The 70418-nt window shown below is 34.0% G+C and overlaps 7 protein-coding genes across 9 annotated transcripts; 3 read left to right on the forward strand and 4 right to left on the reverse strand.

Moving 5' to 3' along the window:
• Positions 1-241: 241 nt before the first annotated feature.
• On the reverse strand, positions 242-3778 carry LOC112751402 (triose phosphate/phosphate translocator, non-green plastid, chloroplastic). Of its 2 annotated transcripts, none has more exons than XM_025800532.3 (9): positions 3264-3778; positions 2851-2973; positions 2405-2557; positions 1779-1864; positions 1610-1694; positions 1400-1519; positions 1201-1278; positions 596-725; positions 242-483 (listed from the first exon to the last, which is right to left on the reverse strand). In XM_025800532.3, the coding sequence occupies exons 1-9, from the start codon at positions 3648-3650 to the stop codon at positions 401-403; spliced, it is 1245 nt and encodes a 414-aa protein (XP_025656317.1). In that variant the 5' UTR covers positions 3651-3778; the 3' UTR covers positions 242-400. The 2 variants fall into 2 exon arrangements, with proteins under 2 accessions (XP_025656317.1, XP_025656318.1); XM_025800533.3 differs by having other exon boundaries at positions 2851-2948; positions 3264-3751.
• Positions 3779-7111: 3333 nt separating this feature from the next.
• On the reverse strand, positions 7112-12136 carry LOC112751403 (isocitrate dehydrogenase [NADP]). The gene is made up of 15 exons (XM_025800534.3): positions 11602-12136; positions 11343-11386; positions 11106-11215; positions 10163-10200; positions 9919-9996; positions 9783-9836; positions 9601-9702; positions 9424-9512; positions 9201-9304; positions 9024-9092; positions 8827-8942; positions 8440-8474; positions 8194-8336; positions 7874-7996; positions 7112-7657 (listed from the first exon to the last, which is right to left on the reverse strand). Exons 1-15 carry the CDS (start codon positions 11861-11863, stop codon positions 7564-7566), a joined length of 1461 nt encoding a protein of 486 aa, XP_025656319.1. The 5' UTR covers positions 11864-12136; the 3' UTR covers positions 7112-7563.
• Positions 12137-13631: 1495 nt separating this feature from the next.
• LOC112751404 (polyribonucleotide nucleotidyltransferase 2, mitochondrial) lies at positions 13632-21666 on the forward strand. Its single transcript, XM_025800536.3, has 16 exons — positions 13632-14070; positions 14647-14802; positions 14882-15052; positions 15682-15807; positions 15908-16069; positions 16185-16304; positions 16982-17119; positions 17220-17382; positions 17875-18000; positions 18087-18217; positions 18749-18968; positions 19089-19172; positions 19336-19415; positions 19684-19827; positions 19955-20629; positions 20992-21666. The coding sequence occupies exons 1-16, from the start codon at positions 13747-13749 to the stop codon at positions 21097-21099; spliced, it is 2928 nt and encodes a 975-aa protein (XP_025656321.1). The 5' UTR covers positions 13632-13746; the 3' UTR covers positions 21100-21666.
• A 248-nt stretch (positions 21667-21914) lies between these two features.
• On the reverse strand, positions 21915-25138 carry LOC112751405 (uncharacterized). Its single transcript, XM_025800537.2, has 6 exons — positions 24869-25138; positions 24604-24765; positions 23570-23644; positions 23206-23438; positions 22931-22978; positions 21915-22349 (listed from the first exon to the last, which is right to left on the reverse strand). Exons 1-6 carry the CDS (start codon positions 24957-24959, stop codon positions 22122-22124), a joined length of 837 nt encoding a protein of 278 aa, XP_025656322.1. The 5' UTR covers positions 24960-25138; the 3' UTR covers positions 21915-22121.
• A 1545-nt stretch (positions 25139-26683) lies between these two features.
• On the reverse strand, positions 26684-29535 carry LOC112751407 (sirohydrochlorin ferrochelatase, chloroplastic). The gene is made up of 6 exons (XM_025800541.3): positions 29402-29535; positions 29086-29264; positions 28916-28977; positions 28434-28544; positions 28028-28120; positions 26684-27216 (listed from the first exon to the last, which is right to left on the reverse strand). Exons 1-6 carry the CDS (start codon positions 29437-29439, stop codon positions 27109-27111), a joined length of 591 nt encoding a protein of 196 aa, XP_025656326.1. The 5' UTR covers positions 29440-29535; the 3' UTR covers positions 26684-27108.
• A 2251-nt stretch (positions 29536-31786) lies between these two features.
• LOC112751406 (glycosyltransferase BC10) lies at positions 31787-37169 on the forward strand. 2 transcript variants are annotated; one of them, XR_003813941.2, is made up of 12 exons: positions 31787-32603; positions 33905-34018; positions 34366-34466; positions 34648-34719; positions 34889-34970; positions 35054-35134; positions 35404-35442; positions 35586-35651; positions 35803-35952; positions 36379-36441; positions 36511-36639; positions 36798-36869. XR_003813941.2 is itself a non-coding variant. In XM_025800538.3 (11 exons), the coding sequence occupies exons 1-11, from the start codon at positions 32346-32348 to the stop codon at positions 36819-36821; spliced, it is 1116 nt and encodes a 371-aa protein (XP_025656323.1). In that variant the 5' UTR covers positions 31787-32345; the 3' UTR covers positions 36822-37169. The 2 variants fall into 2 exon arrangements, 1 of the variants encoding a protein (XP_025656323.1); XM_025800538.3 differs by lacking the exon at positions 36379-36441 and having other exon boundaries at positions 36798-37169.
• Positions 37170-63563: 26394 nt separating this feature from the next.
• Positions 63564-69048, forward strand: LOC112751408 (probable galactinol--sucrose galactosyltransferase 5). The gene is made up of 5 exons (XM_025800542.3): positions 63564-64684; positions 65357-65850; positions 66644-66821; positions 67217-67584; positions 68244-69048. The coding sequence occupies exons 1-5, from the start codon at positions 63940-63942 to the stop codon at positions 68817-68819; spliced, it is 2361 nt and encodes a 786-aa protein (XP_025656327.1). The 5' UTR covers positions 63564-63939; the 3' UTR covers positions 68820-69048.
• The last annotated feature ends 1370 nt before the right edge of the window (positions 69049-70418 follow it).

Here is a 70418-nt window from a genome sequence, read left to right on the forward strand (position 1 = left end):
GAAATCTCACACCAATCTCACACCATTAAAACCATCATTGATGGCTATTTGATGGCTACAAATCACAAAAGTTGCTGGCCTCTAGCATTCCTCATAATAAAAAGCCTAATATTTCTTGCATGTCATATTATCATTGCTTGTCATAATATTTCTTCCAAAAACAATTTTACTCCACACTTCATCATAGTATTCACCTTAAACATAAGTTTTTCTCTATTTTTAGTTATAGAACTATCCCTTATTGGTGTGTTAATTTTATATATATAACAAATTAAGCACATATGAAAATATTAATGTAGAATCAAATTATATTTTCTATGCAAAGAAAAACTAACTGTAAAAAAAAATGTAAAATGTTGATTGGTTATATTTGCTTTGAGTAACATTAAGATTGTTCATTTTATGCAGCCTTAGTTTGTGGCTTTGGCTTTATCTGCTTCACCCTTGAATACAAGAAAACTCCAAGAAGTGCAACACCAGTTCCTGCACCATTAACACCATTACAAAAATATCTTACAGATACTTCAAGTTTTGAATGTATTAAAATTTCAAAGCGACAGATATTTTAAAACGGAGAAGTTCACTGGCGACTGACCGAGCGTGTTGAGTGGCGAGAGAGGAATTTGGAAGAAGATAACCGAGGAGGCGATGACAACGACGCGCTTCACACAGTTCCCTACTGAGTGGCTCACAGGTGACACCATTTGTAATATTCCATAAGATACCTGCATGCATATAATTGTTGAGAAGATCAGTTCCAACTAACATTCATGAAGTAAATTGTTACAAATTTGGACATTTTCTGAGTGTTAATCTTCAAAATCAAGTAGGTTGTTAATCTTCATCTCATCATATTAGTGTCTCAAGAATCAATTATTATTATTAGAGTGATAGAGTATGGAGAAGTTTTAATTAATGTTTACTTTTATGTATTCCTAGCTTCTGCATTTTGTAAAAACACTTGCATACTAATTTAATTTATTAACTAGTTTTATACAAAAAACTAGTTAATAAATATGACATCATTCATAGAAAATATATACATACATTTTCTATAGAATTGCATATACAAGGGGAAGTTTGTTTATGAAATCTAAGACAAGAAAAAGGGAAAGGAAAAAGAACTTGTATGAAACATATCATGAAATATGATGCTATGAGCAAAGTCTTCTAAACAAAGCAAAATTTGAAAGGCCTCACCTGCTGGTATGCATGGAAGCAGAACGCCGCCAAAACCGATCTCACACATAGCTCTCTAACATTCAATCCTTGGCATGCCTACATTCAAAAGAAAAGCATACCATTCAAAGGAAAATGCTCTCTTTAAACAAGGAAAAGTAGTGATACAAAAACATATAGTGGAAGAAGCATGCATGTTAAAAGAAGCTCATCTACATACAGCAGATTGCAGGTACGACGGAGTAAACTTGACACCCTCCAAGAATATAGTAAATGGAACCAAAAGGATAAAGGAAATGATGGTTATCAAAGAGTAGAGGTTGATATTGTCCAAAGTTTCCTGTTAACAACAATCATCAATTTATTAGCAGTAGTACTCAAGATTTGAAAGTGACACATTTGCCATTTCTTCGAAAAATACTTCATTTACCTCTTCATTGACCATGAGTTTTTTGCTCAAAACGTTCCGCGACTGGTTAGTAAGGTTAGATGCCATAGCAGTAGCAAAGCCAATCCTGTTTGGTAAGGTAGCAGAATTAGTTATTCGGTATTGTCTGCGAAGAAACTCTGCATTCAATAGCACTAGTTTGTTCAATTACCAATTGAAGGATACTTCAGTCATTGATGCCAGTGCTACTCCTCCTACTATCGGTACAAGAGAAGAAACTACCGCAAAAGTCGGCGTCTGTTCATTTAAGGATCAAACTGGAGATCAGCTAAATGCAACTATTACATTGTATTGCTGCCGATAAAATATAAGACTTTACATCCATGAAAAACCAAATCCTATGGGGATGACAAATATCAAACTAAGCAATTGAAATTAAGTATGTCCATTAGAAAGGAGTGTTTCGTCAGAGAGACATGAATTTGTATCCTAATATAACTACTCAAATTTCATTCTCATGCTATTCAAGTAGATTTCAAGCTTCCTCCTATCTTGACAGTCTTTTAAAAAACTCTTCTTGACAAAATTCGGTTCGTGATATTACACACAGCACCCCTTTATTTGTCAAGCCGTAAAACATGACTGGTGTCACATTTACTACAAAATCGTACCGAGTGACATATACCTTAAATTTCAAGATATGTTAATGTCTGCTTTTTACAAGGAAATGAGTGTAATGTGTAATATCGCCTAATCTCAAGCCAAAAATATAACCAATTGAGTCTTACATGATCAAGTAAGAAAGTGCATGAAAAATTGAAAGTGCTTGAACATTACCTCACCAAGGAAGAGGGAGGAAAGAACAACAGTGAAAAATGGCTCCATAGCTTTAATTGTGTGTGTGAAAGATACAGCAACCTTTCCAAGACTAATGTTGGTTAGAAGATTCCCCATGGTGTGAGCCACAACCAGTGGAAGAATTGCTACAAGCTAAGATTGAATACAAACAAAACCAACCAATAAGCAATTTTGAAATCAAAGTGGTACCACACTATATGGATTAAGAGAAATACTTGCATGTTTCGGAAATTCTGGAACACATTTAATGTGTGTTTCAAGAGCATTCATATCCACTCATTTTCTATTTTACTTTTTATATAACTTCTAAGTATTATAAATGAAAATGAGTGATTGTAAATGTTTCTCGAACACGAACCAGACTTGCTCCAAGAACATGCATGTATTTCTCTATGAGCCAATAATCTAGTTTGATCCAAAATTACCTGTGAACGAGTTATGTTTGGTCTGGGATGAAGATTAAGACTCCAGATTAAGTTAATCATCAATGAAGCAAAGCCAAATTGAAATGCTGTAACTGTTGCTGGAAATGGATAGACTTTTAGAACCTAATAATCAACCAGTGTATTGCAATTGAGAACAGAACACATAAAAAAATGAATTAAAAATAAGAAATAAAAACATAATAAACAAAAAAAAAAAAAAAAAAAACCTAAACCCCAGAATTCTTTTCATGAAACAATCTATGTTTGACTTTAAAGATTCAAAATTTAACATAAAAATGTCCCTTTCACTTTCACTACTACTACCACTACTACACAATTTCACTAGTATTATACATTGGCAATAACTAACTAAAAGGCAAAATCTTTTTTGAGTGAGAAAATGAAGAATGAACCTGTTTGTTGTAGATGTTGAAGTAAATGTTCAAGAGGTACCAAGTTCCGAACATGGCTCCAAGCTGAAGGATTTGAATTAAACCAGCTGGTTTGATAGGTTCATCACTCTTAGCTTCAGGAACAGAAGCAGCAGCAAGGACCTTGAAAGATTGAATTTTTGGAGCTGAAATGGGGAAAGGAGGTAACTTTTGTGATGGGTATGATAAGAAGGGTCCTCCTCCTCCTCCACCATTAATGGTGAAACTGAGACGGAGTGGTAAAGAGGAAGAAGAAAATGGGTGAGGAAACTTGGATATGGCTATGGAGTGTGAAATCATGGGAATGGTATGCATTGTTGTGAGGTTTGCAGAGATCAAGTGAGAGAGAGAAGAACAACAAGGAGACATAGCCCTTCTTTGTAGTTTGTTGCATGAATGAATGAAATTACAAGAGATTCAATTTTCTTAGAAATAATATTATTTAAAAGTTAACTGCCAATTTGGTACTCGAACATTCAAATGCTGATAAAAAAAAAGGTTTTTAGAAAATGTTATCAATAAAATAACAAATTAAACAATTTAAAATTGTGATAAAAATAATTAATAAATATTATATTTTTCATAAGAAATAAAAAAATTGTATTTAAAAAATAATTTATTTATTTAATTCAAATTTTTATAACAACATTTAAATAAATATTTAGAAAATATAAAAAAAAATTAGAATAAAATTTGATCTCTAAATTTTTTTTTCAAAAAAAATTAATCATTCACGGTAAAAAAAAATTAAAATTATCATAAAAAATTATATCAAAATATGATCTCTAAAATTTTTTTTTTAAAATATATATATTTTTGTTATTTTCTGACATGCACAATTTGAAATTGAAACCTCCACCTTTTATTTAAAGGAACAAACTAACTACTTGTTCATCTATTATTATTATTATGCAAGTCAAATATTATCCAAAATACTATATTGAAACTGTAGCGACTCAGAGAACATAATGAAAGAAGAGAAATTGAGAATAGCAAAACATACGTGCTACAATTAGTAAGAAATCTAACTAGGGATGTCAACAGCGCGGGGGCGGGGGCGAGGGCGGGGGCGGGGTGTCTCCCTACTCTCCATCCCTACTCTCAGATTTGCTCCTCATTTCTGTTCCAATTTTTTGCTGTGGGGGAATATTATTCCCCATCCCCATTTTTCATGGGACTCCATTTCTCACGGGAATCCCATTCTCCATCTACATAACTAATTATTAATTTCCAAATGAATAGAGCTGCAAATATCTATCTTATACAAAAACTGTAAGATTTTATACAAAAAGTCTAAATGATACGATGGTGACTTCTTTCGAAATGACGCAATAGGGGGACGCAACAACGAGCCAAAGGACAAAGCAGTGGATGAGGTAGGAGACGCGGCAACAGAGAGGAGAATGGACACGAAGGCAGAGTTACGAAAAAGAACCCCGCAAATAGAAATTATGATGCGGTAAGGGTGATGGCACGGTGAGGCGTGACAATGCGATGAGAAGGGTGGACGGGTGGCTGCAGAGAGGTTGGATGGAATATGGACAGCGTTAGGAATCTCTGAATTGAAGAAGGGTTATGCAAATAAAGATTAGGAGTTTTGGGTTTCTATATATATGTGTGTGAGAAATGACTAAAAAACATATATAAGAAATAAAATATTAAGAATAATACAGGAAATTCATAAATTTCGGGAAATAACGGGGACGAGGCGGAGATCCTCGCTCGGGTCCCCGCGCTTACTTCGGGAGAATTTTATCCCCCATTCCATCCGGAGAAAATTCCCCACAATCGGATCCCCATTCGCGACAGTCCCCGCAGGGATCCACGACCACGCGTCTCGGAGAATTTTGTCATCCCTAAATCTAACCGAGTTTTTTGAGGATCTATTTTCACTATTAATATAAATTTTATTTTTGCAAATAATTTTTATACTTTGCCTAATATCAAATTTACATAAATTTTATGTCTACAAAAGAAATAATAATTCAAAGAGAATAAGCATAAGTTACATGAACTAACCAAAATGTTACTATCATTTATTAAAATTGAGTTGATGAAATTCCAAGTTGTCATAATCTTACTATTGCATCAAAGTAGGTATAGATTTTTGCACACCAAAAAAAGTTGTTATAGATTTGAAGTATTGTTATTCGATACGTATAAAATTATATATGAGTGATTTTTTTTTGCTTTTATTAGTGTGGAATTGTGGATAGCGTCCCTGCTTCCTTGTAGTTGCAGGAACGTGAAAAATGAGAGAGAGAGAGAGAGGAAAAAAAAAAAAAAACAAAGTGACACTTATTGAAAAAGCCATGTTTCGTAATCACTGTGATGATGTACAATATTTATCCATATGTCAATTTGCTTCTAATCTAAAATATTTTCGATTTTCATGGGAATTTACAAGTTGATTATGTGATTGTAAAAATTCAATTAAAATATTTAGTACTTGATATTATCAACAATTATATCTTACCACTAATAAAATTGTTGAGGCTAGGAAAACTGTCACTTGGTCACAATTAAAAAATAATATCCTAATTTACAATTTAGTTTTAAAAAATTCAGATAAAAAGGTGCATCAAAATATCAAATAGTTATCTTATTGAAACAAAGACACCCAGGAATAAATCAAAATTAAAATACTATTATAAAATAAAGCACGTTACTCTCGCTATTCACCTGTGTTATTATTTTTTAGGCTGATATCATCTTAAGAAAGCTAGTCACCATTAATGGACCATTCAAATTTGGCATTATACATTTAAAGGTTAAGTATACCCAATGGCCATGATAATGCTTAAAGAATGATGAGGTGATTGGCTGAAAATGATTTTGAATAAGAACAATTATGTTTCCTGAATCAGAGAACCACAGATGTTAAGACACATTGGACTATTTAGGTTTGTATGTTAGTGTTGTGTGTCCCACAAAAGAATGTGTTGAGTTTTCAGCCACTGAAATCTTGTTAGGATTTTCTATCATTTTCACTTTGGTTGGTAGAACATACCTATCAAATTTAAGATAATTATAGTGTTATGTAATTCAGAGTGAGAGTGAGAATGAGTTTGATGTTCCAAAATGAGAAAGTTGGCAGTAGAACTTCTAGAATATATAATTGTGTAATGTTATATATATATATATACTAGCTGAGTTTTAAGAAAAATACTAAAAAGAAGAGAGCTAAAAAATTGATAGAAGTGCTCGTTGAAATTGAAAATTGAAAGCGCAAAAACAAGTTCAAAATCCTAACCTAATTGATTGGAAATGGTGATTGGATTTGAAAGGAATTAGGGTTTTAAAACCGGAGAAGAAGAGGTGTATTTGGTGGGATGATGAAAATGACAATGTTATTAAGTTTCAAGAGAAACATAACGCCAATTGAAAAGAAAATAAAAGATAATGTGAATCTTTAAACTCTGATAGAAGGATAATTTATCAATAATCACTATACATATCACACAAGATAATTTATCAGTAATCACCGTGTATATATATATACTCTCTAATTAGTAATTAATAATGTCATTTATTTATTATATATTATTTTTAAATTATCCTAATAGGAAATTTTATAAAAAAAAATAATTTGAAAAAATCATACATAAAAAGTGATATCATCAATTCTGGGAGTTGTAGAATTACTCTCCTAGATATTTATAGGATACCAAAGAAAATTTAAATGTAAAATATAATGGTTTATATGTTTGAATGAGTCACATCAAACTATAAAATTGAGTGGATGTCAATGTACGGATTTTTATTTTCTTAACAAAAATTCTTATCATTGAAAAGCCATGCAACATTGTAATTCTAAGTATATACAATAATACAATGTAAAATCTGCTATTTGTTCCTTTCGTATATCATAATTGTTTTTGTAGCACAATGCACAATTGCACAACCAAACTTGGTAGCAGGTTCAGAAAAAGCAAAGGGGACATGAAGAGAGCAATGAAATTCATGAATTCATTTACCCACATGCATTTTCTTCACATCACAATATTTTATTTTTCCCTTGAAATCAAGGGTTTGTACCCTTTGTGTGTAACTATGAAAAGAGGTGACACAAGAATGCAGAAGCAACTGACCAAGGTCTCAAAAAATCAATGGTTTAATTATCAGAACAATCCTCTCCCATTGAATTTTGAACGTTTTCAAAACACACTTTAAGCCTAAATTTCAACCACCACCAATATCACAATGGTCACAGAGCAGGAACCTATTCAAACTACTGTTCCGAGTTTCTAAATTTTGCAACTATGCCAAAAAAATATAGTACTCAGACCATTGCCGGCTCTCGGAGTTTGTTCTCAAGGTTTTGTGCCACGGCATCAATAAATTCCTCGGTGTTCAAGTAATATTCCCTTGTCACCCTGCAGATATTGATGATGTCCAAACATTTAGACAAACAGTTTACTAAGAAATAATTTGTGTACACACTGCAATGAGTTAAGGTTAGAAGTTAAGTATAATACTTGAATACATTTAACAACGGAGTTCACAAAAATCTCATGACCAAATTGCAGCTCACTCAGTTTGAGATCCAAGATGTTTGAAAACATTAAAATATTCATGGGAGAACCACTTACTTAGGGCCATGACTCAGAAGTGCGAGATCTTTCGTCATCTTTCCTGACTCCACGGTTTCAACACACGCAGTCTCCAACTTTCGAGTAAAATCTTGTAACTTCTCGTTATTATCTAGTTTGGCCCTAGTATATAATAACAAACATTCATATTAAAAGAAGGAAAATGAAAGAGGAAGGATGAAGAAACACCACAGCTTACCCTCACAAAGATAAGCTTATATTACAATTTATCCAGTTATATATTTATATTCATCTAGTCCAACCTAAACTTTTGCAAAAGCTTCTGAATTTGCTAGTTCATGAATCACACCACAAAGTACCTGTGTTCCAGTCCTCGTGTCCATGCAAATATGGAGGCAATACTGTTTGTACTAGTTTCTTGTCCCTTTTGATGAAGACGGAAATGTCTAGTGACAGTTCCATGAGCTGCCTCAGCTTCTAATGTCTTGCCATCAGAAGATAGCTGCAGAAATATGGCTGCATAATTATGGAAGACGACCAAAGGAAAAAGAGAGATAACAATCTTGATGAAGAAATACTGGATTCTGTATTGTTCTAATACATACCAAGACAGAAGTCATAAGACCCAATGACCCAAATCCTGCACACAAGAAAATACTTCAATAAACTGAGTTTAATAGACATTTCTTAGCACGTCAGAATTATTCATGCCATCAAACTTTCAATGCTATCCTTCCCAAATATAGAGCCCCGCAAATGTAAAGCAAGACATGTAGCTAGCTTGCAGAACCAGCACTTGAAATAACTTTTGTTAATAGCTTATTTTCCGCATAAATATCTTCTTGATGTCATTTTTTCCCTCATTCTTATAAATTTCGAGTGAAACTGTAATAACCAAAGATGCCCTTTTGTACTAGTAAATCAACAACCACTTTTGACAGTTTGGATCAAGAATGAATCTAATCAGAATTGTGCGGATAAGTGTTCTACACCTTGGGCAAGTAAATCACTTTGGACGTCACCATCATAATTCTTGCAAGCCCAAACATATCCGCCTTCACTTTTGAGTGCATATGCCACCATATCATCAATTAGCCTATGCTCATACCTGAAGCCACTTAGAGTGTCAATTATCTATGTGTATATATGTAATGAATCAGAAATTTGGTTCATCAAAATGAAAACAAACCATATCGAATGTTCTTCAAATTTTTGCTTCCATCTTTCTTCATACACCTCCTGGAATATATCTTTAAATCTGTAAGACTATCAAACTGTAAATGAGTTCAAATATCAACAAAATAAAGAGAGGATAAGTCTAAATTACTAAGAAATCTGGCATACAACAGTGACACAGAATAATCACCTGCCATCATATTTCTTGAGAATTGTATTCTTGGTACTCAAGTAAAGTGGCCACCTCTTTGAAAATGCCAGGGACATTGATGATTCAGCAAACGCTCGAATAGACTATAAAAATATCAAAAGCAAGCATGTTTACACACAACAATAAAAACAAAAGCAAGGGTTTATACATTTAACTAAAACATAATGGTATATGCTTGTAGAAACTATAAAATGAATCAAACCTCATCAACATTATACATAGCAAGTGCTACACCTGGGCCTTTGAAATCGAAAACATCTAGTTCCATTGGACTCTCACCATCTTCAGGGACTATATAGACATAGATACAATTTGGTAAAAAAGTCAGTGATGCTTAAAATATTGTTCAAAAACGAAGTTTAAACTCTAGTAAACATACCAAATACCAACTTCAGCTTCCCAGCTCCATTAATTACAGTATCAGTGGCCCGATACTGATCACCAAAAGCATGCCTACCAATACAAATGGGTTTTTTCCAACCTGTTGACTGAAAAGTAAGTTCCAACTGCTGCTTAACAATAATTCAGTTCCATTAACAATCAAAGTAGTTAAGACATTACCTGGAACAATTCTTGGTATGTTGCAGCATATTATGGGTTCACGGAAAACAGTACCTAGAAAAGAAGGGAAAAATATCATTCAATAGATAAAAAAAAACTTTGTTCCTGCATTGAGTATTATGCACATATTACAAACCATTTAAAATATTCCTAATTGTGCCATTGGGGCTTCTCCACATAGACTTCAATCCAAATTCTTTGACCCGGGTCTCATCTGAAAAATTCGAAATAGAATCAAGACAACCTTTAGTGAGTATGAAAAGCATTAAATGAATTAAGATTATATATAGATATATACGACATTCTCAAGGATGATACAAGTTTGCCTAAAAGTTCATGATAAAAGGTACTTCGTCTACTTAAAGCAAAGTACAACTAACCAGGAGTTATAGTTGCACATTTCACGGCAACATTGTACCTGCAGCACACAAAATCTTTAATAAATCAAAAGGGTGCCCAAACATTATACAAAAACGAAGTTATTAGAAATAAGAGAGGGAGTGACGACTAAAAGTAGGATAAGAAATCCTCCAAAGCAGAGAGATAGAAACAAATCAGGCGAAAAAGATAGTAAAGAAAAGCAGAAACATTAAAACAAAAAAGCATGCAGCAAAGCAGTTCAATCTCTATACAAGCTACTCCAATTTTTATAGAACTCCCATGGAAGGCTGACTAATGCAAAGCACAAGAGAGAGTCCTAAAATATAAACCTAAGTAGAGAGCAGAGACAAACATCTACATATCTCTAGTAATTGGTTCAACCCCCCCCCCCCCTTTTTTTTTTCTCTCTCTATCTCCAGCCCCCAGCGCACTCCTAATTCTTTTACTTCTCTTTGTAACAAAAGGCAAAATTTACCAGAGCATTGCATAAAATTCACAGTGCCACACAAAATTTTGCTTCTTAATATTCATTAAAACAGAACCAATTTTCAAAGCTAACCAGCACAAGACTGCTAAAGTAGGAGGAGACACTCAGCTTATCAATGACCCTAAACAAAATGCTGGCAGACATACTTAGCTTGATGCATCTTGATGCAGAATCAGAAAAGGTAAACCAAAACAGACTCTCTCCCCAAGCTGCTAGCAGCTGCTATTTTTCATGAAACAAGCAGAATATAAAATGTAGCTAAAGAAAGAAACTATATAACTCTTAGTTTAACATGGCATTCAAACTCTCACCATCTCCAGAAATATTACACATTTCTATAATCTCTCTTTTATACTTCACATTTAAGCGACAGATATCTCCAACATGCAACAAGTATCAAGTTTATAAATTACTCAAAGTATCATGCTTTCCATTCATATTCAAAATTGACTCACTTTAGAGTGGCTTCTGCGCTTTCAACGGTGACTCTGTCATCTGTAGCATCACGATTCAGAATCCCCAAATCAAAATACTTTACGTCTAAATCCAAATAGGGAAATATAAGCTGCAGCCACATAGTAAAAAAAAAGTAATAAATAAAATTAAAAACACACACACACACACACATTTTTCAATTTTCATGATAAAATCAAACTAAAAAAATTGACAAAATGCACATTTCATGTATATACTTTATCCTTTATCATCTTCCATATAACCCTCGTCATCTCATCACCTAAACAGCAAAATAAATAAATATCAGCATGGCTAAAGCAATTAACTGTTGATAGAGACAGTGCATACATATAACTTAAAACGGATTATACAAGTTAGCAGCTTCTAGTGGTCTCTAATCACTTCTAACTAGTAAATTATCAGATTCAATTTCTTTTTTCTTTTCTCTTTTTCATATTCTGTTAATTGAATTGGTGAGGAAGGGGAAACTGTTACCGTCCATTTCAACAATGGGATTGCAAACTTGGATTCTGTGAGAGGAAGCGTAACATCGAAGCGAAACGCGATTGATGGGAGAAGAGAAGGAGATGGTGTTGGGAGAAAAAAGGGGGCGGAAGAGGCGCGGAGAAGGAAGGAAGAGGGACGTAGGGTTTCTGATGGCTGTGGAATAAGAAGTGGAGAACATGGTGGTGGTGGTGGTTGTGGCGGCGGAGGTGGCGCCGGTGGTGGCGGTGAATCGAAGGGCTGCTCTGAACATCCAATAGCTGAGCTGAGGTTTATGCTTTTCTTTAGAGTTGGGACCTAACAAGTAAGAAGCTTAGCTAAGTTAAGTTAAATTATTTATAATATGCATTATTATTCTTATTATTATTTTAGTATTTTTGCAATGAAATAATCTTATGACTAGCTTGATTAACGTTGGTCTCTGTTTTAGATTGAGTTGTAATCAAAATTAAGGACCCTTCAGTTAAGAAATGAGAAATGAGAGTTACTCTTAAAAAGCAAAACATATTGAAAGTGGATCAATGCCTTAGAGCTTAGAAGATGAACCTGATATATTATTGTTAGGCCTTAGGGTTAGGGCCTTAGGGGTAAGAAAACCCTTTCAATAACATGAAATTAAATTCATTCTCAAACATTACTCGGTTTTTAAATTAGTTTTAAAAGATTTTTTTAATTAAATTCGTCTTTTAAAAATTTTAAATTAATCGCATTAATTCTTTTGACATTTTTTTGTTGACAGGTGTCAAAATTTGTTAATGTAACACGTTAAATGATACATTACTACAATACACACATAGGAATCTTAATTAACTATGAACATAATAAATTTATAAAATTATGTCAAATCAAAATTTAATTGAGGAATGAACTTAAAGTATTGGAATTTCTCAATTTAAAATTAATTTGATTTAATTTCATAAATTTATCATATTAGTCATTATTTAAAATTACTATATATGTGTTGTGGTGTCACTTAATTAATATGTCATATCAATAAATTTTGACATCGTTAATCACAAAAATTATGACATGACTAAAATGTAAATATTTGTAAGACAAATTTAATTAAAAAAATATTTTAAAAATTAATTTAAAAATTAAGTGATTTTTTGGAGATTAATTTGACTATTTTTTCTTTTTGTTTGTGACTTTTATGATGGATAAAAAACTAAAAATGGACAGGATTCATATAAAACAACATTTTTATTTTCTAAAGAAAATATAAAGAAAATAATTAATAAATCATGTCACTTTTATTTTTATGTTTATGTTTATATTTAGATGTTTCAATAATTACTATGACGAGAAAAATGATAAGCAAATGTGTCATTCTCTTAACCCTTCCTCAATTTAGATGGTAAGGAAAAATGGAGGTTTCAAAATGAAAAAAAGTATCAATATTGTTTGCCCTCTTTAATCTTGTCACTCATTTCTTTTTTTTAAAGTATTTTCATACATGACTTAAAAATAATTTACAAGATTGCTCTGGGTTTACTGATCCTTTGGTGTTAAAAATCCGAGATATCATGTCTTGGAAATGGCGTGCTGATCTTCGGTTGATCTTGAGAGATGCAAATACAGTAGCAGACATCATGGCAAAGACTGCAATGAGGACTATTTCTTCTCAAGTGGAGCTTCCATTACCTTGGAAGGAGTTTGAAAGTAGTATCGGGACTGCCTTTCTTAAGCAGTTTCTTGTTTTTTTTTTTTCTTTCTTAGTTTTTGTTTATTTTTCTTTTAAGTCACCAAAAAAAAATCTTCCAAAGTTAGCTTAAATTTCCTCAAAGTCCTAATTAGTCACCTCAAATTTTCTCTCTTTTTTTGGGGTTTTTTTTCCCCCAAAATGTACTAGTTTATCATATGTTATAATTTGCTTCAAATACCCTTTTTTCCTTATAAAATATTATTAAAATTGTTCCAACACAATTTAAACAAAAGCTAGGTGTATTGAATTTCCCCTTTTATTTATTTATTATTTGGTTTGGTTACAAAAGGCAATATAGCTTGTAAGTTATTATAAAAAAAAGTTGTGAAAAAAAAAAATGAAAATATAACCCAAAAAAATAAAAATAATAAAAAATCTCCTAAACCCTAAATAAACCCCAAAACCTCACCACTGTAACTGCATCAGCATCAATGGCGTCCCTGCTGAGAGTGAGGTCAAGGGCGAGGCCCAACCCTCTCTTCCTCCGCACTCTCCCCACTTTCCTCCACCTCCGTCGCACCCTCTGCTCCGCCACCCAGTCCCAACCCGACCCTGACTCACCGCCAACAACCACCAAGGTCCTGGAATCCTTCAAGGAGGAATTCGAAGTAGGGTCCCGCCTCATCACTCTCGAGAGCGGCAAGGTCGCACGCTTCGCAAACGGCGCCGTCGTTTTGGGCTTGGACGGCACCAACGTCCTCTCCACCGTCTGCTCCGCCAGGGGCGACGCCGTTCGCGATTTCTTGCCCCTCACTGTATGTTCCCTCATTTCTTTCTTCTTTCATCAAATGAAAAAAAAAAAAAAAGCTTTGTATTTTTTTTGTCATTTATTTTATAGGGATGGAAGTGAATTGAGCATTTTTCCGAAGCTACTCCTTGCTTCGATTTTTCGTTAGAAACTCAATAAGCTAAGCTCATTAATGTACCTCGGTTGGGAGCATAGAGAATAGGTTACTTTTCTTTTCTTGGCCTGGCTCTTAGTTCACTTATGTATTAGAGGGTCGTGATAGAGTATAGGTAGGGAAGTGTTAGGATCAATATGGGGTGTGTGAATTTGAATGGATTGATTTTCAGGATTGAAATGATGGTATGGGAATAGTACTCCTCAATTTAAGGACATCTGAAATAAATAGTTATGTAGTAGGAATAATAGTACACCGCAGTTCAGAATTGTGGAGTTGTCTAACTGTTGCCTCATATGTATTGTGACATGTACTCATGTCCAATTCTTTTCTCTGACAATCAGAATTTGCTGAAGTACAGGAATAGGAATCTATACTCCCTTTTTTTGTAATAAGAATCAAATTGACCAATGTGTCGGTTGTTAATAGGTGGATTACCAAGAAAAGCAGTTTGCCCAAGGTGTGATTCCAACAACATATATGCGTAGGGAAGGTGCCCCAAAGGAACGTGAACTATTGTGTGGTCGGATCATTGACCGTCCAATTCGGCCATTATTCCCGCCTGGGTTTTACCATGAGGTTCAGGTGAGGCCATTGTTAAGTTATCCTTTATTCAAAATGTTTTCTATTTTTTATTTTAGTAACAAAAATGCATGACTTCTAGGTTATGGCAAGTGTTCTTTCTTCTGATGGAAATCAAGATCCAGATGTACTAGCAGCTAATGCAACATCTGCTGCTCTTATGTTATCAGATATTCCTTGGGGTGGTCCCATAGGAATGATTCGTATTGGGAGGATATGTGGGCAATTCATTATAAATCCTACTATGGATGAGGTAATTTTAAAATTCTTTCACTACGTTAGTTATCAGATTTCTATATATTAATATATTTAATATGAATATGAATTTAATTTTTATGCGCTATCAGTGTGAAATAGTTTTACACAAACAACTAATCATGTGTTGTCACATCAGTAAAATAACTAATTTTCAAACCTACTATTTAAAAAATCATCTAAACGCTTGAAACTAATTGAATAACCATGTAAAACTCTTTACACTATTAGCGCGTCAAAATTAAACTCTATTAATATATAATGTTTTATATAAAATGGGTTGGGGGCATCCTTTGTTTTGTTAAGCAGTTTCTCTTACTCCACCCATTGTGTTTTATTGTTCTTTTATATTTGAAGTTGAGTTGAACTGCCAATCTACTTTCTTTGATGAGTTTTGCATATTACCATTCTTACTATTTCACTCAAAATGACCATCTAGCATACTTTTTGTATCAGAAAATGTGTTGGTTTTGCAAATTGCACCTCAATTTGATTTTAAGCATTTTTTCCCTTCTAATTAACATTGAAATTCTATTTTATGTGGGTATGTTAATGACAATAATCTGGTTGTTTAATAATGAAATACCATTTCCTATTTTCTTATAGCTCCTTATTTTCTTGATGCAGTTAAGTGTAAGTGATCTTAATTTGATATATGCATGTACAAGGGACAAAACTTTGATGATCGATGTACAAGCCCGTGAGATTTCTGAGAAAGATCTAGAAGCTGGGATAAGATTGGCTCATCCTGAGGTGACTTCAAAAGTCAAAACCATTTTTATTATTATTATTATTATTATTATTCCTCTCTATAATTGGGATGTTATTGAGATATGTTCCTCTAATTGTTCAGGCAATTAAGTATATTGAACCTCAGATCAGGCTTGCTGCAAAAGCTGGTAAATCTAAGAAAGAATACAGACTTTCTATGTTGTCTGACAGAACAATGGAGAAAGTTAGCAGCATGGCAGCAGCGCCTATTGAAGCTGTTTTTACTGATCCTAGTTATGGAAAGGTGTTCTTTTTCTACCTCCTTTTTTCTTTCTTTGTGCTTTTTGTGATTAGTATAGTAAACTAGACATTGAACTCTCTCATTAATTTTTGTGGGTTTTTCCAATAATTACTTCCAGTTTGAGCGTGGAGAAGCATTGGATGGTATTACACAAGATGTAAAGAGGGTGCTTGAGGAAGAAGGTGATGAAGAGAGCTTAAAAGTTTTGCCGAAGGCAGTAGACACAGTGAGGAAGAAGGTATGCAGCCATGTGATTAGTTAGAAATTAGGGGGCGAACAGTCTTCTAATTTTTCTCCCCAATATACAAATATATTATCCTTGACTCCTTGCTTAATTATTCAGTTTTAAAATGAGAAAATCTTACCATATTATTTGAATAACCTCTGGCCATATATACCTTAGACATGGTTGGGGATGATAAAAATTTATCTTCTTCTTTCTTTCAATACTTCTTGAATTGGAATATCTGTCGAAGTCATCATCTATTAAAGTGTCTAGATACCTAAGTAGATAAGTATTTTCTTTCATGAGGTTTTGGTGCTAAATTTTAAAATAAACACAGAAGGAAAAACTTGTTTGCTCTTTGGTGAAACTCACTGCCTTATTATTTGAAATTTTTAAAATACCTTACAAGCTACAAAGTTACTTAGTGTATGATTGGTGATGGTTAACTTGATCATGACAGAATTACATATGATGTTTCCACTAAAAAGTTTTTTTGTTATTGCTGTTGTCATTTTTATTTTATTTTTTTATAAAAAAAATTTAATATAGGTAGACATAATCCACACCATACAGAAACTTTTTTAAGGGATAACATAAGATTCCAAAATTGTCGGATGTAAGTTATATATCTCTCTCATATATTGTTTTAGGATTTGTTGAAGATTGGTGTTTATATTTTCACAATGTAGGTTGTCCGTAAAAGAATTATTGCAGAAGGATTCAGAGTTGATGGAAGACGGTTGGATGAAGTTAGGCCTTTATGTTGTGAAGCTGGAATTTATTCCGTATTGCATGGATCTTCACTTTTTAACCGTGGAGAAACACAGGTCTATTCTATGATTTTATTTTATGTTTTATTCTGTTATTGATTTCTAAAAGCTTGATAATTGCAAACTGAAATGTATATTTTATTGTTGCCATGGACAGGTCCTCTGTACAGTAACACTTGGAGCACCTACAGATGCTCAAAGATTGGACTCTTTAGTTGGTCCTCCAACAAAGCGATTCATGCTTCACTACAGTTTTCCACCTCATTGCATTAATGAAGTTGGTAAACGTGGTGGTCTGAACAGGCGTGAAGTTGGGCATGGTAAATTATGCACACAAACAATTAAAATAAATAAATAAGAAGAAAAAGAAAAAGGGTTAAAAGTCAAAATTAGTTCTTTACTAGATAATGAAAATATTGAATACCAAATGGCTTATAGTTAGATAGTTGATGTTGAATTTGAATTTGAATTTGAATTTTTTGTTCACTACTCATGTGAGATGGAAGTACCGGTATAAGATATAAATCAATACTATTGTAATTGGCTTTATTTAGCACAACCTTGATCCATCATATTTTAGATGAAAGGGGTGCTAAAACAATCATTTATGCGAAACGATGGTGTGCTTTATACTAATTGACTTCTCCATGATATGCCTGGTTTTATGTTTAGCTATGGTTATATGATCAAGTTATTCATTCTAGAAACTACAACAACCAAAGGATGATGAGTTCTAAGTAATTACAGATTGTCTTATACAAAACTTAAGTTCCTAACTAGAGGTTGGTTTCTCTACTGTTTTATTTTTGTAGGAACTCTTGCTGAGAAAGCCCTTCTTGCTGTTTTGCCTCCCGAAGATGATTTTCCCTATACTGTTCGTGTCAACTCAGAAGTCATGGCTTCAGATGGTTCAACATCAATGGCAACAGTATGTGGAGGTGCTCATTCTAACCCTAAGTAGCAGCATTTGTGTTGACATTTACAAAATAAAGATGCTTGTTCCTGAATATTTTCTTCTTTGAAGGTAGCATGGCTCTTATGGATGCTGGCATTCCAGTACGTGAACATGTTGCTGGTGTTTCTGTGGGTCTTATCAGTGAAGTTGATCCATCCACTGGTGAAATAGCGGATTATCGTATATTGACTGATATTCTGGTATTTTTCACAACGTATTGAGTGCATTTCTTTACAATGTTTGTTTGGAGTATTATTGAATTAAAAATTTGAACTTTACTAGTCTACTTATGTAAAAAATTTTATCAACATTTTTTAATCATTTAATATTTTGATTTATATTCAAATTTATTTTTTTATTCATAGGCAATCTTAATGAAAAAATACATTTTCCATCAATGATCCTCTTACAGCCAAAGACACTCTTTGTGGTATTAGTAGGTCTTTAATATTTTTCATGTATCGGCATTGCCTAATTATGAGGTGGCCAAGGGAGATTTATGTATAAATGATCTCACTGCAGTCCTGATAGAGCGCAATTGCGTCATTTGATCCATGAAGCCGACCGCTCCCCTCCCCAAGTGGGATATGATTTTGTTGTTGACATTGCCTAATTAGGTTCCCCATTTGTAGGATTCTTAGGTGTATATTCATAGTGATATTGATATTGAACAACATAATAGATGATTGTTCTCTTACCAAGTATTAAATTTAAAAAAATTTATTTTTAAGGGCTTGGAAGACCACTTGGGTGACATGGACTTCAAGATTGCTGGAACTCGAAAAGGAGTTACTGCTATTCAGTTGGACATAAAACCAGCTGGAATTCCTGTAGATATCATATGTGAATGTTTAGAACCTGCTCGTAAAGCTCGCCTTCAAATTCTTGATCACATGGAACAGGAAATTAGTGCACCTCGTAACAAGGATGACAGTACTACGCCACGATTAGGTCTCGACTTTTAACCTCTTTTCGCCCACCCTATTCTTCACTTTTGGTGTTTTTTAGAATAGGTTTTCCTACCATGCAAAACACCCTTTCTAAGTATGAAATTTTTCTTTGCTAATGCAGCCACCTTAAAGTACAGCAATGATGCTATTCGTCGCCTAATTGGGCCAATGGGTGCTCTAAAGAGAAAAATGGAAGAGGAAACAGGTCACTTTAAGTTTGAAGCATCTTGGATGTTTACCACATTCTGTCCTCTTGTTGGTTTACCTATAAATGTTGTGTTTCTAGTATGCTGTATATATATTTTGTGAAGCAGAACACATTTGTATATGTTATGTTTATTGACTATGCTATTATGTATTACAATCAGGTGCACGGATGTCTGTAGGCGATGGAACGCTTACAATAGTTGCTAAAAATCAGGCTGTAATGGACAAATTACTGGAGAAGGTAGTTCTTCTATCATGTTTAGCCTTAATTTTTCTATAAAGCTATGCTTGTCATCTGTAATGGCATTATGGCATTCCCAAGGGAGACAATGTTTCTCTCCTGTTTTAGGAAATATTGATTTATCTTCTAAATCATTTTGACATGTGTAGTTTATCCTTATATGTATCCCATAAAAAAAATAATGTATTTATTAATGATGAATGGTGAAATATCCACTCTTGTTTCTTCCTTCATGGATGTCGTATTGATGACCATTCTTGTTTGTCAGATTGATTTTATAGTAGGCCGTGAAATTGAAGTTGGAGGAATCTACAAAGGTGTTGTCACCTCTATAAAAGAATATGGAGCTTTTGTGGAGTTTAATGGTGGCCAGCAAGGGCTTCTCCACATTTCTGAGTTGTCACATGAGCCGGTATGTATGATTTTAACTTATCATAATTTCTTATCTTTAAGAGCCATATTATTGTTGTTTCTGCTACCAACAGGAACAGAATTTTGCATATAATACTTTGTCTTTAATAACTCTACCATTTCCACAGGTTTCTCGAGTTGCAGATATAGTCTCTATTGGCCAGCAGCTTTCTTTGATGTGCATAGGCCAAGATGTTCGTGGTAACATTAAATTATCCCTTAAGGCAGTTAAGCCTCGTCCCGGAGGATCAGAGACTGATGATGTAGGTGAAGTATCTGTGGCATCTGCAAAAGAAACAGCCAAAATTTGGGCACCGGTTGGGGATGAATCTAAAGCAGAAGAGCAACAAAATTCTGCCTCTGATTTTCCGATAGGCAAAAATGAATTAGGTGAGGCGAAGCCAGCTACCTCCCAAGTACCAGTATTTTTAATACGTAGTGCTGAAGAGTGTGGGGATGAGAAGTCTACCAGCTCAAATCTGACATCAGAGGATACCCCCAAAAATAAAAGGAGAGAACCAATTCACAAGTCAAAATCTCGTCAATCTCAAGATGTGATGGATGCTTCATCTTTGCATTCAGGTCCCTTCCCACGTACTAATGCTAAGAAGTCAAAAAATCTGAAGCAGAAAAAGTCTAGTTCGCATTTGGAGGAGTGTGAGAAGGAAGCTGAAGATAAGGAAGCGGTAACTGCAAAACAACTGAAAATTGGAACTAAAGTTACTTCCAAAGTGCATCAAATTCGTTCACACGGGTTGGTATTGGATTTGGGTGGAGGACTTAAAGGAATGTACCGATTTGAGGTATGAGTTGCCTTTATATCCTTAATGACATAGATGCTCAATGTCCCCTTTCTCTCTCTGTGTGTAGCTTTAATTAACATCTTATATACACGTAATTAACATCTTATATACACTTTGCCCATCATTGCACATCATATTACCTTTTTCAGTGGTTGAGAACAATGCATTTGTTGGACTTTATCTATGGGTTATAGCTGGAATTTTCAACTGATCGTTCATACAGAAGTTTACACACTTGCAAATCCACATTAATTTCATCGTAGACCATTTATCAGATGAATTTTTTAATCCTTTTCATTTCTGAAGTCCACCCATGTGTTTTGCACTATCAATTAATTTGTATTCCTTGTTTTGTCATGTAGGAGAATAGTGATAAAAGGAACTTTAAGATAGGTGAGGAGATCAGAGTAGCATGCTCAAGCTTTTCTAGCAAGGGGATTCCAGTAATGACTATGGTGGATGAAGACTAAATTCCTAGTGGTCATTCCTTTTCTCGAGCGATCCGCTAAGATGATGACTTCGGAGATCTACTCGCAGCACGCTGGAAGCAAAAGTGATTGTTATTCTGGTTTCTGGTTAGTCACCAGTGATTTTATTAAAGAACTGGATCATAACGAGTGCTATTGACATCAGTCAGTTCATGCCACCGACACCATTTAGTGAGACTACACTAAATTGTTGTTGAGCTGCTGAAAATTCATTCAATGAATTTTGGGAGACATTTCACATTGTGGTCCATAGATTTAACCATATGAAGCATGAAATGCTGATGAAAATGAGTCACAGTCTAGAGATGGTTGATGCAAGATTACCAAAATAACCACCGTTTCATAGCAAGACAGTGGTATGAGTCTAGTAATTGACTAACATTTAGTTGTTAATCATCTATACTACTATCTGTTTAATTTTTGTTGAGGGAAGGACTAAATAAATGTATACGAGTTATTCTTGCTAGGGTTTTGGTACTTATATTGATTGCATGTTCATTTATGAATATTTGATCCTCATCTAAATGGAAAATGTGATTTGGTTTCTGATTTCCGTTTTTTGAATTTTGTAAAGAGAAAACAAAAATGGTAAAAACAATAAACTCTACTTTCTGTTTTATTATTTCTGTTGCAAAGATCTAAAAATTTAACAAGCATACGGTTCAATGGCTTTCAAATTCCATACATCAATAGCTAAACCCTAACCAATATACAATATATAATACAATATGTAAATACAAAAATTTTCTAAAAACATACCATGCGAATACAGCATTATACATTAAATAAAAAAATGCTTTGTTCATAAAATGGAAAAGTTATAATAATGTTAAAATCAAATATTTATAATTATGATCCTAGATATGAGGATTATTCAGATGGTAACTAGAAAAACAGAGATTGAATAATAATCTAATCTTCTAACTGAGTAAAAAAATAAAAGATAGTAACAAACAAAAGTAAATCTAAAACAACAATGTTTGATGGACACACATGCCAATACATCAGCACAATTCAGGTAATTGAGTATGATAGTGATAGTTCTCAGTTGGTTTCACAAAGATGCTTCCAACTCTATTCTTAACTAAAGAAATTGCTTCCCAAGTTGGTAAATGAGGCAATGACCACCAAGTACCAAGAATTCCAACCAAAGTGAACTTTTGATCTCTTACTTCCACAGCAGCCAGGCATAGAAGCTTATAGTCATGAACTTCAACTTTGCTGGCATACGGCTGCAAGATCAAAGGATCATAAGATACCAAAGGTTTTACTCAAAAGAATAACAAGATTCTAAGACATCCTTATCCATATCCGCATGCAAATTCTCGGTCAAAATATATGATATTTGTTCTATCAACATGGCAAAGTCAAATATTTTCATCGATGTAGCTACATGATTAAATGTTTGTTAGAAACTGTCTTGTACTGACAATGCATACAAATTAAAATCCAAGTTCCAAATATCGTTGCACTCATCATTACATACGTATATATTATGTTCATTTTTACACCAACTAAATCTGTAGGGGGAAAATACAGTACAAATAAAAACATGAGTCAATAACAATGTGGAAATAGGGAGATGCAATAAAAGAACTGGTTAAGATTGGGTGATCTAGTAACAAAACATTAAAAGCAACATATTGATGATATATTGATGTATGGAAATTCAATATCATGATTAAGTGCTATTACAAGAGAAAAGGAATTCAATCATGATATATTGATGTTAGGTATCAGTGGAGTACAAGTGATAAAAATGAGATAGCTGACTAGCATGCGAAAAAATAAGCTAATAAGGGATGTCATGCACCTTTTTCTTGAAAAAACGAGTATCTTGACGCATGGATTGTTCGCACAGCTGCAATATAAGGACATTTTCAAGAGATATATAATCACATAAACATTTTTCGTTGTTTCTATCAAATATTTATTCAAAATAAAAGAGCCTTTAGGTTAAGAATAAGACCACAATTCAATATATATGTTTTCGTCTCATAAAAAATGTTCTAGACCTATGAAAGATCTTGCGATGATTAAAATATGAAAATAACAAAAAATCCATCAGATATTAATACATGATCTGACCTGATCAACAAAAATATAGACAGAGAAAGGATTGGGCTTGGTGCTTAGGAGAAACAAGGTAACTTTGACAAACAAGATCATAATCGGATCATCCAAGTTCGTCAACACTGTAAGAAAGAAAAGAACAGGAAGCCAGAATTTCCTAGTGAATTTCAAAAAGTGGTGCACAATTTCTTCCTCCTCAGAAACATCCTGTGAGTTATCAGAAGGATCATCCACCAAAGCATCCCCAGCTTTAAACAAACAAGAAAACTCAAGTTATTGAAAGAAAAACATGAGAAAATGAGATAGGGAGGGAGAATATGAAGAAATATAGAAAAGTTAAAAGTGCATTAATACCAATGAGATGAGATATCTGGCTCACCATCCATGGCATGAGCTATAACTGATGCTGATGCAATTGACACTCCTAATATGCTTCCAATGCTCAAGTAACTGCCTGAAATATGCATCATCAACCTCATATTACATTTTATACCACTCACAGATAATGGAAGGGCATGTTTAGTACATTTTCCTTTTGCGTATAACTTCAAATTTGATATAAAAAGATTAAAACTAGTTAATTGGCGATTCTAGAACCACGCCACATTGCCACAACCCACAAATAAGATACACAGATAATCATCATAGTCAATCATAACCAGATGATGCATCTCAAGACGTGAAGAAAACTTGTCAAATGAGTATGATCACCATCATGAACCTAATTTCAGCTTAATGTGACAAGATTCCATACTAGGTACAAGCCAATTAACACAAGTTGCTTCAAGTTTAGTATGCTAACATGGATTTAATTTATGATATTAGACCATAATGTAAAATATTTATTTCTGCAATGCATCAATGCTTTTTCTCTCTGTAGTATAAGTGTATAACTACTACTATCCAAAGTTAATATGTAAGCACAACTAATCTAGCTTGAGCCTGTCGGCTCACTTTAAGGGTATCAGTCTCTCCTTACCAGTTTCTGCCATTTGCCAATACTCGAACTTGATATCTTATTGGGTGTTTGTTAGTTTTGATTTTGCAGGAGAAGAAAAGGTATGGAAGGAAAAAGCCTTGAAGGGTAAGCAGAAGTTCTTTTTACTCTTCAAATCCTTTCCTTCCATATTCCCCTCAAAAACTCCAACTCTCAAACATACCCTTAAAGAAACAAGTGTCAAACCATTGCAATCAACAAGCATTGCTTCAGTGCATCAAAATCAAAGTTTTGTAATGTTATCTGAATAATATTAACACAAATTTTGATGTTGCTTATTTCATACTGAAATATATCTTTAGTTGAGAATACCAACTTCCACTAAACCACACACTGAGAATATAGTTGATTGAAAAATTTACAATAATAATATATTAAAGAGAAAAAGAAAAACAGAACTAGATAGTTATTGTTACCAGAAAAGCGATTATTTTTACGCAGGAAGTTAGCTGGGACATTGAGATTGAAGCCATGGGAATGAAAAAAGGGTTTCCCTGGTTGTTGTTGAAGGCTGTTCTTCAGTTTTAGCGCCAATTGTGTTTTCACAATATCCAATTTCAATTTGCTGAACTTGTAACCTGAATCCAATGATAATAGAAGACACGAAAAGGGATTAAAGTTGAGAAATTTAATCATGGGTCAATAAGAAGATGAGTTAAGGAGGAGGGTGGAGTAACTAACTGGTAGTGGTAGTGAAGAACAAGTGTTGGTTGAAACGAGAGATTGGAGAGAGTCTGAATATTTGAACAAACTTTGAAACATGACCCATCATCTCAATCCAATCAAAGTTTCTTCCTTTTTCAATTCCTTGTTCCTCTTTGTACTTTGCATCAATCAGAGGAGCACCATATTCATGTTAGGATGTGAGGAAAGAGCATGCAGCTGCCACCCACTTCCTGAAAAAACACTTTTTTTTTTTTAAGCATTTGTCTTTATTTATTTTGTTAGTCTAGTTGTATACTTGTTGGAAATTATTTTTAATATGAAAATACAAAATAGAGATAGTGTTTTAATTGAATATTGATATTTAAAGTGTATTATAGTATTGTTTGAATGTGCAGAGAATGCTAATACAACACCCAGAAAGGGTATTGCTGCAACTTGACACTTCACCCACTATAATTATACTAAATAATCGTATTTCTAACAAAAAATACCAATATTTTTTCATATAAAAAATTAGTCTATATTTATATGATAGATAATATAATTTTACAATAAGAGAATTTAAAATATAAATGTCAAGTAATTGTAAGAGTTAGGTACAATTATGATTTCTAAAGTATAAGTCAAAAATTTTTTTCGTCTTCAATCTTTTTTTATATACAAAATCGTTTCTAAGGTCTAAAAACAAGTTTTAAAATCGTTCTTTTTACTTAAATTTTAAAATTTTGGACCAAATTATCCATAACAAGAAAAATTTATAAATAAAAAAAAAGAAAAAATAAGAGAATGAGAATGTTTTTACTCCTGCGAAGGAGGAATGGAGGAAGAAGGAGGAGAAAGGAAAAAAGAAGAAGAAGAAGCTGTCTACAATTTACTTTTGTCTCGACTTCCGTCGCCAAAAATTTAAAATCAAGTTAAAGTTTATGGACGATTTTAAAACCAAATTAAACCACCATTTTGTATAAAATAAGTTGAGGAGAAAAAAATTTTCGATTTATATTTTAAAGACCAAAATCGTATTTAACCCTAATAGTAACGAACCACAATTGCGTTCAAGATTGTAGAAGTAGTGTGTTAATAATGATTTTATTTTTTAACTATTAGTTATTATTATTAGAAATTCTTGAATTGAATTTAACAATTAGTATTTTTTATTTATTTTTTACTTAGTTCCAATTTAGAATAGCTTTTCTTCTATGTTACTATTTGCATGGTTTTGTAAGTAAAATAAATAGCAAAAAGCTTCTCCCACTCTGTTTATGATTATATTTGGTAATAACTAATAACACATCACTAGAATATAAGATTTAGATTGATTGCCATTTGAGTTAAAATTGCATACTACTTGCTTTAAGTTAATTTTTGAAAGGTGAAATCTTCTCCTTTATAATCATTTAATTGTAAATTATTTTAAATTAATAAGTTAGCACAAAATATATTGTCTTTAACTTTTACGATTCATTTGAGAGAAATAGAGAATAAATGAGATGAAATAATAATAATAATAATAATAATAATAATAATAATAATAATAATAATAAGAGTGTTTAAATATATTAAATAATGTACATTTTTTAGTATTTATAACTGAAAATTATTATTATTATAATTTCAATATAGATGTTAATGTTGGTGTCTTTACTTTTGTTGGTGTCTAATATAGATATTAATTATATTTAACTATTATTTTTTAATTCAATGAAGTAACAATAAGTATCAAATTTAATTAATTAGCTTGATTAAAGGCTTACATCATTTTATATATATAATGTCATCTATGCCAAAATGCTGATATGATACAATTACAAAAAGTAATAGAACATAAACTCATTCTATAATAAGCTTGCATCAACTTTTATATGATATAAAATTTATAAATAGATCGATAGATTATTATTCATAATGTTACAACTTAGACATGGATTCAAACAATGTTACAACTTACAAGTTACAACTAACAACTTTGCATATGCAAACAATAGTTTCGTATTTAATGCCCTTGCAATTATTTTTCATTGAACAAACTGAACTTTAATCTTTGGGAATCATCATGATATAAGAGAAGAATATGCTTGTCACTCATTGAGCAAATCACTTTCAAGGTATCATATTGAACCATGATCATGAAACCATCTTGATTCTTCTGAAACAGACCATTGACAACATCTACATGTGCTCCCTTGAACTCATGGCTTCAGAATAGTTTGGTGAATTGCAACTCAGTTAATGAAATTCCCTTGACTTTCAACTTTGTTTCATGAATTATAAAGCCTGCATTTTCCAGTCCCAGCACAAACAGAACACTCATCGGCATCTCCGGATATGTGCTTCAAGCAATGCTTGATCCTATCATTCACAACATCCTGTGCCACAAGATTGTTCAAGTTCAATATGACAGTTATAATGCAACATAGATTCATTGCTTGGTATTTATTTTTCATAGTACTCCTTCCACTTTCACATCAAAATAATAATTGCTTGATTCAGACCGGTGTAAGGAGTAAAAAATAGGCCCAAGGCCCAATTAGGATAGTTTTATTAGTAATTGATTTACTATAAATAGATATAGTAGAAAACCAAGTTGGGTTGGTTCAGTGGTTAGCTCACTAATCCGCATAAACAAGTGTTGGGGGTTCAAATCCCGTTTTGTGTATGCAACAACCCATTGTTCAGCGGCAAACCTTCAAATGGAGCCGGGTTTGGGGGATACTGTGGGAAACAAAAAAAAAACAGAAGAGGACAATGCAAAAGGTTTTGCGTGACAAGACGATATGAACCCTTGCCAGAATCAATTGCCTATGCTTGGTAAAAGCAGGATAATTGACATATAATTATTTAATTTTGAATCTGATACAATGTCTATGATCATGGTTCATCCATTAAGAAAGTCCAACCAAGCATAATATTCCCTAACTAATCAAGCATGAGAGAAATTTCATCCATTAAACAACTCCAATTGATTCATGAAAAGGCAATTTGAAATAAAACCTTTTTAATCATCTTGCCACATGATATTTTTAGGAATTCTAATTAAATCAGAATTGCTTTGTTTGCCATGATATAAAAATGCTATTAAACTTGAAACCCGAGGAAACAAAACATTTTCCTGAGTGATTTGTAAAACTCAACTCGGGACAGCAAACATGACATTGTGAAATGTACAAGAGTTCATACCACAAGTAGCTCATGCAGTCCAAGGGGTGCGGTTACAATGTATGACACGCCAGGATGCTCCTTTGCGGCCTCGGAACTTAACGAAGGAATGTCCTACATAATACAATGAGGAGTTTTAAGAATTTTGCCACTTACTGAAATCTTCAATCTTCATCAAGTTGAGGAATCACAACAACAATTTATAGAAGAACCACGCTACATGTACACCAAAAATCAGCCACAAAATCAGCCAATGGCATAAAATACATGTTAAAATATAAAATACCTATTGAAAATGAGTTAAACAACATATGTATTCATTTATACACAAATACATAGTGACTGATTTGGTGGCTGATTTTTGGTGTGCGCATAGCACTTTTGTTTACAGAAAGATAGGACAGATAACAGTTTTACAAAGGTCTACCTGATTCCAGTGCCTTCCGGGAGAGAGGAAAAAGGGGCTGATAACGACACGTTGTGCACCTTGTTCGACACAAGATTGAAAGGCATCTCTAATTGATGGTTCTGCTAATTCCTAAAAATGTGTATATATTATGAAACATTAGGAATTCCCCCAGAAATCCAAATTATAATATTGTCATAAAATGAAAAGGAAAAGAAAAAAGATGTTGATTTATGCACCATGAAGAAAATTGTTCACACTATGAAACAAGCTTAATCTCTTTTACCCCTCATGAAGAGAAAAGACAATGTCATTGCCCATGACAAACAAACAACCTAAGTAAAATGCTAACAGTCCTAAGATGATGCATACTACATATCATGCTTGCAAGATTCGAAAAACTTTATCAGCTAACATTTCTCTAATTCTATGTTTTTCTCTACTTGGCCAATTTTTACGAATAAAATTAAAAACAAAAAGATTACAGAAAATTAGTAAATTACCATATGAGCAGGCTCCACAATCTCGTACCCAGTTTTATGTTTAAACATCTCCACAAATTCATCTGACATCAAAAACCAAAACTAATTTTATACCTCAAATTATAGTATTCCCAAAGTACAATAAAAGGGGTAGTAGGAGTGATAACATCAAAATAAAGAACCGAGCTTACTAAGTAAGAGATTGGACTCTTTGCGACGCGACCCATGATCCACAATTATGACTGCATCACCATCACCAACCCCAACATAGCTTTTAGCTCTCAGACACAGTACTCTGCTTAAAGTTGGAGTCTTTGCTGACAAATTTGAGGTTTTGAAGGATACCCATCTCGTGTTTGTTCCTCTTTCACTTGCAGAAAGTCCGTAACAATAACAAGAACCAACCAAAGTAAGAGAATAAAAAAAAGTTCTTGTCCAAAAAAAGGAAAACAAAAAAACAAAAAAGAAAAAAAAGGAAGAAACTGAAAGGGAGAATGGAGGCAGTACCTTGTGAAGGGAAGGGAAGGAAGTGAAAGAGATTTCATGGGCACACCAAAGGACCAAAAAGTTGCTTCCTTTTTTAGTTTGGGGATAGCCTCATTAATAATACTATCAAATATCAATCAACCCATTCCAAGAATTTGCAAACCCTATAATAATGAAAAAAAAAAAAACTCACTATCTTAGTAAAGTAATATAGTAATAAAATTAATAATTTTTATTTTAACAAAAAAAAAATAATGTTTATTATTTATGAATTTTATTATTTTAATTTAATACTAATTAGATATTCATTTTTTTATTTTATCAATTTTTTGGCTTTAGAAAAGTTTAATCCTCTAATAATATCCCCTCTCTCCTTCTTTTTTCGCTAATTTTGGGTTTATTAAGAATAAAAAAATAAAAACTTCAACTAATACTTCAAATTAATTTTCAAAAATTTTTTAGTCAAATATTTTACTCTTTAGCAAATTTTAATTATAAAAAAATCAAAATTTCATTTTATTAAACAAGTTAATCAATAAATCTCATTTTTTTTTTACCAAAAATAGAAGACTCGAACCCGCAACCTCTTAAATGAGTATGGAGAGACTATACCATTTGAGCTATTACTCATTGGCAAATCTCATATTTTCTTGTTAAAGACTAATAAATTTAACTAAATTAATTCTCATTACTATTTTGAATATATAAAATTCCTAAAGACATTTAAACCTTTTAGATTAGTCCCTTTATGTAAGCACGTTTTGCTAACCTCTAACAAAAGAATTTAACTTAGAAATTGATTTGTCTGCTAACATAAGAAGTAGTTAAAATTAAAATTTATTAAAGATTAAATTACAACTAACATTTTTTAAAAGATTAATATATAGTAGTACAGAAAAAGTTAGAAAAAAATAGGAGTTTTAAATTTTTAAATAATTCTTTTATCTATAAAAAAATTTAATATTCCTAACAAATATTTTAAAAATACTTGTTAATAAGACTCTTTTAAAACAATTGTGGGTGTTGTGAAAATATGATAAAAATAAATAAATAAAGATAGAAATTTATATATAAAAATAAGAGAGTTGTAAATTGATAATATTCTTGTAATATAATACTTAATAATTTATGAGAATAAAAATCTTGTATTATATAAAAACTAGACACAAGAACTAGATACAAAAACTAACAAAGTTATATATGTGGATAATGTGGCTAATAATTAGTTCTTTTATATTTGTTATAGTGAGCTTGTTGTGATGAAATCACTATCTATAACACCTATTTATAGATAGAAGTTTAGATCAAATAATAATAAAATATTATTGACCTAACTCACATATTATTTAGTGAAAATATTGCACCTATTATATATGGCTAATATCATATGCTCCATGTTATATTACATTGTTTTCATAAGAGTGGGAGTGTTTTAAGTGCATTTTGGAAAAAAAAAAGAAAAAAATATCATGGGAGTTATGGGTTGTTTATTTCAAACCAAGTTCCAACATTGTCTTCATCCTTCTTTAACAAAACCCTTGACAAATTTCTGATTTAGCCTACTCCTTCAAATTCAGTCATCTTAAAACTTTCTTATTCGTCAAATCTATGGGATATAAAATAATTAGTATAGATAAAAGAACTTGAGAATTATAGTGACTATTTTATGAATAATTGCATGTGCCAATACTCTATTCTTAATTTTCATGATAGGCACAAATCATATCATGTGGGTAGGCATTGTATTTTGATCAAACGTGTCCCAACAAATTGCTTTTCATTGTTTTTATTAGTTGGTTAGAAACAACCTCCATTAGGTGTTATTCCCTTTTCTAACATCCACTTCTAATGGGTCAACTTATCCACCACCCACAAAATCCACCTTAATTGCTATTACAACCTAGCCATATGTAAATTTAACACACAAGAAAATTGCTTCCTAACTATAAGGAAAAACATTTATGTTTATTTTAATTTTGAATTAGCTATTAATATATAAATTATCATATCAGACTAATTCACTTTAATTTAGTTGAAGTTTGTATAGAAAGTTAGAAACTTCTATTTTTGAAAGCTTGTATAGGAATTTAACTTTTTTTTTTTTTTTTTACCAAAAGATATGAGACTCGAACCTGCAACCTCTTAATTGAGTATGGAGAGACTATGCCATTTAAGCTATTACTAATTGGCTAGGAATTTAACTTCTTACTATATTCACCAAAGTATATATGACTAAAGTTTTATTATACATATTCTCAAAGACAAGAAATATTTTATAATTTTGGTAACTACTTTTAATAAAACTTTTTTATATGAAAATGATATCGTAATAATTCAGATAAACATATTTAATCAAACATATTACATTATCTCTCTATTTAAAGTATCATTTGGAAGTAACCAGCTATAACTTTTATGTTTATATGATTGCAGGGAAAAAAAATATTTTTTTCTGAAACAGCTCAAACCTGAGCAAATGAATCTGAAATGGGAAATCTCAATCATAGTACTTGTTTAATTGTTTTAGTTCCCCCGATTCTCACGCAAACACAAAAAGAACAGAACTTGCAACTTTACGACACCTCAACTGAGATATAGGCGAAGGACAAGCATCACACATTTTCATTCCCAAAACTTAGAAACCAAAGTACTTCACTTCACTTCACAAACACACTTCACATGCTTTTTTCTAACACCTCACGAGAATCTTGAACCCTTCTTTGTGAACTTGTATTGCTTTCCGGGGTAGGGAAATTTTGGGGGGATTTGTGAATGTTGGTTTTGCCATGGATCTGGTTGGATCTTCAGTTCCAGATAGATTCCTACTTGGTTCATTGATTTGAGGCAAAAAGTTTCGTTTTTTATGGTTTGATTTAACTTCTGAACTGGTTGGAAATGGTGGGTCAGTTTTAGTGAGGAAGAAGAAGGGGAAAAAGGGAGTGTTGTTATTGTTAAAGGCTAGAATATGAAGAAGAAGGTGGTTCAGCAGAAACCTCAGCACAGATGGAAGAGGAAGGTTTTGACTTTGATGTTTGTGGGAATATTTTTTGGAGGGTTGTTGTTTATGCAGACAAGGTGGTACACTCATGTTGTTGGGTTGGTTCCATTGAATCACCATCAATTCCTTGTTTCTCAGCCTCATGTTCAGAGCCCCAAGATTGCATTTCTCTTTATTGCACGAAATAGGCTTCCTTTGGAGATGGTTTGGGATGCATTCTTTCGGGTACAGTCTCTTTTTTCTATTTTTTATTTGTGTTGAATGTATAGTTATTGTTTATGTCTATGTCTTTATGTGTTTTTGTGTGTGGACTGTGTAAATTAATAGAAGACTAGGAGAGGGTGCATCAATTGGAGCTTAGTCTAAACTACTTACTTAATAATATTACTTTTATTTTTGGTTTTCCACGGTATCCCCCAGTCCAGCAGGTCATTGACTAATCCATCACGGATCGGAGTGGGTTGCTGCATGCACAAGACGGGATTCGAATTCCCCACACTTGGTTAAGGGAACTAGTGAGCTAACCACTAGACTAACCCAACTTGATTACTTAATAGAGTTACTTGACAAAACCTTTTTCCCACTAGGTGGGTCAGCTACATGGATAGACATCATTGCATCGTGCCCATGCATTGGGATACGACGAAGTTTTACATCAGCAGTCGCAAGCCTAACATAACCTTATATGGATCCAAAGGCGTCATTGCGCCGTCGCCATGCATTCGGATGCAATATAGTTTTACATTGGCTATTGCAGGCCTAACAACCCTCCTCGTTTTTTCTGGGATTGCGACTGGCTATGTAAATGCAGGCCGAGTTTGGAGTTAGTCTAAACTTTCAATGGTTAATTATAGCTTAGTCTAATCTTTATAGGCGTTTCTTAGATTGCTTAATAAGATTACTGGTAATCTAGATCACCACATTTTAAATTACCGGTAATGTTATAATGCAATGGAATGTTTGGAAGATCAATGATTCAATGGTAATCTAGATAGACACCTCTCACACGTGCGTGTGGGGTGTTGAGGGAATGTATTAATGTAGATTAGCTCTTGGAAGGTAATGTGGTTGTTTTGGAAATTTGGATTACCAATAATGTGTCTTTGGCAATCATTATTTGTGTCATTTAGCAATCATGTACTCCGAAATTTGCTGGTTTCAAGCGAGTTTGCATTACCATGTATGCTCCGGCGATAAACAATAAAATTGTTGACTGATGGTAGTGTAACATGTCTACTTGGTATGACACGGTACTATAAAATAGAGCTTTTTTCTCTAGAAATCGGCCAATATTATAAACGTGTGGTACTGTTAACACCAAAAATAGACAATGACTCCATTCTCTATGACATTAAATTGAGCAAGAAAAGTGATTTATTTGGAAAGTCATATTCATGTATAAGTGTTGTTATTTATGCTTCAAAAAGTCTCAAATGATGAACATACTAGTTAATTATTTGCATTTGAGAGGATGCTTATTTAGGGTGTGAATAATACCTAAAGAAACTGTTTCATTGTTTCTTCAGGGGGGTGATAGCAAATTCTCTATTTTTGTCCACTCGAGGCCGGGGTTTCTGTTCAACCAGGCAACAACTAGATCTACATATTTTTTGAATCGTCAAGTCAATGATAGCACACAGGTTGCTATTCTCTCCTTAACAGTTCTCTTTATTTTAAGCAGTTAAACTTAGACTGCTCGATTTCAAACGTCGTTACCTGTTTTATGTAAATGCAATTCAGTGCAAGTGCATCTTTTATAAGTTTTAAGTTTTAGGAAATATGCCTTCCATGCTGGCTCAAAGTTGAATTCTAAATACCTCCTGTTCTTCCGATTTCATTATGAAACTTCTAGGCTATCTTTTGCTTTTATGTCTAAAAGTGAACTTTGAATCATTCTGTTCTGAGTTATATTATTCAATTCTTATAATCAATGCTTGTTATATCTTTCATCTTCATCATAATTTAGTTCATGTGAATCTATTTCCAGGTAGACTGGGGAGAAGCAAGCATGATAGAGGCCGAGCGCATTTTGCTTAGACATGCACTTGATGATCCTCTAAATGACCGTTTTGTTTTTCTCTCAGATAGGTGAGGGTTTAATTTTGTTAACAGATATAAGCTTGTAATTCTAATACAGTTTTCAAAGCATGACCACCTTTTTTCATTGTACTTCGGTTTGCTTAATTATTTGATAGAAAGAAAAGATTCTGATTTTATTCAATTCTTGAGCCTAGCCTCACTATATTTCAGTTGATTGATCTTTTTTCAGCTGTATACCTTTGTACAACTTCAGCTACACTTATGATTACATCATGTCAACATCAACTAGTTTTGTCGACAGGTGAGGAATGTACTTATGCTGTTGCACAGTGTGTCTACTTTCCAGAAAAGAATGTATCCACCAACACTACTATCAATTGATTTTTTCTAGATTATCATTCTTAATTGGTCTAAATTAGTAGCTTGATCTTATATTATTCTGTTATTTACATGTATCTAAATGTGAGCAGCTTTGCCGACACAAAAGAAGGCCGTTACAATCCAAAAATGCATCCTGTTATCCCAGTTCATAACTGGAGGAAAGGATCTCAGGTAAAGGTCTATTACAGTGCCGAGTTTAGTATGAAAGTTCATTTAGACACCTAAAATACTTGACATGATGTATTCTCTTGCAGTGGGTTGTTCTGACAAGAAAGCATGCTAGGATTGTAGTGGATGATGAAACGGTCTTGCCAATGTTTCAACAGTACTGCAAGGTAACTCATTACAAGGTTCATGGTCTTTGACGTGCGTGTTGTCGCGAGTATCACCTAAACATATTTCTTATCTCACCCCGAAATTCTTCTACAAGATGTAAGTTGTAAATCAATGAGGTCATGGCCTAATTTGCCGATGGAAGTTTTCGGAAGTTTTTTCTTTCTATGTTAAGTGTGACTGATAGATACAGGATCCAGGGTGTAACTTTAAGGTAATTTTCTTAAGCCAATCAAATGCATTTCTCTGACCTGTGGATTCAATAATGCAGAAAAAGCCACTACCAGAATTTTGGAGGGAACAACACATTGTAAGTGCTTTATTGCCTTGCTAAAATTACTTAGTGTTCTCTCTTTCTTGTTCTATATTAGAATTAATTTAATATTTTATTGCAAAATGAGGTGATAATTGACAAAGTGATAATATTTAATGAAAATTATCTTCTTCATGCAGCCTGCTGACACATCAAAGTTGCATAACTGCATACCAGATGAACACTATGTCCAGACATTATTGGCTGTAAGGATCCTTTTGTCTTTTTCTTTTTCCTCCTTCAAACTCTTCGGCTGACGAGAATTGAAGCTGGTTTTTGTCACATCCACTTTTAAATTTACAAATACTTGAATATGTTCACTATGTTAGTTTTAACTCAGATTTTGTTTGTGTTCAGCAAAAAGACCTAGAAGGAGAATTGACAAGGAGATCACTGACACATACTTCCTGGGATCTTTCGAGCTCCAGGGAACGTGAACGCCGAGGATGGCATCCGGTGACTTACAAGTTCTCGGATGCTACACCCATGCTTGTAAAATTTATAAAGGTTTGACCTTCACTATGCTGCAAATGCAAAATCACTTCTTTTTTTAAAACCAGTAAACTTTAAATTTCTTATTCTAGGACTACTTTCTTTCTTCCAAAACAAGCTTATATACTAGGCATGATAATATTAGGAAAGTTAAAATGGAGGCTCTAAATAGAATCAAAGGCTTAAGCGACTCGCCTACCATGTTATATAAGCATACTCCGAAGCTACACTAGAAACTCGGTTCGCCTTCTTCTGCAAGGAAATCGATGACTTAAAGATAGATGACATCTTAATCTTGTAATTCATATTATCCAACTAATGAAGCTGGTATCTCTAGAGAGAAATTGCTTTTATTATTGCATCATTAGTTCAGATCAGCAAAAGATAGAACATTTCCTAGAAGAACCGATAGTTGGTTATGAAATCAAGTTGAATATGCAGTAAAATTACAATGTTTGAGCTAGCCAGAAGGAATTTGCTGAATAATGAGAAGGAAAAGTGCAGGTATCTTAAACTTTGATGAAAGAAAATATGTATAAGTTATATATATTTTTATATTTTTTATTTTTGCAGGAAATAGATAATATTTATTATGAGACTGAATACCGAAGAGAATGGTGCAGCAGCAAAGCTAAACCATCCACTTGCTTCCTTTTCGCGAGGAAATTTACCCGGCCGGCCGCGATACGGCTGCTTAACATGGTAAGTACATTTGTTTTACAAGTTTTTTCCTGAAAATTGATACTGAGCTTCTATATAATTTCAAGGGGAAACTTAATTTTCTGTTGTAATGTATGTATTTGAATATTTCAAGTCTTCTTGCTAATTTTATTTTATTTTATATCTTTTCTGTTGGACAGTCTGTTCTGGAATACTTAAATTAAGAGAACAAAAAGGCTCAATAATAATAATTATCAGAGGTTGGTAGAAGCACAAAGGAGAAACAAATTACTTGGTAAAGAAATAAGGTGGAGGAATGAAAATAAAGCAGAAGCAGCTGAAAATGATTGATGACCATTCTGATCATATTGTACAATGAATTTTGTATACCTTAGAAATTGTGGCTGTGTGTGAAAATATTGTACTACATTCTTTTATTGGCAGAGTTGATGTACAATGTTTGAGATATGCTCTTAGTAATTAGTATAGTGAAAGGAAAAAAGGGTGAAGAGAAAATTGACTTATGTATACCTGCATGAAATTATTGATTTTGGTCCTCCATATTCCACATAGTTGTTTTCTCTTTTATTTTTTATTTTTAGTTAATAACTCAAATTAGTCTATTATTTCATTTCTAATAAATATTTATTATTTTGTCTTCAAAAATTATTCGTCATATGTGCATTAAACAAATAATAATTTTTTTTTTTATGAAGGAATAATTTGTCTAGAGAATTTCCAAAATATTAAAAATTTGTTTAGAACAGAAATAAAATTCTTTAGGAATAATTTGGATTTTACTCTTATTTTTTAGTATAACTACTATCATGAATAAACACATTTTGGCACATTTTTAGGCCATTCGGTTGAACTTGGGCCAATGGGCTTGTGGGCTTTTTTGTCCTTGCCTATGTGGGATAGGCTTACCCATTTCATACTATCTATTCAGATTGGCCGTTAAGCAATTTTAATTTGGTCCTAAATCTTTAAACTCTAAATTCTAATCCCTTTACTTAGATGAGCTATTTTTAAATTCCAATAAAAGTTCCAGTCTTATGAAATTATGTATTTCTTTGTTTGGAGTTTGGACATCCATTCCTGAAATTAGGGTTCATGAGCACACCTGATTCTTGGAAGATTAGTTAGAATTGTTAATTTAATTTTATTCTATAAGCATTTCTAATCTATGAGATCTTTGAACCAAGAATATTACATTACTAGTTAAAAAGAATATTCTTCTAATTAGATTTAGTACTTATTTGGGTATTATTAAATTATTTAAAAAATATATATTTTAAAATTTTTTTATATATTTGACAAAATTTAAGTAATAAAAACAAAAAAATTTAAAAAATAAAAAATATATTTTTTAAAAACCATAATTTATTTCTTTTTAATTTTTTTTACTTAGAAAAAAATATTTCTAACATAATAAATAAATAAATATTTTTATATTATTGTATCTAAATATAATTATTAAATAAAAAATATTTAAAAAAATTTAAAAATTGAACCAAACAAGTTTCTACAATTTTCTTATGAAATCAAAAGAATGGAAGCCAAGTGGAGAGTGGTTACTACATACTAGGTGGATGTCGGTGACACGGTAACAAAGCGTGGGGCCCACTTTGAAAGACTAGAAGTTTGGTCCTTATTTATAGTTGGTCACCGTCCATCACTTTACGCCAACGATTCCCTTTGACCGTCATTAAAAACCCAGCGGTTAAAGCTACACTCACAAAATAATAACATGTATGAGGATAGGGAGACACGTTATTAGCGAGGACTTCAATTGTATTTGCACCGTTTGTTTAGTACTAATGTTTAATTAGCTAGGGTCATTATATTAATTAACTTTTTCCCACCGACTATAACAATAACAATATTTTATGTTATCCAAATTGAGAAGTAAACACATTTATTAACCGCATGACTTTCAAATTTCATCTATTTAGGACTCATTTGAATAAATAATTTATAAATAAATTATTTTATATTTAATTTTTAATTTTAAAAATATTTATTTAAAAAATTAAAATAAAAATTATTATAAAAAAATTATTTTTATATTTTTTTATAAATACTTAAATAACTTTTTAAAAAGTGCCAACATTAATAATATAATTTTTCATAAATTAAAATGAAAAAAGTTACTTAAGAACCTATTCAAACTGTCTTTTACTCTTATTATTAGCGGTTATAAAAGAGAAATATTTTTTTAAGTTATTATTTTTGTGTATCAAATATATTTTAGATATGATATTCATTCGATATTTGTTTGACAAACATATTTTTTTATATCTAATTAGGTCTTAATAAAAAATACTTTTCTAGACATATTTATATACACGTAAATATTATATAACGTATTAGTTGTATTTAATTTTATTCTTAACCTATATTTTTAAAATAAATTTAAAAATAATATATCTTATCCTTTATTAATGTATAAAATTATTTTAAATATTTTATATTACTATAATTTATTTAAAAAATACATCATATATATATATATATGTTATTTTCTCGTATCTTATAAAAAAAATAAAATTTATGTATTTGTGTATCGTATTATATCCTTTGTTCGTGTCAATGTCTATTATTTAAGTAACATTTGTTTTGATATATTGAGACAGAGACTGAGGCACTGGGATTTAGTATCATGTTTGTTGACTTGGAGACTGATACTAAAATTTCATTTCCGTCTACAAAATTTCAGTATCTATAAAAAGTAGGGATGCAGGAGACTAAAATTTTTGGGAACGAAGATTGAAATCTAACTAATATTTTTTGACTAAAATACCCTCATTCTAATTAATTAATTTCAAGGTTATCTTTTATGCAAATTAAATTAGGACTTGTTGACAGCTTCTCTTCTCATTCGTGCATCTTTCATTCGCCAGGACACTACTGCTGCGTCATCGCCGTCGTGCACGTTCACCTTGGTAGGAACCACGATCTTAGCTTCTCATCTTTTCTTATGCAGAACCAGCGTTGAAGATCTCCCAACTGTAGTCTTTGCATCGCCGGTGACAGATTTGCCACGTCGTCCTCGTCGTCGTAGCCATCGCGAGATACAAAGACCGATAGCACTGAAACACAGATCATTAAAGGGAACGCGACAGAAAAGGTGAGATAAAGATTTTCGTAGAAACGATAGCAAGCTTTTCTTGTCGGAGACGAACGCAACACCGGAAACAATATAAGTGACAATATGGCCTTCTCCAGTAGTAAATACCTGCGCCGACACCTTCAACGTAAGAGGAGGAAGGGGTGAAAGAGGAGATTAGGAGTTTTAGGTGTTATGTTTTGGAGATTTTGTGATGTTTTCATTTTAAAAATAAGAATAATTTGATCATTAACCTTATTTTAATTTCTATATTTATTTTAAATCAAATAAAATATTAAAACATAATTTAATTTTGTATATTTTTACACCAAATAAATATATAATATTAAAATTTATTTTAGTCTCTATTTTTCAATTTTTTTCTTTTTGTTTTTCAATTTCAATCTCTTTTAGACACTTACGGATTAATACTTTAATAGTGTCCATTCTAGGATTTTTTATTTAAATAAATAAAAAAATTACATTAATTATCAAAATAAATAATTTTAAAAATATTTACCGTTTTGCGTTTTTCAGTTATATCTCGTTTACATTGTAAACGATATGAGTATTCCATGTATCTCGTTTATACTGTAAATGAGATACATGGAATACTCATGTCGTTTACACTGTAAACGAGATACAATGAGTTGTGTCCCACCAGTTATAAAAGGATGTGTAACCCTTGGTATTCTTCACAAACTTTTCGTATCATATTTCTCACAAATACAAGGCATGGCCAGTAATAATCCTTATATAGTTGTTCTTGTGTATCCCAATTGCCGCATGTTTAACGGCGACAACGGGGTCACATTTGAGTGCGAGTATCCGATATTGTTTCGCACTCAACGTGTGAATACGTTGTCGGATTTGAAGAGTTTGATATTGAGCAAGCTCGGAGGTACAATGGCGAGAGAAATCGGAAGGGTGGCGTATAGGTTATTGGCTCTCATGGGTAATGGAGTCTTTCGATTTCGACTATTTCGACTTCAAGGGGACGAGCATGTGCAAGTGATGTTCAATATACATGGGAGGATCATGGTGGAGCAAGTAATGGAGCTGTCTGCAGATGTGGGGCACAGTGGCGGTGGTCCTTCTGTACACTCAACCTATGTGCAGGATGACCGACCTCTCGCACCACCGCCCATTCATGTCGCTGTTCCAGTGGATGAGGCGGAGGAGGGTGAGGAGGAGTCGGATGAGGATTACGTGACAGACAGTGGTGATAGCGAATCGTCCGATGGTGAGGATGATAATGAGTGTGTTCCGGAGACACCCGTTCCGACTGCCCCCCGCCATGTCCTGCCTCCCCCTCTTCCGATATCGGCGCTTTCGACAGTTTTGTCTCACTATCACAATCTGGATTTGGACGCCATGCACGAGAGGACTCCGTTTCTTAACACGGGTGAAGAGGATTACAACCTAGACGACAGTGTAGAGTTTCAGGTCGGACACAAGTTTAGAAGCCGAGAGGCAATGCTTCAAGGTGTGAAGAACTACAATATTCTCCATTGAACTGCCGTTTCACCCGATCTACGTGGTGAAACCGGACAATGTTGAAGCAGACTATAGAAACGGCCAACAACCAAGTACCCCACTCCGCCTCCTCACGAAACCAAAGTGGGCACAGGTCCTGTAGTACAAGGTCGTCGTACACCCTCCATGCAAACTGAATAAAAAAATGTTTAACAAAATAACAAGCTTTAAACCACAGCAAGTAGAAAGAAATATCACGCAATATTTAGTTTCATGACTTACCTCATCGAACCGTAACCGATCGATGGAAACCCTATACTGCAAGACTCTGGTCTGGTGCTAGTCCCTACTCTGCTGCTGCAAGCCCACCAATCTGAAAGTAACAAAGACATATACAACTCCTTAAGTTACAAACAATGCGAATTAACAGCAAAGCTTAACATGAAACAAAAAAGAAATATTTGGATACTTGGCAGCTAGCGGGTACTGGTAGACTCCTCTACCTCGTGGACACCACTGGAAAAATCTCTGGTAAATCCAACTCATCAGCAGCGGAGTGCAACCGGCGATATCCGTGACTCCCCGCTGTGCCGCTAAACAGAGTGACTGGTAAGTCCAAGCCAGCACAGTAGAGCCCCATGATAGCGCCCTGCACTCCTCGAAGTCCCGGAGAAGCGGTAACCACCGTACGTGCACTAGGTTGTTGGACTTGTCTGTCAGCAGATACCCTCCGATCAGTAACATAATGTAGCATCGCGCATACTGTCGGAAGGTCTCAGGATCGTCGGTGGGGGCATCTGTCGTACACGATCACGCAACCAGACCAGCTTCAGCGTGAACGACTCCTTCCTCTGCTCTGCCTGCTGTGCCGCCACCGGTGGCCTGGCACCAAGCAGCTGCTCCACCATCGCCCACGTCTCAATGCCGTACCACCAACCGAAGTCACGAAGGTACCCCCTAACAGGGTGATAGTGACCTCACCCCACGGAAGATGAAACGTGTGCGTCTTCGGACGCCATCGCTCTATGAGTGCCGAACTCAGCCTCAACCAGATACGGAACGATGGCGTCTGGTGGAGGAAGTGTATGGCTAACTCGTCGGGGCAATAGAAGGCGAGGCCTCTGCGGAATGAAAAATAAATTTTTAATGTATACATACATAATAATACATTTTTCTACTCTACTAAGGAACAAAGTGCACTCGTACTTAGTGACATACTACCATGTGTCTACTCTACATCTGTCTCTAGCTTACTTATGTCGGTAAACAAACCCTAGTTAAGTAATACCAATCTTAGACAAGCAAATATTGTTTTAAATTCATCATACAGTCGTAACCCTAAAGCATCTTACTCAGTGTTTGTCACTCTGATACTACCCTAACAATGTCCACATACTTAGATTAACTGAATATAACGCAACTAACCTCAAAGTCGACCGCCCCAGCGTAATGTGAAGTCTCGTTTTGTCTGTTGATGTCACCGTCGTTGCCCGCCTGCCGTGCCATCATTGTCTCTGACTCAGATATGGAAGGAAAAGGTTAAAACAGGGGAAAAAGAGTTTGACTAGGTCAAAGTGGAGTCCAACAAATATGTGTAAACGACTTATACTTATAGACGGCCGTCAGCCTTATCTCGTTTACAGTGTAAACAAGAAAGACACGACGCGGTTGATGCGTCATATCTCGTTTACAGTGTAAATGAGATATGACTGAAAAACGCAAAATAATACATATTTTTAAAATTATTTATTTTGCTAATTAATGCAATTTTTTTATTTATTTAAATAAAAAATCCGTCCATTCTATGACGGTTCTCAACGTAACCTATCTGCTTCAAACTAACCCTTTTCGTGTTCAGAAGCATAAATCATAATAGCCAATTAGCCACGTGTCTTTTTATTAGTTTAGAGATGAAGGTAGTAAACTAAAACAAGACTAAGTCTAATGGATACACGTGTGATTTGTTTAAAGAATGAAGAACAGAAAACTAGGAAGCTTCATTGAAATACTAGCTCCAAATGTCTCCTATGCATGAACTATTTTAATTAAAATTATTCCTAACAATAATTATCAGATTCTTATTGAACCTAGTTTTATTAGGTGATTGGTAAGATGCTTAGCAAAAATTAGGGATTATTTATTTATTTATATTTATAGTTTTGTGATTGCTTTGTAATTTGTATAGATATTTTGGACTCACTTAATTAAGAACTTTATAAAATTATTATATGACTCAATACAAAGTTTTTCCTTATTTCCCACAATAATGAATTAGTCAACTCTCATTTATTTTCTTAAATACTTTCATTGTTTGAAAGTGAAAAATCTATTTTTTTAAAAAAACAAGTTTCGAGAATGAATAAACATGTTCAACTTCTTCAAATATGAATAATGAAATTTTTAATAATAAAAATAAATTTAAAAAATCAAATTTTATTTTAATTTTTTACGCTTCTGCTAAATAATTATCTGAATATTTTTAATTGTTTATCAAGTATAAAAATATTTACCAGTTAAAAAAATATATTTTAAAACTTTTTAGAAACATTTATTTAAATTTTTAAAAGTAATTTTAACATTTTGGAAATTTTTTTAATTTGTTCTTTTTTATATTTCTTGATTGATTCGTAAACAGTAACACTACTGAATTGGAAATGGTCCAACTCACTCATGAACGCTCACGTGTCGCTAGATATTAAATTAAATTAAAAATGAATCTAAGCAACAATTACCGGTGCGAATGTCGGTCTTTGGGACCCATTAGTACTATACAATATACATTAGCCACATATATTTTCTAAAAAAAAGAAAAGATCTCTTTAAAAAAATACATGCTATTGTGCTAATGCTTATATTTCATAGAATTAGTACATATATATAAGAAAATAATTTAATATTTAAATATAAATAATCATTTTCACTTAGACAATTTTATTAGTATTTCTCACTTTAATATTTATTTTTATCTCATGCTATTATATATATATTTTTTATTTTTTATTAGCAGTCCACTTCGACCCAAAAAAAAGAAATTGAAAATAAAACAAGAATTTGTGTTTACTATCTATGTAGCGAGGTGACTATCCTTAATCACCTCTTCCTTATTTTTTCTTTGCCTTTTTATTTTTCTCGCCGGCAGGTAATTTACTTGTTTTTTTTTTTTTGGGTGAATCAACGGAGTCATAAACCCCAAAAGAAACAAAAACAAAACAAAAAAAAAATTAAGATCCTCTTAATTTAAGAGATGCAAACAAATCAAAAGATAAAGTTGACATAAGATCAGAAAGAAGAGAGTTTAAAGTGTGTAATCCAAAAAAAATTCTTATCCCTTATTTGTTAGATGGTCTGCTGTATAATTGGCTTCTCTGAGCGAATAGCTCCGTCTCACATTATAAATTTTTTTTGACAAAATTTTAATATCTTCCATCAAAGTACTGCAAGGATGAGTGGAATGGCACCCTTCTTTACAAAACTTTATTCTTTATAGCCATAAGTGAATCAGACTCAACGACAATATGTTGCATCCCTTTAGTGATAGCTATCTAAAGCTCTTTAATAATATTCCATAATTCTGCATGCATAATTGAACAACTTCCAAGGTTGCAAGAGAAAGCTGAGATGAACCTACCTAAATGATCTCGGAACAAGCCTCCATATACTGCATTATTGTTATGTGTATAAAAGGATCCATCTGTGTTGAGCTTAATAAATTGCTCCAGAGGAGGTATCCATCTAATAAGACACTCTTGGCTCTTCTTTGTAATTTTGAATTTCTTCATTACATTGAGGATCTCTTGTGTTCTTATGTTAACTAACTCATAGATAGTTATTGAATATGAATAAACTCCTTCAAAGACCCATTTGTTGTGGCTATACCAAAAAGATAAGATTGTAATACCGAAACATATGGCCCACTCTTTATCCTTTGACAAGTTACTAATAAACCAATCCTGAGTAGATAAGTTGAAGAACTCTGGATCACTATTTTGAGAAACTAGAAATCTCCATGTCTCTTTAGCTAGAGTACAATATCTAAGCAGATGCATGGTTGATTCTTCAACATCACCACACCTCGGACAATTAGGATTAGTTGACAAATACCTTCTTCTCCTTTCCATGTTAGTTAGAATGGCTTTATGGACAACTAATCAAAGGAAGGCTCTAATTCTTTCCCAACCGCACCAGCTCCATGCCAACTTGAACACTCTATCAGAAGGTGCTTGCTCCTCAAGAATAGCGCTATAAGCTATTTTTAGATTAAACGTTCCATCGGCAGAGGGTGCCCAAGCAACACGATCGGAGTTCTTCTAAGGAGATGGCGGAGATATGGCTAAGATGACATCCACCACTTGCTTTGGGAGACACTCTTGCAGCTTCTTTTCATCCCAATCACCCGAGACATCAAAAAAATCTATTAGATTTGTATAATGATCAATATGAGTAATTACCTTAGTTGCATGTTAGTCAAGTCTCCCAATAGTTGGCACCCAGTTGTGCTCCCAAAATCTGATTCGAGAACCATCACCAACTCTCTAAGTTGTATTCTCTGTCACCTTATCCCAAGTTGCACAAATGCTCTTCCACAAACTGGAAGAGTTCTTTTTTCTTGTAATATTGGGTAAAATATCACTCCCACAATTATATTTAGCTCTTATGACTCTTCCCTATAAAGTATCTTTTTTTTCAATGAGACCCAAACCTACTTTCATCATAAAAGAATGGTTGAGGTCTTTGGCATGACGTATTCCAAGACCACCAGCATTCTTGGGCTTATTAATTTTCTTCCAACTAACAAGGTGGATCTTCTTAACTTGCTCTATATCACTCTAAAAAAAATTCTTACATTTTTTGTCAATCAAATTACAAGTAAAAAAAGGCAGATAAGTAGTTTGCATAGTATAACTAGAAATAGAGAAAAAGATAGATTTCATCAGGATGGTTCTTCTGGCAAGAGATAAAGAGGCTTTCTAACCATTGAGTCTGGTATTGATGTTATTAATGATCCCACTATATATAATATTGCTGACTTTTGTGTGCAGGAGAGGAACTCCTAAGTATTTTTCAAGGTCATCAGTTCTGGTAAAATTAAGAGTATTGTTGATTTCGCTTCGAACACTATTACCAACGTTGTCAGAGAAAAAGATGTGGGTTTTTCCATTATTCACTTTCTGACCCGAGCTTTGGCAAAAGGCATCAAGAACCTTCTTAATGACTTCAGCTTGATCCATTTTAGCCTCCGCAAAGAGAATAAGATCATCAGCAAAGTATAAGTGAGACAGAATTAGTCCACTTTTTTTTTTTTATTAAGATGGGCTTCCAAAAGTTATACTCCACAACTGCATTTATGAGGTGGGACAGCCTCTTCATACAAAGTACAAAAATGTACGGGGATAGAGGGTCGCCTTGACGAATCCCTCTAGACGGCAAGAATTCATCAAGAACCTCCACATTCCAAAGCACTCTCATTCTAACAGTGGAAACGCAAGCAACAACAAGATCAATGATATGATGGGGTATACCAATATCAAGGAAGGTGTCTCTGATGAAGCTTCATTTAAGTCTATCATAGGCCTTTTCTAAATAAATTTTAATTGACATCCATCATTTAACTCCTTTCTTGTTTCTCATTGAGTGAATAACTTTTTGGGTTATTATAATATTATCTGAATTGTGCCTTCTAGGAACAAAACTGTATTGAGTAGGAGAAACCAATTTTTCCATCACTCTTCTCAGACGCCTGGCTAGCAACTTGGTAATAACCTTATAAGAAACATTACACAAACTGATAGGCCTCATTTGTTTTAGAAAGGAAACAGGTTCAACTTTTGGAATCAAAGTAATTAATGTCTCATTTATCTCTCTTACCTTATGAGGGTGAGAGAAGATGTCTTCAACCAATCTGTACAAATCAGCCCCCACCAAATTCCACTTACTTTGATAGAAGACCGCATGTCTACCATCCCTCCCTGGAGCTTTGAAACCATTCATACTAAAGAGAGAGTCCTTTACTTCTTCGGGAGATATGGAGCCACCAATAAGGTTCAGATCATTATATCAAGAGAAGGAAAAACCTTATTAATGATAAAGAAAAAATCATGGTTATCATCTTTATATAAATTAATATAGTAAGAAGTAGCCATTATTTCCAAAGAATCTCTATCAGTAATCCAATTACCCAAATCATCTTGAACAGAAGTGATTTTGTTCCTCCTCCTATGCGCCATAGTGATACCATGGAAATACTTAGTATTTCTATCACCAAATTTAATTTTCTTGCACCTTGATTTTTGGAACCACAATAATTTCTCCTGCGTGAGAATTTCTTCATATTCCTTCCAAAGATTAGCTTCAAGATTATCCAGAAATTTGTTTCTATTTGGACTAGCAGCAATACCTTGAAGCCTACGAATAATAGTACTTTTCCTCTTTAAGATGTCTGATGCTGGCCTAAAGTAGGTTTGGAATTTCTCTCAAAATAGAATTTCTCCATTGCAAGTATAGTCCAAACTCAACAATTGACCATCAGTCAAAGTTTATATCAAAGAATAGTCATAATTCAAATCAAAATAACCGAGAGTTTTAAATCTCGGGTCGTTCTCCCTAGGAATTGCAATGAAATGATCAATTATTGGCTACGGGAGAATAGGGGTTTGATGACAATAGGCAAGAAATGTAAATAGCAAGAAATTAAAGAAACTAACAATGACTAATTATCAAATGCAATTAAACTCAAGGCAATTAATCAAGAGAAATGAAAATTCAAATGCTTAGGAACCTCTTGGCAAGGGTTGATAGTCAAGGTTACCTATCCTAGCCATTGACCACAAACATATGATGATTATGAAGAGTTAATCCTACTTAGTCAATCCTAACATCGGGATAAGTCAAATAGGCATAATTGATCTCAATCCACAAGATCCTAGTCTACTCACTAAGTAGCTTAATGAAAGACTAGAGTTAGTGGAACCCAAACCAATTAACTACCCTAATATATCAATCAAGAATGGACATCAATGACTCAAGGTCACCAAAGCCCTCAATTCCAAGCCAAGAGTGAGGAAAAACTACATTAAAACTAAGCCAAGCATTCTATCAAATACTTGGTGTGCATGAAAATAAAATCATATTAAATTACAATAATAATAAAATCTAAATCTACCAAATGCAAGAAAATAATAATAACAACTTAATTAAATAACAATAAACAAAGAAACATTAAATTGCATTAATAGAAATTCAATTTAGCAAGAGTTCATCAACAATAAAATAACCAAATAAAAAAATAACAAGAAAAACTAAAAGAAGTAAGATGCTAGAAGAAATAGTAAAGAAACTAAATCAAAACAATAATTAAAGCATCAATCTAAGAGAAAATTAACTAAATCTAACCTAATTCTAGAGAGAAGAGAATAACCTAAAACATGTTACTAAACTAGACCTAATTGCTCTCCCCTTGCCTCCTCTTGAATTAGGGTTGAAATAGCTTCAGAAATGAGTTAGATTGGGTTCTGGAGGCCTAAAATTTGTTGTCAGCGAATTGCATTAAATGAGGTCACGTGCTAGGACTTGTGCGTACGCATGACTGCTGACTGCACGCTTCCATCTATGTGTACGCACACTTGCTGAAAAGCTTCAAACTCCATTTCTTCATGATTTCTCCATTTTTACATACTTTTTCCTCACTTCTTCAATCCATATTAGCCTTGTAAGCCTGAAATCACTCAACAAACACATAAAGACATCAAATGAATTAAAGTTTATAAAATTTAGCAAATAAGGGCCTAAAAAGCATGTTTTCATTCTTAAGCACAAATTAGGAGAGATTCACAAAATCATGCCATTTCATTGAATAAATGTAGGAAATATTGATAAAATTCACCCAATTAGAGCAGATAAATACCGTGAAATGTGGATTTATCAATATCCCCAAAAACATTAGTGTTCCAAGTTCTGAGCACTTTCTAAAAGTTGTCAACACAACTAGACCAAGTATTAGTGATCTTCCAATTATCCCTCACAAAGTCTTCAAAACTTGGGTGAGAGAGCCAAGCTGCCATGAACCTAAAGGGTCTTCTACTTTTATTATGTGGAACGAAGCTAGTTAAATGGAGACAAAGTGGAGCATGGTCAGACTTAAGCATCGGGAGGTGTCTTAAAATGGCTTCCCAAAAAGCAATCTGCCAATTCATATTACACAGTCCTCTGTCAAGTCTTTCCACCAAATTTCCACATTTTCAAGTGAATGGCCAACCTGAGTAGCCCAAATCTAGGAGACCATTTTGAGAGACACATTCTTGAAAATCTTTGCAAGCACCATTTCTGTTATTCCCTGCACCTCCTCTCCTTTCATAATCATGGAGTGTTGCATCAAAATCACCTAACAAGCACCAAGGGAGATTGATATTGGAATTTAAAGAGCAAATATCCTTTCAAATATTTTTACGAAACACCTTCTGCAGGCTTCCATAAACTGTCAAAAGCAGCCAGAATTTTGAAAGATTATCAGTGAACTTCATATGGACAATTTGATGGTTGCACATTAACACTTCAACCTTCTAAACTGCCTTGTCCCACAAACACCAAATACCCCCAGACTAGCCCCTAGCTTCTTCAGTGAAGCTTCCGTCAAAGCCAATCTTGTTGTGAACATTTTTACCACGGTCCCGCTAATATGGGTTTCCAAGAGAATAATAAAACAGAGATTAAACTCTCTTCTCAAATCTTTAATAAGAGTAGAAAACGTTCTCCCCTGCACCACGACAATTCCAAACTAACAGATTCTTGGATAAAAATGAGAAGAAAAGAGGCAGAAAACCGCAATTCAAGATTGAGCATTCGCCCTTTCAGAGCCGCGCCCTCATCTGGCCAGAGGAGACACCGTCCTCGCCATTATGATTCGGAAAAACTTCCTCCATGACTTCATCCGGTGGTTCAACCACCTTCTGAACTTCTATAGCCGTCACTTCACAGTTGTGGGTTGCAGTGAGAAATTTTTTTGTGACCACATGACTTTCAAGCATGTTTCTGGACGCCCTTGCTGCCTCAAAAGACTCTCTCTGTTCTTTCTATAATATACACATACTATGGAGAATCATCTCTTCCATGGCTTCTTTCTCCAAATTTCTAGAAGAGGAGGTAGGCTGGACTTGCATTTCTATCGTAGATGCTTGCTTAGGTTTAGGATCAACAATATGTTTTAACTTGGACTTATTATTTTTCACTTGGCTATTTGGCCCATTCTTTGATATATTGATTTTTTTTTTGCTCCCAGTAGATTTTTCCTACCATCAGGCCTAATAATCTTGGTTTTAATATGAGTAAGTGAAGCTTTATCTTTTTGGGCTACAATGGCATTAGGCCCACTTTACATATCTTTATGGGCATGATCTTCATGCATCTCTTCCCCATAAAAGTCTTCCGAAGAATCTTCATTCAAGATATTAAATCTTGATCCTTGCTTTAGTTGTTGGTCCGTGCTAGTAGTATCACCTTCCATATTTTTCATATTTCCTTTTCCATTTTGAAATCTTTTCGTGTATGTCACAACCTTCTCAGATTTTCTTCAGATTTGCCTCCTAACCATCATCCAAGGCCCAAAATGGGGGGGGGGGGGATCTTGATTATTTTTCTCCTTTTGAAAAGAATTCAAAGATCCATTATTGGCTTCATGATTAGCATTAATTTTGGGACCCTTATTTTCCCCAATTCCCTCCAATTCTCCAGCTCCCACCTTCTCATGGTGATCCACCTCCACCTCTGGCAGCTCCAAGCAATGCTCAGACTTATGACCATATTTACCACAATGGAAACAAATAAGGTGTAGGCCTTCATATTCTATGTTGAGAATTAATCCAAGAACAGAAATTCTAGGAACAAGTTATTTTGTCAGGTTAATTTCCACACATAGTCTTGCAAATTTACCTCTCCAGTGAATTGACATAGTGCGATCAATCTTGAGCATAGTTCTGATAGTGGACCCAACCCTCTAGAGATATCGGTGATTATATAATTCAATAGGCAGGTTTGGAATGTGTATCCGAGCTGCAATCTTCTTCACTGCTTTCTCAGAAGATAAGAAAAATAGTCTCCATCTCTGGACTATGAGGTAGTGTCCTGCAATCATCCAGGGTCTTCCCATGAGTGCATGTGAGTAGTCTTCTTCATCTGAAAAATGAACCAAAAAATAGTCATGATCCATGTCAATAACATTAATCTTACCTTTCTTGACCCAATCTCTCTATAGATGTTTCTCTATGAATACTAGACCCACACGTTTTGCCCAAGACTTTTACAATCAGTGCCGCATGCCACGACTTACACCATTCATCAAACTCATCTTTAGAAATCGGTATGACTGAACACGGATCAAATGGTTTCTCTTCCTTTTTATTGTCATCATCATCTTTATGCCACCGGTCCTTGTGATCAGAGTCGTCTTCTTCTACATCTTCCAGATGATGTGAGGATTCAACTATTGTCGGACCAGTCAGCGTGAGCAGGGATTCTTTGTAGGAGATCCTCGAAGGTTCATGATCAGAAGATGCTTCATTCTCGATTGTTTAGGATCAACCTCTTCTCGCATTTTAACTTTCTTCGTACTTCTTTGAACCATGGCATCCTCTTGGGATGAAACCCTAGGAGAGCTATCACGAGTCATTTTGGTTACTTGTTTACTTGTTAGAGTAAGGAGAATTCATTTCATTTTGTTAAGCTCTTCTTTAGCATGACACTACTCACATACAATTTCATAAAATCATTGAAAAAGTAAAAAATAATAATAAAATAAAATAAAAAGGAGAATGACATGTAAGAGAGAAGATGATTGATGAACTTGCTATGGAGGTTAGGGGCCGGGATGGTAAATTAATCAAATTTTGGGAGAATACATAGTTGCAAGTGAAAATTTTAAAAGATTTTTTTCAAGACTCTTCTTGATTTCAAATAAAAAAAAATTGTAATTGGAAATTATGAGTTTTGGGATGGGATAGAGTGAGTTTGAAACTTTCAATGAAAGAGGGAACCCCGCCAATGGGAGACAAAATTCTTGAATCAACTGCTTGATGTCTTGCAATCTATGAGATTGATAGCAGAAGAATATGATAGAGTGGTGTAAAAATTTGACAAGAAAAGCATTTATTCTACTAACTCATTTGTGCACGTCTTGCAGGAAGAGACTTTGGTAGATGATATTCTTAGCTACAGATTTACAAATAAAATTTAGAAAGGGCTTGTCTCACCTCGAGTTGAGTTGCTTACTTGGTTTGTACTAGTAGGTCGGGTTAATACTAAAGACCGACTAAGTAGATTGGGTATCATTGAACAAAGTGATAACGTATGCATTATATATAGCAAGAAAATTAAAACTACACAATACTTGTTTGTTACTTGTGAGTTTTCTTGATAGGTGAAGTATGCATGAATTACTGATATTGGACATGCTTGGACTATCCCAAGTACCATAAAAAATACTTTGAGAGTTAAAGAACTTTGTAAAAAATAATTAGTTGGTTTCTTTTATGTTATATAGAATATCTGACTACATAGAAAATGATGCTGATTTTTCAAATCACAACTACCGGTAAGTGCACCAAGTCGTACCAAGTAATAAACTCACGGTAAGTGAGTGTCGATCCCACGAGGATTAATAGATTGAACAAGCAATAGTTGATTAATTATTCTAGTTAGAGAAGTTGGAATGAGAGTTTTGAATATCAAATAGTATTAAAGACAGTGAATAAAGAAAAGCAAGCAGTAAATATGTGAGAGAATACTATGAGAAGAGAATTAAGGCTTCAGAGATGTTTAGATTTTCGGATTAACATTCAATGTCAAATACCTTGATCATGAAAAGATTGAGTTTATGGCAAACCCTAGGTGATTGAATTCCTATACCTAGGCGATTCAATCTCCTCTATCCCAACCAACCGTTAATTCCTTGATCAATCAATTGTGTTAGAAGGTTAAGTTCAAAAATCTGATTTATAAGCCACATAATCCCTAAGAACTCCAAAATAATCCAATTATATGTCACGTATCATATTAAATCCAAACAATTAAGGAGTTGTGAGAAGAGGGTTTCAAGCTTTAATTCTAGTGATTTAACTTTTTCATGATTCAAAAGAATTCAATTTAGATTAAGGTTATTTTTCAATACACACTAATCCATAGGATGAAGAATGAAACCACTTCTTAAATATAAATCAATGCATTAATCAAGAGTATAAGAACAAAATAATTGTTAATCTATCAAAATAAACTGAGTTTCTAACCTTAACAATGGGGGTTTAGTGACTCATGTCTCATGGTGCAGAGAAAACCCTAGGAGATTAAAAGTGTGTAAAAATTAAAATTGCGGAAGTGGAAGAGGAAAAGAAGAGATCCCATCGCGAGGGCGAATCTCTATCCTATTTATAGTCTTAATCCTAGTTAATTTAAAACTTAAATTAAAACCTAACAAATCTTTTCTATTTTGTTCTTTGATTTCAAATAAAATAAAAAAGCCTTCCGTGTAATTTGCTGCACGCGTGGTCCTCATACCATTACTTGCTATCGGCGCTAAACGTCGGGCTGGGGGTGTTTAGCGCCACCCATCCAGCAAGCTTGCACGCGATACAAGGTCCTCGACACTAAACGCCGGATCGTGGCGTTTAGCGCCACTTGTCCTGAGAAGAATTGGCTTGTTGAGCTCGTGCATTCGTGTGTGCGGGCAATAGATGCGTACGCATGAGGTCCCTTGTTGCGCCAGTGATACGTACGCATGCATGATACATACGCGTGAGTCCTCCTTTGCTTCTTCATGAATTTTTTATCAAATCTTCATTCGAATGCTACTTGAAATCACAAAAGGCCACAAAAACTCAAAGTAGCATCCATTAAGATATAATTCACTAAAATCCTCTAAAAAGTCAACAGAATATCATATAAATCATATAGAAAAGACATTAATAATACTCACGCATCATAAAGGATGTCATATTTCAGAACAAGACAACAAATGTGGTAGACTGCGTTACTAGATTGTTTCTTTGTTCTTGTTGTTTTTGTGAGATGTGTGTGTGTGTGTGTGTGTTTTTTTTTTTTTTTTTTGTGTCTAGACAAATAAAAGAGCAGAAAGAACAAAAAAATCCCCAAAATAGGGAAACAAAGCCTTTCTAAGCTATATTCTCATTCTGGAGATACTCGTGCAATTCTCGCCAATGTTGAATCCATTCTGAGTAAGGAATATTACTGAGAGCTGCTCTTTTGGCCATGGCATCCGCAGTTGCATTAGCTTCTCTGTAGACTAAGCTCATTTGCTTCTCCCACTCTCTATTGATGAGCTCTTGAATTTTACCCACCAAATCATCATCTTCTTTATCAAACGAAATTGATAGGTACTGAAAAACAATAAAGGCTTCCTTGGAGTCAGTCTTGCAAATCACCTTTTTTACACCACACTCCCAAGCCAACACAAGACCCTTCCAAATTGCAAAAATTTCTGTAGAGACACTAACTTATATCCACAAATGGTTCCTGATAACACAACTAAATCCATCTAACTATCACTCAAGAAAGACATTGGCATCGCAGTTCACCTTGACCTAACCATCTGGCGGCTTCAACCACGTATAGGGGTACAATTGATTCCTCAAGTACTGCGATCTCATGATCGTTGCTTCCATGTCGTTAATCATCTGACAAATATTGAGAACAACTTTTACCATACACCATTCTTCAATGGGATTGAAAAGATATCTTGGTTCCTATGTTGCCATATCCACCATAGGCCTGTGACAGTGACATTTTCCTCCTTTCTCAGTGACTTCTACACCTAGGATTTGAAATTAGTAATTTCTGGAGGAATGGAGAGCATGAGTCAGCTCCAAATTTCTCTATCTTTGTGACAATAAAGTAGACAGTGAATAACGGATTCTGTCTCTTCTCCACACTTGGGAGAAAGCTCGCTATCTTTTATACCTCGTTAATGCCAAAAGGACGTTGTTGGAAGCGCCTCTAGAGCCCCTAACTAAATTAATAACTTTACCTTTTATGGAATATTATTGTGCCATAACCAAAGCCAATTAGAGTGTTCATTCTCTTGACATCTCTGAGATATAAGCCACTGATAACCCCCCTGCCTTTCGCTGAATAGCTCCTGAACGAGTTTCCTCTCTAAAACCAGCCAGAGTGATTATTGTTGGACCAAGAAAGATTAAAGGATATGATAATCTCCCTTACTTCTTTGGGTATAGGTGTATCAAGGATGTCTATGTTCCAACTTCCATTCACCCAAATGTCTACAATAGTTAAATTAAGACTAGAAATATGGACATAAGACAAAAGATCACAGAGTCTTCCATGTAAAATCTGGTTAATTAATAAATAATTAACTCATAAATTAATATTTATTCTAAAAAATTAGAAAATTAAATTTTATAGTTTAATATGATAGAGCTAATTAAAACGAGAATTTTGACACTAATTTTAAAGATTCCAGCCCAAGATTGGACCGAACCGGACAAACTGAGCCCGTATTGGGCCCAAGGCCCAACCCAACTCAGCCAAACACACTTAAGGCAGCCCTCTTTCCTCCGTCCTTCAGCAAAACACGCTGAAGCATGTTCATGGAGGGGAGAACTTGAGAAAATAACCTAACCCTTGGTGTAACTTCAATCCAACATAACTTTTTGCTTCGAGCTCCGATCGCTGCACCGTTTGCGGCCACGTGACCGCAGTGTCGAGCTTTATAAAGCTCACAACATTATTCAAGAGGTAAGCCACAAATTCTTTCCAATTTATCAGCCCTTAATTTTCGAAATTATTGGGTAAAGGTGTTGAGATTTTTAGTTCTTTGATGTTATAGGATCCAATTAGTTTTAGAGAAATGCTTAGTATTGCCTCTTTGGTCCATGGGTACGGTAAAAATTCTCAACACTTGTGGAATTCTTGATCTATTGTGTATGGATATTAAGTTGTTATATTTGAATGTGATATTGTGGATTAGGTAGTGTATATATATATATGTGTGTGTATTGGAGGTTGATTGAGACTTTGGAAGTGGAAATGGTATGCTGAAAAATCTGTTGGTGAGGTGTTGAGGCTTTAAAAGCTTGAGGAGAAGTGAATTGGAAGTGTTCCGGGTTATGTCGGGGAATCGGCCAAGGTATGGTTTCGGTTTCTTGTATCTAGAATATAATGTATTGTGAAAACGTAGACTAGTGACCCTAAGATAGGAATTGAATTGTTGATGTAGTTGATTGGATGATATGGACTGTGTTGATTATGTGGTTAATGGTTTTGAATGGTTGTGGTTGATGCTATACTTGTTGGTAAAGCATGTAAAATTGTAGGTGACATAGTTTTGGTATGCACAATTGTTGATGAGGTTGGGATTTTGTTAAAGTTGATATGAAAATTATCACAAGTAATTGATAACGTATATTGTGAATTGTTGAACTTGGATTATTGAGTTAAGATTGATAAAAATAGAGAATTGATATGATGTGGATTAAATGAGGAAGTTGGAATATGGTTGATGCTGAATTGGTGAGGTTTTGATTGGTTTTAAAGGGGTTTGGAATGAGTATGTTTCGAATTTGGAGGGTTGCAAAGTTTTATGAAAACCATGATTCTGAACAACTTTGGCGGAGCATAACTTCATCTTTGGACCTCTGATTTGTATCGAATTTGTCTAGAAAGAAAACTTGGTCCGAGATGTTTACACCGTTTGAAGAACGAAGGAAAAATGTTTTAAAACAAGAAAGTTATGTGCGATCAAAGTTCGGTGTGCAAAATTGAGATTTTAGGACTTAGCAGCTTTTTGGGATTCTGCTAAGCCCGCGTATGCAAGATACACGCGCTACGTAACCAATTGTTGCTGCCTCAAGAACTCGCGAACGCGTGTTGTGAGTCACGTACACGAATAGGTCATTTTCTTGGCTACGTACGCGACTACATAGTGTGCAACGCGAGCAGTAATCACGGGTTGAGGAGCTCGCGTACGCGAGAGGTCAAGTTTTTAAAGGTCACGTACATGAAAGGGAACATGCGATGCGAGCATGCATTACTGGCGGCATTTCTCACATACGCGAGCAGGGGTTGCGTACGCGATCCCCTGTTTTTCTAAACTTAAACTTTTGATTCCTAAGACATTCCTCCAGCTTTCAAAACCCTATTTTCTCTTGTTTAAAGCTTGGTAGGTGGTATTTGGGTAGTGAGGTATAGTAAGGACTGTGAGGAAGGTAACTTATTGATGAAGAAAGAAATGAGTCGATGATAAATCATGTTTGATAACAATTATATGAGATTAATGATGGTGATGGTGGAAGTACTGTTATGTTATGAGCTGAATGACTGTATATGATAATGAGTTATGGCTGATTGTGAATTATATTATGAGTCGGATGGCTGTATTGATATTGAGTTATGGCTGATGAGTATGAAATTATGATTATTGATTTGATAATGTGATTGTTGCACTTCCAAATATCTGAGATACGAGTTTTCCTAGGTGAAAGTAGTGGCTAGCTACCATGTGCTCTAGGTTGAGACTCGATACTCTGTTGACCCTATGTCGTAAGTGTGGCTGGACAATGTGAAAGTTTCGGATGAGCTCGCCCCCGTGGATAAACACCAGTATGGGTGTTATATGTTTATGTTTGAGAATTACTCGAGTTGGGGATGCACGACAGAGGGACTGTCCAATGGTTAGCTACCAGGACTTGTCAGGTTGGCTTTATAACCGACAGATGAGACTCATCAGCCAATAGGACAGGCATGCATCATATGCATTTACGTGTTTGTTTGGCGTGTTTTATTTGGAATGCCTAACTGCTTGCATAAACTATTTACTACCTGATTATCTGTTGTATTTGAATCCTAAACGTGATTTCCTTGCATGTATTACTTGTGTTTGCAACACTTGATTCTAGTGGCGGTTGGGAGGTTCATAGGAGTTGGATTGGGGAGTTTTAGATAACTATGAAGATCTTTAGCGAGTTGCCTATTTCGCTTTATGTTTTAGTTATGTTTATAAGATTTAATTATACGTCGTAAGTTCTAGGATTGCCTTCGACTTTCTTGGGATATTATATGTTAGATATGTGAGCACTGTTACCATGCTGAGAATCTCTGGTTCTGACCCCATACATATTTTATGGTTTTCAGATGCAGGACGTGAGGCACCTCGTTGAGGCATGCTGGAGGCTTCTAATTAGCGAAGATCCCTGTGCTTTTGGGGCTTTACTTTGACTATGTATATAATTAGATACTTATTATCTCCACTGCTTATATATATGTTGTATTAGCTTCCTCTTAGAGGTTATTTTGGAGAAACAGGTTCTATAACTTTGTATTTTGGGTTTGTTTTGGGTTCTCTTATATATATGTATATACATACTTATGTGCTCTGGCCGGTTAGTCTTCGCGAGCCGAGTCTCGAGCTTTGATATTTGTATTTTGGAACTCTTTAGTACATATCCATGTTAGCTTTCTCTTATCTCATTTCTTTTACCGCTTACGTTGCCGCGAGTGATGCGCTTTTCTGTTTTAACGCTTTTGTTTTTAACTTTTCTTCAAATGCTCCTAGTTATAACTCCTAGTTATAAAGCCAAAGCCATGATTTTTCTTCGTCGTCATCTTGACGAAGGATTGAAAAATGAATATCTCACATTAAAAGATCCTGCAGATCTTTGGAAAGACCTTGAAGAAAGGTACAATCATAAAAAAACGGTGATACTTCCTCAAGCCCGATATGAATAGACGCACTTGTGTCTACAGGATTTTAAGTCTATAAATGAATATAATTCTGCAATGTTTCGAATCACCTCATGAATGAAATTATGTGGAGAAAAGATATCTGATAATGATATGTTAGAAAAAACTTTCTCGACCTTCCATGCTTCGAATGTGCTCCTGCAGCAGTAGTATTGAGAAAAAGGGTTTAAAAAATATTCTGAGTTAATTTCTTGCCTTCTTGTTGCTTAACGCAATAATGAGTTGCTCTTAAAGAATCACGAAGCGCGCCCAGCTGGCGCTGCCCCATGCCCCCATTTCCTGAAGTAAATACGGCAAATTACCCCAGAAGAGGTAGATGGCAAGGTTTTAATAATAAGAAAAATTATGGAAGGAACAGGAATTATGTTCAAAAGAGAGGATCTCACCAGAAGTGGGATAAAGAAAGAAATATTGGGCAAAATAAATCAACAGAGGATAAGTGTTTCCGTTGTGGTGGAAAGGGCCATTGGTCACGTACCTGTCGTACCCCAAGGCACCTAGTCGATCTTTATCAAACATCTTTGAAAAAGGACAACAAGGAAAAAGAGTCGAATTTTGTTTCAAATGATGCTGAAAATTTCACCACTCATTATGATGTATCTGATTTCTTTGAGGATCCTGAAGGAAATATTGGTCATTTGATCAATGATGGAATAGTTTAATGTGTGAGATTGTTAACTATTCATGTAAATAAATAATATAAAGAACTTATTGTTAAGTTTTATTTTCTATGTATTTAAGTTTCAAATACGATGTATATAAATAATGAAATATTAATGTTTATGAATTTTGAAATCATTAAATGTGTCATGTTTTAAAATAAAATTTTAGTATATGACATTATTTTTATGTACAGTATTTCTTAGAAAAATAATTCCGATCAAGTATTCAATTTAATTGTGCATACTACTCATTTTATTATTATTTGTCTTTGAAGAAAATGGCAATGATATATAATGAAGATGTATGCCTTGCGGATAGTGCAAGTTCGCACACTATTCTCAAAAGTGATATATATTTTACCCATCTAGTGCCAAAAGAAGAATATGTTAATACTATTATTGGCTCAGGCAATGTGATTGAAGGCTCCGGAAGAGCTATAATTTTGTTTCCCGGAGGAACAAAATTCATAATGAATAATGCACTATTATCTACCAAGTTTCTAAGAAACTTGTTGAGCTTTAAAGTATTTCGCCGAAATGGATATCATATTGAGACTATGAATGAGGGAAGTCATGAGTACTTATGTATCACAACTCATGATTCAAATAAAAAGGTTATATTAGTAAAGTTGCCCTCACTTTCATCTGGGTTATGTTATACCAAGATTAGTGCAATTGAATCACATGCCACTGTAAACCAAAAGTTTACTAGTCCAAATAAATTCATAACTTAGCACGACCGATTGGGTCATCCGGGAACAACCATGATGCGGAAAATTATTGAAAACTCCCATGGACATTCACTAAAAAACCAGAAGATTCTTAAATCTAGTAATTTTGTTGTGCTGCGTGTTCTCAAGGGAAGTTAATTTTAAGGCCATCACCAGTAAAGATTGGATTTGAGTCCCCTGAATTCCTAGAAAGGATTCAAGATGATATATGTGGACCTATTCATCCACCATGTGGATCTTTTAGATGTTTTATGGTCCTGATAGACACATCTTCTAGATGGTCATATGTGTGCTTATTGTCTTCTCGTAACCTGGCGTTTGCAAGACTACTGGCTCAAATTATTCGATTAAAAGCACAATTTCTAGAAAATCCAATTAAAGCAATTTGTCTTGATAATTCTGGTGAATTTACTTCCCATTTAAGAATATTTGGGTGTGCGATATATGTTCCCATTGCACCACCTAATCGCACCAAAATGGGACCCCAAAGAAAATTGGGGATATATGTTGGATATGATTCTCCCTCTATAGTGAGGTATCTTGAGATACAAACTGGAGATGTATTTAAATTCTGGTTTGCAGATTTTCATTTTGATGAATCAAAATTTTCAACATTAGGGGGAGAGAATAAGCTTCCTGAAAAAGAACTTAATTAGAAGCATTATCCTTGATGCATTTAGATTCTCGATCAGGGCAATGTGAACTAGAAGTTCAAAAGATTATACATTTGTAAAGAATAGCAAATGAATTGCCTGATGCATTTTCTGATACAAAGAGAATAACCAAATCTTATATACCAGTGGAAAATGCCCCAATTCGAATTGAGGTCCCGGTCGGACAAATAGCCACTGAAGCAAATTCACGCCAGAAGCGTGGCAAGCCTGTCGGTTCCAAAGACAAAAATCCTCGAAAGAGAAAAGAGGTAAATACTATTCCTGTTGAAAAAGACATAGTAGAGACAGCGGCAGTTTTCCAAAATTCTGATATAGTTTTAATACCAGAAGACGTTCAGGTACCTGAAAATTGTGAAAATAACGAGATCTCGATAAATTATGTCTTTACAGGAGAGAAATAGGACCGAAATAAGACAATTGTCAATGAATTATTTGCATATAATGTGGCATTAAATATCATGCATGAAAGTAAGGATCTTGAGCTAAGATCAGTCCAAGAATGTCGACAAAGGAATGATTGGCCAAAATGGAAAGAAGCCATGAAGGTTGAATTAGACTCACTTGCAAAACGTGAAGTCTTTGGACCTGTAGTCCGTACATCAAAAGATGTAAAACCTGTTGGATACAGGTAGGTATTTGTGAGAAAATGAAATGAGAAAAATGAAGTTGTGCGCTACAAAGCCCGACTTGTGGCACAAGATTTTTCACAAAGGCCCGGTATAGATTATGAAGAAACGTATTCCCCTATAGTGGATGCGATAACATTGCGTTATTTTGTCAGTTTATCTGCATATCATAAACTGCATATGCATTTAATGGATGTGGTAACAGCCTATTTATACGGCTCATTAGATCGGGATATCTATATGAAAGTCCCTGAAGGACTAAAGATATCTAAACCATCCAATGAATATTCGCAAGGGTTATACTCAGTCAAATTGCAAAGATCTTTATATGGTTTGAAGCAATTTGGACGAATGTGGTATAATCGTCTTACTGAGTATCTGGCCAAAAATGGATTCAAGAATGATGATATATGTCCATGTGTTTTCATAAATAAATCTGCATCTAGATTCATTATAATTATTGTGTACACTGATGATTTAAATATCATTGGAACTCTTGAAGAGATTCCAACAATTATAAAAAACTCTAAAAGAAGAGTTTGAGATGAAAGACCTTAGAAGCACTAAATTTTGTCTCGGCCTGCAGATCGAACAATATACACAGAGAAGATAATGAAAATATTTTATATGGATAAATCACATCCCTTGAGTACCCCACTGATCGTAAGATCTTTGGATGTGAAAAAAGATCAATTCTGTCCTAAAGAAGAAAATGAAGATATCCTTAGTCCTGAAGTACTATATCTTAGTGCCATTGGAGCGCTAATGTATCTTGCTAATAATACAAGACCCGATATATCATTTGTTATGAATTTACTAGCAAGATATAGTTCTTCTCCAACCAGAAGACATTGGAGTGGAATCAAGCAAATCTTTCGATATCTTCAGGGAACGGTTGATATGGGATTGTTTTATCCTTATGAATCCAAGTTACAACTAGTTGGCTATACAGATGCTGGATACTTGTCTGATCCACATAAAGAGAGATCTCAAACAGGATATCTGTTCACATATAGTGGTACAACTATATCATGGATGTCCACGAAATAGACGATAGTAGCAACCTCCTCTAATCATGCTGAAATACTAGCGATACATGAAGCAAGTCGCAAGTGTTTTTGGCTCAGGAGCTTGATCCAATATATCCTGTCATCATGTGGACTAATTGATCATAAGATAGCTCCAACTGTCCTGTTTGAAGATAATACATCATGCATTGCTCAACTTAAAGGCGGATACATCAAAGGTGATAGAACAAAGCATATTTCTCTCAAATTCTTCTTCACTCATGATCTTCAAAATCAAAGGACAATTGATGTCCAACAGATCCGCTTAAGTGACAATCTTGCAAATTTATTCACAAAGTCACTCCCAAAATCCTCCTTTGAAAGATTGGCACATGAGATTGGGATGCGCCGATTTCGAGACATTAAATGATGTTGACAAGAGGGGGGAGACTGTACTCTTTTTTCCTTGGTCAGGTTTTTTTCCTATTGGGTTTTTCTTGACAAGGTTTTTAATGAGGCAGTCTCCATCACAAATGATATTGTACTCTTTTTCCTTCACTAAAGTTTTCCCACTGAGTTTTTCTTTAATAAGGTTTTAATGAGGCATAATCTTAAATGGACATCCAAGAGGGAGTGTTGTGATAAGGATCAACGTGAATGTCCATTCTCAAGAAAGAATGAATGTTGAAAATAAATCCCCCGTACATGTATAAATAAGAGTACATATTTGAGTCATAATACACAAGCAAACAATAATAATTCGCCCTCTTCTTTTACTAAGCAATATTACTATCTCTCACATTAATATATATATCTCTCTCACTTTATATATATACACATTCATCATATAATATTAAGTAAATATATATGAATCATCTTTATTGAGCTAATTATATTAATACTAGAATTTTTATTTACACTTTCTTATTTTATATTTATTCTTGTTAATTATTTATTTTACAACACATACACCAATTATAAAAGGAAAATAAATAAATAAACAAAAGTTTAAACATTCACCTTCACCTTCACCTTCGTTTTAGAGGTCCCACTTCTTCACCGGCGGACATACTATAAATATCGCACTTGCCTTCTTTATTCACTTCATTATTCCCACTACAAACAAATTAACACAACTCAAATCAACACAACATATTCATTCCCTTCTTTGCAAATATCACTAACATAATCTCTTCAGATCCTCATATAATTACATTGATTCTATTCTTTTTTAATTCTTCCTCTATAAATACCCATCAACCCAATTTTTTCATTCTTATACCTAATTTTCTTAAAAAAAATCATGTCCAAAAACAAATTCACCCCAATGGCTCCAAACTTGAATGAATCATCCGCCGATCACCAAAACGGTTCCCACTACACTTCATCACCATTCACTATAGATGAGTCAAACCTATTAGTCAACGGCCACGTCATCCTCTCCGATGTCCCAAAAAACATCACTCTTACTCCCGCCTCCGTTGCTGCCGCCACTACCACCACCCAAGGCTGCTTCCTCGGCTTTACAGCCAACGAGCCGAGAAGCCACCACGTGACATCCCTCGGAAAACTAAAAAACACAAAATTCATGAGCATTTTCAGGTTCAAGGTGTGGTGGACAACACTCTGGGTCGGTTCCAACGGCCGAGACCTTGAAACGGAAACACAGTTTTTAATGCTGGACGAATGGAACGAGGACACTTGTCGTCGTCCCTACGTCCTTTTCCTTCCAATTATCGAAGGGTCGTTCCGCGCGTCGTTGCAAGCGGGACAAGACGACAACGTGGACGTGTGCGTCGAGAGCGGTTCCTCAAAGGTAACCGGATCCTCGTACGACAGTGTCGTCTACGTGCACGCGGGCAACGACCCATTCAAGCTGGTTAAGGAAGCCATGAAGGTTGTTAGGTCTCACCTTGGAACTTTTAATCTGTTGGAGGAGAAGACTCCGCCGGGGATAGTTGACAAGTTCGGGTGGTGCACCTGGGATGCATTCTACCTTACGGTGCACCCTCAGGGTGTTTGGGAAGGTGTTAAGGCTCTCGTTGAAGGTAATTAACGATAATCTTACTAATAAATTTCTTAATTCCAGTATACTCAATTTTGTGGATTTTTATTCTGTTATTTGGTGTTGATCTTTGATTTTTCTTTTGTTACTTTTGTTTTTTATTTTTGGATTTAATGTTGTGCAATAAATCATGAGATTTCTTTGATGAACTACTCCTTTCTTTTCATGTATAAATCAGTAAATCACTTTAGAAAGTTATGATAATTTCTTTTTTGGCGTAAAGTGAAAATAAAGAAAGGAAATTACACGAGTTTTCTAGACCATGGTAAATAATTGTATACATAAATAACCATATTAGCAATATTTCCTTTATTTAAGAGTTAGTAAGATGATTTTAGAAAATAAATAATTTCTCTAAAAATATATATGAAGCATAAGCAACTTGTTTAAGATATATTTTTTTTCTTTTTATAAGAGTTTAATTTTAATGCACAAACAGTGCAATTATATGCATTTTTTTAGATGATTATTTATCAGTCAATATAAAAAATAATTATTTTTATTTTGTAATATCATATAATTGGATATAAGTATAAAATTATTTTACATACAGTATATCGAAATTAAATTTACTCCTTATTTGATAGAGAATATCTAAGAATTAAGACTTAATCACTTTGTATCTTATGTAATTAAACAATAAAATGTTACGCAGGTGGTTGTCCACCCGGGCTTGTTCTGATCGACGACGGGTGGCAATCAATCACCCACGATTCAGACCCGATTACTAAGGAGGGGATGAACCAGACGGTGGCCGGAGAACAAATGCCATGCAGGCTCATCAAATATGAAGAGAACTACAAGTTTAGGGACTATGTAAGTAGCTCAGGTGACAAGAAAGGTTTAGGTGCCTTTGTGAAGGACCTAAAGAAAGGGTTTGAGACTGTGGAATATGTGTATGTGTGGCATGCCCTATGTGGTTATTGGGGTGGGATAAGACCTCAGGTTCCGGGGATGCCGGAATCCACCGTGGAGCGGCCGAAGCTGTCCCCGGGGCTGGAGACTACTATGGAGGACTTGGCCGTAGATAAGATTGTCAATAATGGTGTGGGGTTGGTACCACCACATTTGGTGGATGAAATGTACGAAGGGATTCACTCTCATTTGGAAAATGCTGGCATTGATGGGGTCAAAGTTGATGTCATCCATGTAAGTTTCTTTTAGCTCCAACCACTTATTTTTTTTTCAAAGGAAAAAAGAAAAAAGTTTAAATAACAAATAATTTTTATGAAATTATATCGATGAATTAGAGTGTTTGCTAAATATCATTTTTTATAATTCTTGAAAATATGATTTATTTATTTTTTTTAGTTTTGATGTCTCAAAAGAAAAAAAAATTGCATCGTTTTGACGTATTTCCATTCCAAACTCGTTTCTAAAAGAAACTCGACAACAATGAAAGATATTGTTTTATTAGACATTACAATTAGAAAGCATATATTTTCAGGACAAAATATTTTGTTGTTCTTATATTTTTCACTTTAGAATGATGATCGTGTCTTTTGGTTTAATAAACCTTTTTTATTCGATTTTTAAAGTTTCAACATAATTGTTCAGTGTTAGCAAATAGCAACACTAAAACGCTAAATGCGTTGGTTTTCTTTTTTTTTATTTTTTTAAACGATATTTTGAGGGGATAGTACTCCTTACAACCAAGGATATTGAAGGGCCCATCTGAATCTGATCTTGTTCTATTAACTCCCAACAATCGCTGTTCAGTTTAGTTTGACTCTTATCTTTTTGGTCGGCAAGTAATCTATTTTTATCGTAATCTACACGCTAATATTATCTGATTCCTTTGTCCTTTTCTTTATTTTCGCAAAAAAAAAAAAATGAAATGGTAGGGGAAATCGTAGTTTTATTTATTTATTTATTTTTTTGGGTAAGTATCGTAGTTTTATTTTATCTAACAAAGTATATGATTTTGACTTGGGCTAAACAGTTGCTGGAGATGGTGTGTGAGAAATACGGGGGTCGTGTAGATTTGGCAAAGGCATATTATAAAGCTCTCACTGCTTCAGTCAGAAAACACTTCAAAGGAAATGGTGTCATTGCCAGCATGGAGCATTGCAATGATTTCATGTTGTTAGGAACTGAAGCCATTTCCCTTGGTCGCGTTGGTATGTACTGTGTACCTTGACAACTAATTAAGATGAATATTGACACGAAAATATCTTCATGTAAAAATATACTTGAAAATCGTTAAATAAGTTAGTCAACTATGTCAAAACATTTTATCAATTCCTAACTATCATCTTTATTTAGACACATTTTCATGTGAATAATCACTATGAATTAATCCCTCTCGTCTTTTCATCTCTCAATATCAATATTTTGATACATTATCATTTACATCAATTTATACAATAAGTAGTAATCATTTAGTGATATGCTATACTAAAAAATGACAAAATAGGAGATATAAAGATGTATTTAGTAAATTTTTTAAGAATACACAATGATAAGAATGCAAGTTTTTTTTTTTTATGTGAATTTCTATGAATTTGATAAACAGGTGATGATTTCTGGTGCACTGACCCATATGGTGATCCAAATGGTACATTTTGGCTACAAGGTTGTCACATGGTGCATTGTGCATACAACAGCATGTGGATGGGGAACTTCATCCACCCAGATTGGGACATGTTCCAATCTACACACCCTTGTGCTGCTTTCCATGCAGCCTCAAGAGCCATTTCTGGTGGTCCTATTTACATTAGTGACACTGTTGGCAACCACAACTTTGAACTCCTCAGGAAATTGGTCTTGCCAGATGGCTCCATCCTAAGGTGTCAACACTATGCTCTCCCAACTAGGGACTGTCTCTTTTCTGACCCACTCCATGATGGCAAAACTATGCTCAAAATATGGAACCTCAATAAGGTGAGTTAGATACCTTTTCCTATAACTGAATTAATCACTGGCAATCATATAACAATAAGAACAATAATGTTTGGGAGACAATAAAAAATCAGCCAAAACAGTCAAAACTTGTTTTATTTAACATTTAGTAATTGTTGCTACAATTAATAAATGCTAAATAAGGCAAATTTGAGCTGTTTTTGTTGTCTCCTTAACATTACCGTAACAATAATTATATGTAGGCATGAAACGTGGGTCATTTAGGATTTTACTTAAGGAAACAAACAAATTGAGTAATGACTCACCCCTACTTTAATACAAAGGTTAATAGGGCCTGAATTAGTCTGAGTTCCAAACATAGTAGTATATGGCTTTGTATGCTTTTATAATGAGTAATGACATTGTTTGATAAATGATAAGAATCTTCATTAACATTCAAATACTATTGAAACAAATTAGATGAGTTACTCTTAGAGGTAAAAGAATGAACAACTTTATTCTGTACTTAATCACCCAACAAATTGCTTAGTAAGTTATCATTGTCTTCAACTTAGTTTACATTTTTAATGCAATAGTTGATATTTCAAGATAAAGATTTATCAACAAACTAAATGATCATAACACACATATTTGCAAGAACTAGAAACTAACATGATTTTTATGCATTTTGGTATATCTAGTACACTGGAGTTCTTGGAGCATTTAACTGCCAAGGTGGAGGGTGGTTCCGTGAAACAAGAACAACCAAATGTGCTTTGGAGTTTTCTCATTTGGTATCAACAAAAGCCAACATCAAAGACATTGAATGGAATAGTGGCAACAACCCGATCCCCGTTGAAAATGTTCAAACTTTTGCAATGTACTTCAGCCAAGCCAAGAAGTTAGTCCTCTCATCACCAAATGAGTATCATGAAATCTCATTGGAGCCATTCAACTTTGAGCTTGTAACCGTGTCACCAGTTAGATCCTTGAACTGCGGTGGCAGCAACAAGGTTGTGAATTTTGCTCCTATTGGTCTGGTGAACATGTTGAACAACAGTGGAGCAATTCAAACATTGGAGTTTGATGAGGAGAAGAATCTTGTTGAGGTTGGTGTTAGAGGAGCTGGGGAGATGAGGGTCTTTTCCTCAGAGAGTCCTAGAGCTTGTAAGATTGATGGCAAAGATGTCGATTTTGAGTATGAAGAGGGAATGGTTGTAGTTCAAGTGCCATGGCCAAGTTCATCAAAATCGTCCATCGTTCAGTATACATATTAAGCCATCATTAGGGAATGACTATCATATTTCTTTTACGGTTCTACTTTTCTTTTTCACAAAAACTATTGTTCATAGAGAATGATCATGCTAAAGGGAGCTTCTTTTATATATCCCTTTGTTTAGGTGTGTGATGATTTGATTTCTAGACTTATCCTCAAAGCAGAGGGATTATTTGAACTAAATATTATTGTCATTATATGAATGCAAGTTTGTTCTTTTATCCCATAAATTTCATTCATATATATGTTCAATTCAATGGTGGAAACTCACGAACTGTTATTTTGATTGTTGAAAAATCGTTTTATGAAAATTTTGTCAAATATATCAAATCGTTTAAGGTTCTCAACCATCAACTTTCCACGAAGACAATTGCATCCGAGTCTGAATCTAATATAACCAACTATGCAATGTATGTACCTATACTAAGGGGTTAGACAACTGATCAAAATTGCATGATACCAAAATCTTTGCCTTCATATCAATAGGTAAAAACACTGTGATTGGTTCCAAAACACAATAAAATTATTAAAGCAAATAAACCTAATTCGATTCCAGATAAACAAAACCCTAATTCAAAGAAAAGATAAGAGAACTTAGCGGAGGAAAATCACGGTGTTCTTGTCAGCAAGGAGGGCTTCATTCGAGTGCAGGAGAAGAATAGCACCGCATGTAAGTTCCTCATTGTCATGAATCTCAATTGTAGAAGCGCCATGAAAACCCCTCCGAGACCCTTCCTTGAGGAGATTGAAGGCTCGTTTGGAATCCGATTCGCACCATAACTTGCGGTAACCTGCCATCCACGCGAGAGCGATCCCGTTTTTGATTCCCATGGCTTCAAATAAACCCTATCTTGAGAAATGAAGGAGCTAGATTGTGAATTCAGGTCATATACCTCAACAGTGTAGAAGCAAGCTATGAGCTTCAATTCTGGTTTGCTCCTATAGTCCTATGTGAAAGAAGTGTGGTAGGAACTAACACTTTGTTTGGACAGAAGATGGAAAATAGAAGGAAAGAAAATAGCAGAAAAAAAAATGAAAGGAAAGAAAATAAGAAGAAAAGTTGATTTTTTTTTTTTATATTATTTGGATGAAGAGAAAATTTATAAAAAAAAAAGAGAAAAAGAAAATCATAACTAAGTGAAATTACATTGAAATTCTTTATTTTTTTATTTTTGAGAAAATGACAAATAGGTCCGTGATTTTTTGTTCTGCGGACATTTTTGTTTCTGACCATTGAAAAATACTTTTAAGTCTTTGACCTTCACAAAACTTGGACGGATCAGTCCCTGACGGAGGTATTTGGATGGAGGGACTGATCTGTCCAAGTTTTGTAAAGGTCAGGAACTTAAAAGTATTTTTTAATGGTCAGGGACAAAAATATCCGCGAGACAAAAAGTTAGGGACCTATTTGTCCTTTTCTTTTTATTTTTTTTAACACCATAGATAAAATAGTAATTTCACTTTCACTTTGTGTATTACTATTATCATCCATTTTCTTCGCAAGAGTGTCAGAAAAACTTGAGAATAGGTCCCACGCCACTTTTTTTCTTTCCTTTCAATTTTCATTGTCATCCAATCAACGAAAATGAAGTTTTTCATC

Source organism: Arachis hypogaea, chromosome 15, assembly GCF_003086295.3.
Source record: "Arachis hypogaea cultivar Tifrunner chromosome 15, arahy.Tifrunner.gnm2.J5K5, whole genome shotgun sequence".
NCBI classification, from domain to species: domain Eukaryota; kingdom Viridiplantae; phylum Streptophyta; class Magnoliopsida; order Fabales; family Fabaceae; genus Arachis; species Arachis hypogaea.

What these genes read in the sequence shown, in the direction of transcription:
- LOC112751408 (XM_025800542.3), top strand. Translation starts at nt 63,940, where the DNA reads ATGTCCAAAAACAAATTCACCCCAATGGCTCCAAACTTGAATGAATCA. An exon ending in TCAAAGTTGATGTCATCCAT is followed by an intron (nt 65,851 to 66,643) that starts GTAAGTTTCTTT and finishes TGGGCTAAACAG; the next exon opens with TTGCTGGAGATGGTGTGTGA. An exon ending in AAATATGGAACCTCAATAAG is followed by an intron (nt 67,585 to 68,243) that starts GTGAGTTAGATA and finishes TGGTATATCTAG; the next exon opens with TACACTGGAGTTCTTGGAGC.
- LOC112751406 (XM_025800538.3), top strand. Translation starts at nt 32,346, where the DNA reads ATGAAGAAGAAGGTGGTTCAGCAGAAACCTCAGCACAGATGGAAGAGG. An exon ending in TTTGGGATGCATTCTTTCGG is followed by an intron (nt 32,604 to 33,904) that starts GTACAGTCTCTT and finishes TTGTTTCTTCAG; the next exon opens with GGGGGTGATAGCAAATTCTC. An exon ending in TCAACTAGTTTTGTCGACAG is followed by an intron (nt 34,720 to 34,888) that starts GTGAGGAATGTA and finishes AAATGTGAGCAG; the next exon opens with CTTTGCCGACACAAAAGAAG.
- LOC112751404 (XM_025800536.3), top strand. Translation starts at nt 13,747, where the DNA reads ATGGCGTCCCTGCTGAGAGTGAGGTCAAGGGCGAGGCCCAACCCTCTC. An exon ending in GGTTTTACCATGAGGTTCAG is followed by an intron (nt 14,803 to 14,881) that starts GTGAGGCCATTG and finishes CATGACTTCTAG; the next exon opens with GTTATGGCAAGTGTTCTTTC. An exon ending in CTGATCCTAGTTATGGAAAG is followed by an intron (nt 16,070 to 16,184) that starts GTGTTCTTTTTC and finishes AATTACTTCCAG; the next exon opens with TTTGAGCGTGGAGAAGCATT.
- LOC112751403 (XM_025800534.3), bottom strand. Translation starts at nt 11,863, where the DNA reads ATGTTCAGAGCAGCCCTTCGATTCACCGCCACCACCGGCGCCACCTCC. An exon ending in GGAAGATGATAAAGGATAAA is followed by an intron (nt 11,216 to 11,342) that starts GTATATACATGA and finishes ATGTGGCTGCAG; the next exon opens with CTTATATTTCCCTATTTGGA. An exon ending in GTCTTATGACTTCTGTCTTG is followed by an intron (nt 8,337 to 8,439) that starts GTATGTATTAGA and finishes ATATTTCTGCAG; the next exon opens with CTATCTTCTGATGGCAAGAC.
- LOC112751405 (XM_025800537.2), bottom strand. Translation starts at nt 24,959, where the DNA reads ATGATGGGTCATGTTTCAAAGTTTGTTCAAATATTCAGACTCTCTCCA. An exon ending in GTTCTTCACTACCACTACCA is followed by an intron (nt 24,766 to 24,868) that starts GTTAGTTACTCC and finishes CATTGGATTCAG; the next exon opens with GTTACAAGTTCAGCAAATTG. An exon ending in TAAAAATAATCGCTTTTCTG is followed by an intron (nt 23,645 to 24,603) that starts GTAACAATAACT and finishes TGCATATTTCAG; the next exon opens with GCAGTTACTTGAGCATTGGA.
- LOC112751402 (XM_025800532.3), bottom strand. Translation starts at nt 3,650, where the DNA reads ATGTCTCCTTGTTGTTCTTCTCTCTCTCACTTGATCTCTGCAAACCTC. An exon ending in CGTCGTACCTGCAATCTGCT is followed by an intron (nt 1,279 to 1,399) that starts GTATGTAGATGA and finishes TTTTGAATGTAG; the next exon opens with GCATGCCAAGGATTGAATGT. An exon ending in CTCGCCACTCAACACGCTCG is followed by an intron (nt 484 to 595) that starts GTCAGTCGCCAG and finishes TTAATGGTGCAG; the next exon opens with GAACTGGTGTTGCACTTCTT.
- LOC112751407 (XM_025800541.3), bottom strand. Translation starts at nt 29,439, where the DNA reads ATGAAATCTCTTTCACTTCCTTCCCTTCCCTTCACAAG. An exon ending in CCTTCCCTTCCCTTCACAAG is followed by an intron (nt 29,265 to 29,401) that starts GTACTGCCTCCA and finishes ACTTTCTGCAAG; the next exon opens with TGAAAGAGGAACAAACACGA. An exon ending in GACTGCATGAGCTACTTGTG is followed by an intron (nt 27,217 to 28,027) that starts GTATGAACTCTT and finishes CTTGTGGCACAG; the next exon opens with GATGTTGTGAATGATAGGAT.